Raw genomic sequence first — 72,089 nt, 5'->3', positions numbered from 1 at the left:
TGGGCTTCCCAAGAAGCACTTCTCTGCTGTAGATGCAAATTAAAGTGACTCTACCTGTGACTGTATTTGAAAAACCATATGGACAAAGTTTCTTTTCCTGACCCCTGGTTGTAGGTGTACCACCTTGGTACAGTGCTATGGTGGTGCAGACCGAGATCAAACATGTTCTGGGGCAAAGACAGCATTCATTTTCCTGACCTTTCTCAACTCTTTTCTCTCCCATCTTTTACTGCCTATCATTTTGCATCTTCTCTTCCCTCCCTTTGTTTCTCCCTCATCCCCAGCCACTTTCTCCTAGTCTCGTTTTCCTCTTCTCTGGGGGCTCTCCCTACTCTTTCTCTGAATCCTTTTAGAAATTCATTCATCCAACACTGATCTCTTATGCCATGCCAGGTAAGAAGATGTTGGTCTTATAAAGAGTTTGGCATAGGGATTTAGAGGGAGGGTGGGTCAGGAGACTGATGAGAAGAGAGAACTGTTTTTTTAAAACTATGTCCAATAAGTAGAATAATGCTCACATTAGGTGCTCAGTAGATGTAGAATGAATGGGATTGGAGAGAATTTTATTCTTACTCAGTACCTCTTTCCTTTTTTTGTTCTGAAAAACAAGAAAGTTGGTGAAAAAATATTTTCAGCAGAAAAGGGACTGGATCTACTCAGAGGAGAAATGCTATGGGGTTGAATAAATAGAGGGTGTAAGTGGTTTCCCCAGCCTATTTCCTCTGAATTCAAATCTATCAGGAAATAGTTTAGCAGGCAGGGGTACAGAAGAGCTCTTTGAAAATGGCAATAAGGATTCACTATGCAACTTGATTTTGAGATTTCCTTTCCCTAGGGTTTTTTCGGCTTTAGCGTTCTAGACAGTAACACACTCAAGAGTCAGGGATATCCATAAATGGGAGACTGGAGGAGGGAAAAGTTTGTCTTACTCTGCCTGGCTTTTCTTTTCCTATTCTTTCATCATTTAGTCCCTAATTTCCCTTATCCTTCCTGTTCTTACAGGCAAGCAACCACTTAAATGTTTTGCCTCCAGTCTCTGCTCAGATTCCCCTATTTCAATATTTCCCTTTACACCTTTGACTCACCTCTCCTGGCAGTGACCTCTCAGGAGCAGTGTTGTTGGGCAGGAAGTGTGTCTACAGCTGTGGGCTGCCCTGACATTTCAGAGGTGGGTTGAGGAGTGGCATGAAGCAAGGCCCTGGACAAGGCAGATTTCTACCCTTCCTGATGGAGGATCTCTTTCAGGAGAAATAGATAAAAGATGATTTAAGACAAGGGAGAAAAAAAAAAAGAAGTGAGGTGTGAGAGAGGAAAGAAGAGTGGCTATTAGAGAAAATCAGCCATCCAGTAGGTAAATGAAAAACACTGAAGATTGGGAATGGGATGGGAAAGATTCCAAGTTTGACATCTTGACCATAAGACAAAGAATCCATTGTGTGGGGTGAACTATTAGGAGACTGGAATTGGCAAGAAACGGAAGCCAATATGTTTCCATGCACAGATGAGACTACATCTTCTCCTAGGTTCCCACAGCTCCCCTCCTTATGCGTGCCCACACTTCACCGAGTACCTCTATCGCCCTCTTTCGTTCTCCACTTAACACAAATCTCAGTGGTTAGGCTTTTATCTGACTATAGAGACTGTTTCAGGAAGTTCAATTCAGTTTCCTATTTCAGGAAAGCAATTTACAAAGCCTTCTGCGGGCTCCTAGTGGCTTAAGCAGGAAAACATAGCTTGGTAGGTGTAATGGGTTGATAAGGTGTGGGAACTTCACTCATCAGAAATAGAAAATTAATTCCTTTGTGGCTCAGCTGGTAAGGAATTCGCCTGCAATGTGGGAGACCTGGGTTCAGTCCCTGGGTTGGGAAGATCCCCTGGAAAAGGGAAAGGCTACCCACTCCAGTATTCTGGCCTGGAGAATTCCATGGACTGTATACTCCACAGGGTCACAAAGAGTCGGACACAACTGAGTGACTTTCACACACATAGCTCAAATGATGCCGGATTCACAGAACTTTCACAAAGTCTTCTGGTTTCAATGTATCTCCCACTTTGCACTTCCAGGGTATATGCTTAGCCCATATAACAGATTCTCAAACCTTTTCCCAATGTTCCTAAATTCCCAAAGCTCTGAAAACTGAAAGGTTTTCTTTCAAAGTGGTTCCCAAACTCAGTGAGATGTAAGTCTGACTGAACTCTGTTCGTATAATTATTATCTTTATTTATTCTCTGTAATTATTGGGACTTCCCTGCTGGCTCAGTGGTAAAGAATCCACCTGCCAACACAGGAGAGGCAGGTTCAATCTCTGGACCAGGAAAATCCCCTGGTGAAGGAAATGGCAGTCCACTCCAGTTTTCTTGCCTGGGAAATCCCATGGACCGAAGAGCCTGGTGGGCTGCAGTCCACGGGGTCGCTAAGAGTCGGATACGACTTACCAACTAATCAACAACAATGACTATTACACATTTCACTGAGGAAATACCAAAATGTCTGATTATGAATATTGCCTCAGATAAACTCTTCTAGGGATGCATAAGTAATGTATCTTATATAGCCAACACAATGTTGCTTTTTAAAATCATAAAAATTCTGTTTCAAAATGCATTGGCCCTAAAAGTTTCAGGTAAGGGATTGGGACCTATATATACACTATTTAGTTAGCCCTTAATTAATTTGAGTATTTAGTGAGACCATGAGCATTTTTGTGAAGACAACTCTGTATATATACTATTTAGTTAGCCCTTAATTAATTTGAGTATTTAGTGAGACCATGAGCATTTTTGTGAAGACAACTCTGTATATATACTATTTAGTTAGCCCTTAATTAATTTGAGTATTTAGTGAGACCATGAACATTTTTGTGAAGACAACTCTATTATAAATTTCTTTTAATTTTCAATACATTTATTGATCAATGGTAACCTGCTTACTGATTATCCAGTACCTCCTCAGAAGTTATAGAAATTGTATTAAACATAGAATCATGTAAGACAAGCACGTTTTCTGACTTCTATCAAATATTGCACATGCAAATAAAAAGAGCTGAGCGGCTTAATTCATGTTCCTGAGGACTCTACGTGAATTCTTTTAAGACAAGCAGGAAAGAAACTACCGCTGTATGCTGGGCACTGTATACTATGTGCTGTCTATGCTTGGTTTTATGTAGGTCTTGAAAGGAGGTGATATTTTATTAGTTCCATTTTGCAGGTAATAAGCAACAGTCTCAGAGAGTCCAAGTTTGCCTGGACGAAGGTCACCCAACTCATAAATGGCTGGTCTGTAATTTGAATGGAGGATTCTTGCTTATAGAGATGCCGAAATGGTTTGGGAGGAGCTGGGTTAAACAGAATTAAGTAGGTTTCTTTTATGCAGTTGGCATAACATTTAATATTAACATGCCTTATAATCTCTAATAGACAGAGATCATATTCAGCATTTCTAAATTTTTTTCATCATGAAATTCCTCCCTTCTGAAATGTCAACCCGATCCAGTATTCTTGCCTGGAAAATTCCATGGGCAGAGGAGCCTGGCAGGCTATAGTCCACGGGATCGCAAATAGTCAGACCCGACTGAGTACACAGTTTTCAGCAGCTTCTAGAACTAGTGTTTCTAGTTGAGAAACGTTGTTACAGGCATTTCTAAGCCCTTCACCTGACTGTTCATCTAATACACTTACCATGGGGATTACCCTAAAGATTCATATCTAGGTAAGATTATAAAGTAATCTACTCAGATTATTAACTAATTCATATAGCAAGGGAGGAAAGAGTCAGCTCAGCTCCCGCTTCTCGAAACTTCAGATTCCTTATTTGTAAAGTGAGATCATGATAGTAGCTACTTCAGGGTTGCTATGCAAATGCTATACGATTACATGGCCTTCAGTAGAGCTCCATGAATGGCAGCTGCTTTTGGTGGTGATGTTGCTGGGCTCACTGCTCATGGAAACATAAGCATTTTGACAATATTCTTCTGGAAGCAGCGCTGTGATGCAATATGCAACACCATTAGCTCCAGTTTCAGTTTTGATCACATTGGCTAGTATGGGAATATGTGGCATCTTGTAGAACTCCTCAAATTCCATCCCTTGATGGCCATTTAATTTACATACTTGGGGCCAGTGCAGTCCTCACACCTGAGTGAACAGGACCCTGATCTGGAGCCTAGCCCCTCAGGGGTCCCCTGTACTTTGAAGTGCCTTTTACTTAGGAAGTTCTCCTCTGGTGTCTGCGACTGACTGGGGCCAGCAGTGCCATCTGAATCAGGTACTGTGAGCTTGGACTGGGACTTCTGTGGGCCCGAGTCCCATTTCTCCCCTTCAGGACACTGCTCCCTTACCCCATGTGTGGAGCCAACCAGCTGCCCTGTAAAAGTTCACCTATGGACCCTGAAGCTAGGCCCTGTTTCCAGGAGGGTGCCTGGTAAGTGGACAGTTCCCTCTGGCTGGTGTGGTATTTCTTTTGTGGGATCACACAGCAGTGGGTCACCAGAATGGTGCTGACAAATTGATTTTTCATGACTCAAATATATCCTGGACACAGAATGAATTTAGGACTCTGGGTTACCGATGGTCACTATTCACCCTTGAAATTGAGTGCATATATATGAGGCTTCCCCAGGACCCATGTTCATACTGCTCTGCTTCTTCTAGCCTACAGCAGTTGAGGATGAAGGGCAACATAGCACTCTTCGCTACACTGTGAGCTCCCCACTGCTGGCACCCAGGGTGGACCCCACCCCTTTGCAGGCTCCACACCATAGGAGGCATGGTTGGCTGCTCCTATCTCCTATAAAGACTTTTGAGATAATGGCTCCACAGTGCCAGTGGAGTACTTCAGATCAATGCCCTCTCTTGCCTCTGATTGACAGGTGATGACATATTCTCTTAACCTGTGCAAGATGAAGTATGGTCATTCCTTGTGTGAATGGGGTTGCTCTTTTGCTCTGCTCATGGACCCCTTGCCTGTCCTCCTAGATGGTGGCAAGTGTGTGGAAGGCAGGAGTATGGTGCGGTCAGTTATGAAAGAGGTGGCATTCTAAGAATGTGGTCATCATGGCCTAAAGAGTTCATGAAAATTGTACATCTGAAACTAATATGCTATTGTAAGTCAACTGTGCTCCGATTAAAAAAAAAGAAAAGAAAACTTTATAAATTCTTAAGTCAGTTCTCAAAAAAAAAAAGCAGTTCAGGAGAAGATATGGTTAGATGTGTTGTTTTATGTTTACAATATAAAACTCCAGATGGCAAATTTCACATGGCCAGAAATTTATTCTCATTTTCCTGTTTACTCTTGGTGCTATGGTCTGAATATGTATCCCCTCCAGAATCACGTGTTAGAATCCTGATGCCCCATGTGATGGTGTGAGCAGGTGGGACCTTTGGGAGGGGAATTAGGACACGGAGCCTTATAAATGGGGTTAATGCTTCTACAAAAGAGATTCCCCAGAGCTCCCTTGCCACTTCTGCGCTGACCATGCTGGCACCCTGATCTTGGACTTCCAGAATCCAGAACTGTGAGAAACAAATTTCTATCATTCATCAGATACCCAGTCTATGGTATTTTGTCATAACAATATAAACTGGACTAAGTAAAACACTGCCTACGTTAGTGGTCATTATCAACGCAGTAGAGTAACAAAGTAACCTTTGATAGAGTCACTGAAGCTGGTATTCACAGGCAGCACAGTGAATGATTCGGTGCCATGAGTCATGATACAGCTGGTGTGAAATAAGTGGCATTATGGAAACTGCAGAAAGAGGAAGATCTCTATGATTCCAGACAGCTTTTGAAGAGTTGTGGCATTGTGCTACCTTTTTCATGTGGTGGGAGATAATGAAATTATCCAGGAATAATGCCTCTGACAATAAATAAGATGAACAAATATCTCTTTGATCGAACAGGAAGAGACGGTGCCCAGATAGTAACAAAAGTCTGTATGTGCACTGATTGGACAATAAGCAAATAAGCAAGTAGCTAGTAGTAGTTTCTTAGTAGGACTAAGCAGTCGTCCTCTGCCCATAATTCTAAATCATCAGTGATAAGTTGCTGTACTTCACTTGGGCCTATGACTTTTATAATATATTTAAAAGTCAAATTGTTTATATAGACAGGGGCCACATTAGTCATCACCCTTCAAAAGAAAAAAAAATTGGCCAGGGCCACACACCCTAGAGACAACTCTGCTTACGGTCAAATAAGGTAACATCTCTGTATCATGTCCTTGCCTGGCTCTTGACTCTAACTCTGCCCCACTCTGGAAGTATAAGTTGAACTTATACTTCTATTACCAGAGTACAGAATGGACCCACCTCTCTATATCCTTTGCATAATTTGATACTATTTTATTTTAATCCCTGATAGTTTATAGGCAAAGTAAAGCATCTCATTATCATTGAACTTTGCATACCTTTTATTAAACAGGCCACACCTAAACCAATTCTTAGTGACTCAGCATCTCCTCATCCCAGAGATTCTCTCCACTTCCTGATACAAACTCTCATAAACTTTCTTTTTGCATATAGATTCTGTTACTCTGTAAACATAAACATAAAACCCTTTAAATTTAAATGGATTATTCATAATGGCTGCATAGTATCATCAATCACGCCTTCAGGGTGCCGAATCTGGCTTCATTTAGGAAGATACACAGAGGAAACATGTTTCAGAAATTTCTCCTAGAGGAAAATTACACCATCAAGCTCAGATTGTGCAAGTGCCATGGAGAGCCCACCATTCACCTGCCTTCAGTCTTGCCACCTGCCCTTCAGTGGACAAGGCCATCATCAGTGTTTACCACCCTTGAGCTCATCTGTACCAGCCTCAACAAACTATCCCCATAGTCAGGCGTCTTCTCATTCACTGGCTCCTCTCATGTAATCTGTTTTGCCTAGCTTAGTCATCTCAACTACTTTTGAAGCAACTCTTTTAGTGTTAATCCTAAAATGGAAAAATATTTAGTTAGTCTCAAGACAAGAATTTTTTAAAAATGTCAATTGTAAGATGGGAACTTTCTCCTTTGGCAGGCCCTGTTTAATGAAAATAAAATTTGGACAGGCAGTATCACATCCAGAGATAATAAAGTATCCTCCTAATGACTTGTGTAATGCCCTGGTTCCACAATTCTTTCATCTTTGCTGTTGTGGTCGCTTAAATCCATCTTCTGAAATTCTAGGACCAAATCAACTGCCTAAGCGGAGGTATTACAGGAGGTGGGCTCAGCAAAAGATGAATGTTATCTCAGAACACACTTATCATTGTAGTAAAATAGATGTAAACATAAGACTTGCCACTTTAATCATTTTTTAAGTATACAATCAGTGGTGTTAATTACATTCACAATGTTGTACAATCACCACTACCATCCATTTTTAAACCTTTTTTTTAATCATGCCAAATAGAAACTCTGTCACTCAGGTCACAATTTGTATTTATCAAAATAGTACATGCCCACAATTAAAAGCTACAGTCTCTCTCCCCATGATTTTTCAACTCTCCAGTCCAAGTCCAAGTGGGGCCAAGAGGCACCATTTCCAGATCTTGCCTCACTATCTCTAGAAAAGTCTTTCTCTACTTATTAATCCATCAGGTGGCTAAGCAGATTAAGGTTTAGCTCAAATACACTTCACGCCCTTCTCCTCTTCCTCCTAATATAGCTATCTTTTAGTTTCTCTGTTGCTTACCTTTCTAACCTAATAATACACTAACTCTCTTAGTATCTGGTTCAGCTATGTGATGTATATTTTACGTTCCAATTTTGCAAGATGAGGATTTTAACATCTTATCTTTCCCTTCATTCTCTTTTTCGGCTGTCTCCCAAATTCAGTGATTTCTCCTTTAGTCTTACACTGTCATGATTATTCATTATTAAGATTTCATTCTGTAATCAAAATTAAAGCTTAGGTTCATGTACTCTAACACTAAAAATCAATGCAAAGTATTTACATTATTTTGACTACACAAATAGTCTGAACTGAACTGAACTGACTATGCAAACAATGTTTCTGAAGATTCAGAAACAGCATAATTTTAAAAAACATTTTGTACCTCTTGAAGTTTATTTTTGTCTTTTTTATTTGTTGCACAGTTTCTGCAAGCTGTAGACCTCAGGTTGATCCATCCTCTCAATCAAATTGAGTTTTCTATGAAGTACTTCCTCTCTTTAGAGACTTCTCTCCTAGAACCACTGACCCAGTAGGTCTGTACTCCACCTGATATCCTGCAACCCCCTTGTCTGGATGCCATGTCATTGTTCCTTGGTCTGATCATTGTTCAGTTGCTCAATCATGTCTGACTGTTAGCAACTCCATGGACTGCAGTGCGCCAGGCTTCCTTGTCTTTCACAATCTCTTGGAGCTTGCTCAAACTCATGTCTATTGAGTTGGTGATGCCATCCAACCATCTCATTCTCTGTTGCCCCCTTCTCCTCCTATCTTCAATCTTTCCCAGCATCAGGGTCTTTTCTAATGAGTCAGCTCTTGGTATCAGGTGGCCAGAGTATTGGAGCTTCAGCTGCAGCAGCCATCCTTCCAATGAATATTCAAGGTTGATTTCCTTTAGGATTGACTGGTTTGATCTCCTTGCTGTCCGAGGGACTCTCAAGAGTCTTTTCCAACACCACAGTTCTTCAGGACTCAGCCTTTTCTATGGTCCAACTCTCACATCCATTCATGGCTACTAGAAAAAGTATAGCTTTCAATATATGGACCTTTGTTGGCAAAGTGATGTCTCTCTTTTTTAATATGCTGTCTAGGTTTGTCATAGCTTTTCTCCCAAGGAGTAAGAGTCTTAATTTCATGGCTGTACTCACCATCTTCAGTGATTTTGGAGCCTAAGAAAATAAAGTCTGTCACTGTTTCCATATCTATTCACCATGAAGTGATGGGATTGGATGCCATGATCTTTTTTTTGAATGTAAGCCAGATTTTTCACTCTCCTCTTTCACCTTCATCAAGAGGCTCTTAGGTTCCTTTTTGCTTTCTGTCATAAGGGTAGTGTCATCTGCATATCTGAGGTTATTGATATTTCTCCCGGCAATCTTGATTCCAACTTGTGCTTCATCCAGCCTGGCATTTCACATGACTTACTCTGCACAGAAGTTAAATAAACAGGATGACAATATACAGTTCCCAATTTGGAACCAGTCCATTTTTCCATGTCTGGTTCTAACTGTTGCTTCTTGACTTGCATACAGGTTACTCAGGAGACAGACAAATTGGTCTGGTATTCCCATCTCTTTAAGAATTTTCCAGTTTGTTGTGATCCACACAGATAAAGGATTTAGTGTAATCAGTGAAGCAGAAGTAGAAGTGAAGTAGAAGTAGAAGCAGATGCTTTTCTGGGATTCTCCTGCTTTTACTGTGATACAGTGAATGTTTGATCTCTGGTTCCTCTGCCTTTTCTAAATCCAGTTTGTACATCTGGAAGTTCGTGGTTCACATATCGTTGAAGTCTAGCTTGAAGGATTTTGAGAATTACCTTGCTAGCATGTGAAATGAGTGCAATTGTGGGGTAGTTTGAACATTCTTTGGCATTGTCTTTCTTTGGGATTGGGATGAAAACTGACCTTTTCCAGTCCTGTGGCCACTGCTGAGTTTTCCAAATTTGCTGACATATTGAGTGCAGCACTTTCACAGCATCATCTTTTATGATTTGAAATAGCTCAGTTGGAATTTCATCACCTCCACTAACTTTGTTTGTATTTATGCTTCCTAAGACCGGTTTGGCTTCACACTCCAGAATGTCTAGGAGTGACATTTCACCTAATGGCTCTAGGTGGGTGATCACACCATCATGGTTATCCAGGTAATTAAGAACTTGTAGTTCTTCTATGTATTCTTGTTGGATTCTATTGCCAAGTAAATTCATAAGAAATTGTGCTTTGGAGGTGCATTTTGTGAGTTCTTGCATACTGGGAAATGTATTTATTCTATTCTCAGATGTGATGGATAATTCGCCTGGGTATGGCATTACAGACTGGTAAGAATTCCCTTGTAGTTCAGTTGGTAAACAATCTGCCTGCAGTGCAGGAGATAGGGTTTGATTTCTGGGTTGGGAAGATCCCCTGGAGAAGGAAATGGCAACCCACTCCAGTATTCTTGCCTGGAGAATCCCTACGGACACAGGAATCTGGCAGGCCACAGTCTATGAGGTCACAATAGTTGGACATGACTTAGTGACTAAACCACCACCAAGAATCTCTCAGAATTGTGAAAACGCTTGGCTTCATAGTCTTTTATCATCTAATGCTATTGTTGAAAAGCCTAATGCCATTTTGAGTCTTTATGTTTTTTTTTTTTTTTCTTTAGCATACTTATACAATCTTGCCTGGAAAATCCCATGGGCAGAGGAGGCTGGTGGGCTACTGTCTATGGGGTCACACAGAGTCAGACAGAACTGAGCGACTAACACTTTCACTTTTAGGATCTTTTAATGACCGTGTCCTCAATTTTCACATTGATATGCTTAAGTATAGTATTGATATGCTAAAGTCATTGTGTCTTGTTCTGGAGCGTGATGGTGTGATCACTCACCTAGAGCCAGACATCCTGGAATGTGAAGTCAAGTGGGCCTTAGGAAGCATCACTATAAACAAAGCTAGTGGAGGTGATGGAATTCCAGTTGAGCTATTTCAAACCCTAAAAGATGATGCTGTGAAAGTGCTGCACTCAATATGTCAGCAAATTTGGAAAACTCAGCAGTGGCCACAGGACTGGAAAAGGTCAGTTTTCATTCCAATCCCAAAGAAAGGCAATGCCAAAGAATGTTCAAACTACTGTTCAATTGCACTCATCTCACATGCAAGTAAAGTAATGCCCCAAATTTTCCAAGCCAGACTTCAACAATACATGAACCGTGAACTTCCAGGTGTTCAAGCTGGTTTTAGAACAGGTAGAGGAATCAGAGATCAAATTGCCAACATCCAATGGATCATTGGAAGGGCAAGAGAGTTCCAGAAAAACATCTATTTCTGCTTTATTGACTATGCCAAAGCCTTTAACTGTGGATCACAACAAACTGTGGAAAATTCTGAAAGAGATGGGAATACCAGACCACCTGACCTGCCTTGTGAGAAACCTGTATGCAGGTCAGGAAGTAACAGTTAGAACTGGACATGGAACAACAGACTGGTTCCAAATAGGAAAAGGAGTACATCAGGGCTGTATATTGTCACCCTGCTTATTTAACTTATATGCAGAGTACATCATGAGAAATGCTGGGCTGGAGGAAGCACAAGCTGGAATCAAGATTGCCGGGAGAAATATCAATAACCTCAGACATGTAGATGACACCACCCTTATGGCAGAAAGTGAAGAAGAATCAAAGAGCCTCTTGATGAAAGTGAAAGAGGAGAATGAAAAAGTTGGCTTAAAGCTCAACATTCAGAAAACTAAGATCATGGCATCTGGCCCCATCACTTCATGGCAAATAGATGGGGAAACAGTGGCTGATTTTATTTTTCTGGGCTCCAAAATCACTGCAGATGGTGACTATAGCCATGAAATTAAAAGACTCTTACTCCTTGGAAGAAAAGTTATGACCAACCTAGATAGCATATTAAAAAGCAGAGACATTACTTTACCAACAAATGTCTGTCTAGGTCAAAGCTATGGTTTTTCCAGTAGTCATGTATGGATGTGAGAGTTGAACTGTAAAGAAAGCTGAGTGCCAAAGAATTGATGCATTTGAACTGTGGTGTTAGAGAAGACTCTTCTCTGGTGTTGAGAGTCCCTTGGACTGCAAGAAGATCCAACCAGTCCATCCTAAAGGAGATCAGTCCTGGGTGTTCATTGGAAGGACTGATGTTGAACCCAAAACTCCAGTACTTTGGCCACCTTATGCGAAGAGTTGACTCACTGGAAGAGACCCTGATGCTGGGAAAGATTGGAGGCAGGAGGAAAAGGGGATGACAGAGGATAAGATTGTTGGATGGTATCACCAACTCAATGGACATGAGTTTGGGTAGACTCTGGAAGTTGGTGATGGACAGGGAGGCCTGGTGTGCTGTGGTTCATGGGGTCACAAAGAGTCGGACATGACTGAGCGACTGAACTGAACTGAACTGGTCATGTTGGTGGTTTAGTCGCTAAGTCATATCTGACTCTCCAGGCAAGAATACTGGAGTGGGTTGCCATTTCCTTCTCCAGGGGATCTTCCAGACCTAGGAATCAAACCTAGGTCTTCTTTCATTGCAGGCCAATTCTTTACCAACTGAGCTACAAGGAAATTCTTGATCTGGTGGTAGGGTTTAATTTGGAAAATCAAATCTTCAGATCTGGGAAACTTATTTCATTAAAATGTCAATTTTCTTTCTCCTCTTTTCTTTTGGAACTCTACGAGAGTTGGATCATGAAGAAGGCTAAGCACTGAAGAACTGATGTTTTCAAACTGGTATTGGAGAAGACTCTTGAGAGTCCCTTGGACTGCAAGTAGATCAAACGAGTCAATCCTAAAGGAAATCAATACTGAATACTGAGTGGAAGAGCTGATGCTGTAGCTGGAGCGCCAATACTTTGGCCACCTGATGCAAAGGGCCGACTCATTGGAAAAGACGCTGATGCTGGGAAAGATCGAAGGCAGGAGGAGAAGAGGCCAACAGAGGATGAGATGGTTGGATGGCATCACTGACCCAATGGACATGAGTTGAGCAAACTATGGGAGATAGTGAAGGACAGGGAAGCCTGATGTGCTGCAGTCCATGGGGTCACAAAGCATAGGACACAACTTAGTGACTGAACAATAACTAAGTGTCAGATATTGGATCTTTTGGACTTTCTTATCTATTCTTTTTTCTCTTATTTTGGAATGAATTTCTTGGAAATTCCTTTGACTTATCTTTTGACCCTATTACTGATTCCTTTGTTCCTCCTGACATCAGCATGTTTATTTTCCAAGTGTTTTTTCTTTTTCTGTTGTTACTTTTTCAAAGCATTCTGGTTTTGTTTTATTAAAAAAAAAAAGAAAAACAGTTCTCAACTCAAAATACACTAATTCCAGATCTTAGCCTCTAATTATTAATTATTAAGACTTTACCCCTCTTGCTTTTGCTTTAATTTTTGTCTTTTACTTCATGTTTTGTAGGTGCAGTCTTCAAAGAGATATGGATTCAATATGTGAAAAAAAAAAAAAAACTTTGCAAACAAATAGAACTAATCGTGTAGCCTTGCTGCTGCTGCTGCTGAGTCGCTTCAGTTGTGTCCGACTCTGCGCTACCCCATAGACGGCAGCCCACCAGGCTCCCCCGTCCTTGGGATTCTGCAGGCAAGAACACTGGAGTGGGTTGTCATTTCCTTCTCCAATGCATGAAAGTGAAAAGAGAAAGTGAAGTCGCTCAGTTGTGCCTGACTCTTAGCGACCCCATGGACTGCAGCCTACCAGGCTCCTCTGTCCATGGGATTTTCCAGGCAAGAGTACTGGAGTGGGGTGCCACTGCCTTCTCCGTCGTGTAGCCTTAGGCAAGTACATTTCTCCTTAAAATAAAGATAATTCAATGTTGCTAAAAAGATATGTGTATGTATATATATTAACAAGGAAGTGGTAGAGCCTAATTTTTCCTCCTATGTGTATTTATTTCTCAAAAATAACAAAACCCCCAGCATCTACAACATGTGTGAGATTGACCACCAGATGGCGCCAATGCACTAATTTCATGATCAGGATCTGTGAGGTAGGTGCTTGGCTTTTACCCGTCTCAGTCTTTTGTAATAAATTTGAGTGCTCCAACACTTATTTATGAAATAAAATCTGGAAAGATATGAACCAATAAATGAATCATAACTTTCTGTGGATGAATGTGATTAATTTTTGAGTAGTACTCTTTTCTTGCTGCTGCTGCTAAGTCGCTTCAGTTGTGTCCAACTCTTAGCAACCCCATGGACTGCAGCCCACCAGGCTCCTCCACCCCTGGGATTTTCCAGGCAAGAGTACTGAAGTCGGGTGCCATTGCCTTCTCCACTGTCTTTACCAATTAATCTGAATTATTTGAGTGATAAAAATCAAAATGATGTGTCTCTGTATAGTGGTTAAATTTCAACATTAGATGTTACAATATATAACTATTAATATTTGGTACAGAAAGAATTTAACATATAGGTACAAATTGTTAGTGACTCACTAGTTTTTTCCTGTTTTTATTATAAATTATTATTCCTAAACTAATCACATGACCAGACTCATTAGAATGTTTCTTATTTTCTAATATCATTTAAAAAATTAAACACTCCTCTCTCTTCCATTTCCCATCTCCACATTTAAGAAGTCTATAATCTCTTTGATTTCTTTTTAACAATAATGTCAAACACATAGAAAAGAATAAAAAATAATTGCACATTTCCATCAACATTTTAAAAATGTTAATGCTAAGCTTTATTTGGTTCAGTTATTAAAACTGAAGTGGAGCAGGTCCTTGCCACCCCGCCACGTCCTCTGCCTGCCTTTTGTCTGTGCAGAACTTTAATCAAAAAATAAGTTTAACCAGAGAAGTGAGAAATGCAGAAACAAAGGAAAACAGTCAATGGAGACCAAGTAATAACGTAATCATTAGCATAGTCAAAGACCTTTAGTTCTCTCTCAAGGGCTGCAGACAGTATTCTGAGCCATATCCTGTGAGCTGTCTTGTAGATACTAAAATCCCAGGTGGAGAAGTTAACTACAAGAAGACCAGATTGCACCCAGGACATGAGCTGCCACAGTTCTGAGAACTGGCTGCAGGAACAAATGGATGCTGGAACTGAAGGTTAACTGTACCTAAAAAAACCAAGATGATACCGGTCAGACCACTGAGGACAGATTTGAACATGACTGTGCTATTTCTGCATGTAGGCCGCCCCCCCACCCCCAACTCTGTCTACCAAAGCTCTCAGCCCTGTTTATAGGAAGAGAGTAGGGCTTTGGACAGATATCTGCCACCCCTCTCCCCCACCCTGCCACTGGCCACCAGTTGCTGGCATCTGAAATAAAGTAAATGTTCCTTTCCACCAATCTGGCCTTTTTATTGGCTTTTGAGTGGCAAGCTCTGGAACCCCCACCTCTTTTGGAAACAAAATTATTTTTTAAAAAAGAATTAAAGGGATGCAAATACATCTACGGGGGAGCCTGGTGGGCTGCCATCTGTGGGGTCACACAGAGTCGGATACAACTGAAGTGACTTAGCAATACATCTAACACTACTCCTCCATTCTTTTTTCCCCATTTTCCTCAAGTAACTAGGAAAGGGATGTTGGTGGCTGTTCTTCCCATAGACATTTTTATGCTTTTATTAGCTATGCATGTACAGTAAACAATATATATGCATGTAGTATAATATTTTGTGTTTTCAAAATATATGTAAATAATCTTGTTATGCATATTGTTTTGCTATTTGCAATTAACAATCAACATTGTTACTGAGATTATCAACACTAAGATATGTAAATCTTGTTCATTAATTTTTACTGCTATATTCTACAGGTATACTGGGATGTTTATTTTTCCTTTATAAATGGGCATTTAATTGTCCAAATATTTATCATATAAATAATGCCTTAATGAACGTTCCTGTGCATCTTCCTTTGCCTCCATGGCGTTTCTCTATACTAAGAATTCCAAATTGTGATACAGATGCAATTATATCTCATTGCCTTAATAGTTCACATTTCCCATATTACCAGTGAGATTCAAGTGTTGATGACAGTTCACACTACCCTTTCTGTCACTTCTGAGAACTGCTAGTTCTTATCAGACAGAGGAAACATGTAAAATTAGCAAAAGCAAAAGCAAAAGTTCTTCCTTTCCCCAGTTGTTAGGATTTTGCTGTTGGTTTAGCCGTTAAGTTGTGTCCATCTCTTGGGACCCCATGGTCTGTAGCCTGCCAGACTCCTCTACCCATGGGATTCTCCAGGCAAGAATACTGAAGTGAGTAGCCATTCCCTTCTCCAAGGGATCGTCCAGACCCAGGAATCAAACCAGAGTCCCCCGCATTGCAGGCAGATTCTTCACTGACTGAACTACGAGGGAAGCCCTTGTTAACATTTTATTTATGTTAACATTTTACCACTCTTTGTTTTTACAGTTTTTTCTATCATTTTGGGGGAAATGATTTGAAAGAAGGTTTCAGACATAATGTCTCTATTACTAAATACTTCTGTGCATTTCCTAGGACAAAGACTTTCACTTAAACATCTGTAATTATCAAAATCAGGAAATTAATATGTTATAATAATATTGTCTAAGCTAAAGACTTTATTCACAATTTACTAACTGTCTCAGTAATGTTATTTTTTATTTTTTTTTAAAGTCCTTTCTGGCAATTACCAGTGCAATTGATTCTTTTAATTGAAGTAAAGTTCACATAATACTACACTATTAACATTTAGAAACGTACAATTCAGTGATATTTAGTACATTAACATTATTATGTAACCACTATCCCTTTATGGATCCCAAATATTTCACATCACAAGAGAAAACTTGAACCTCTAAGTAGTCACTCCTGATTCTTTACTCTCCTCATCTCCTGTTAAACACCAATCTGTTTTCTGTCTCTGGATTTATCTATTCTGGATATTTCACACAAATGAAATCATAAAGTATTGACAGTTCATGTCTGACTTCTTTCAATTAGCATAATGTTTTCCAAGTTTTTCCACATTGCAGTGAGTACCAGTAATTCTTTCCTTTTTATAAATGTTAACATTCCATTGCGTGTACATCCCACAATTTGTTTATCCATCACCAAAAAAACTATGCAAATGGCAAGTGTTATTGACACTTGCAACTTGTTGCAACTTGCAACTGGCAACTTGTTGAGGATGTGAAGGAATTTGAACCCTCCTACACTGTAGGGTCCACTGTGTCTATCTGGTTTTAAACCTATGAACTGAGGGTTTTTTCCCCGCACCATCAACAGTTTTCAGTTCTAGTATTCCATTTATTTTTGACGTTGATTTTTGTTGCCTGCCAAAATTCTCAACCTCCTTGTATTCATTTTTTATTGCTGTATAATGAATTACCACAAATGTGATGGCTTAAAACAACGCCTACTTATGAGTTCGTAGTTCTGCAGGCCTGAATTTGGCTTAATTGAGTTCTCTGACCAGTGTCTCATTTCAGAAGTCGGCTGGCTGCATTCTTATTTGGAGACTTGGGGGAAGAATTAAGTTGCAAAGTCATCCAGGTGGTCAGCTGAATTTATTTCCTTTTGGTTGTAGGACTGAGGTCCCTGTCTTTTAGCTGGTTGTTGGCCAGGAGTCATTCTTAGAGACCAGAGGCCACTTGCTCTTCCCTATCATGTTCCCCTTCCATTGTAAAGCCAGCAATGGAAAATTCCCTTCCATCAAATCTCTCCCAAGCTTCAAATCTCTTTTAGAAGATCCTGGTACACCTAATCAAATCAGGCCCACCAAGCAAAGTCAACTGCTTCGTAAGTCAACCACAGTATCATCCCATCATGTTCACAAGTCCTGCCACATTCAGGGAGAGCAGATTGTTCAGGACACGCACAACAGGAGTGTGCCTATCACACTGCATTTGTGAATGGGCCTATTTTTATGTGTTTGGATTTATTTATAATTTAAAATTTCTTGTCTAATGACTCTGCTTACTGGATTATATAGAAATCGTCTATTTTCTGTCTTTTGTTGGTTTTCATGATGACTTTTTTTTCTTGGATACAGTTATTTTTTGTGGTGTATTGAATAGGGCATATGAAAAGCTGTGACGATAAATTTGAGATCTGGAAGATGTTACTTTCCTCTATGAGGTTTTCTTTTCACTTCTTGCAAGGAGTGGGGCTTGGACCATTAGCAATCCTAGGTAAACTTATTCATCAGGGTTCTAAGTGTTTCATGCTAAAAATCTTAGCTATTGACAGGTGTCTCCTTATCCTGAGGTCTCAAATTTTAACTTTTTTCCCTCATGCCTGCGATTCTGAGTGAAGCTCTTCTTGCCTTCTCATATGCCACTCTTGAAGTTGGCGTTGCCTTGAGGCAGTAAAGTGACCCCAAGTCCCAGGCTCAGCATAGGCACTTTGCTAAAATTTGGCTCAACAATTCATCACTAACTTTACACTCTGTGATGCCCTCAAAGAGATCTAAAATCCTTTTTTTTTTTTTTTTTCCCCGCAGCTCTTCCAGTTATTTTAGTAAAAGGCTGGTGTGAAGCTGAAACCTCAGAAATGAGTCTCAGGGAGCTCTGAGGTTCTCCAGTTCTTTATGTCTCAACTCAGAAAGAATTCGGTGAGAAGCAAAATAATAGATAAGAGGTGAGTTATTAGGATAGGATGCTTGTGAGGCTTACAAGTAGGTGGGCAAGAGGGTGCTGTGCCCTGAGAACTTATAGCCTACAGTTTTAAAATCAAAGGTTAAGTGGGGAGGGGGAGTAGGCCACCTTCTTCCTCATTTTTCAAGTCTTCCATCATTATCTCATCCTGCATGTTGAGTGGTAGAGTTTGGGACCCTATATGGTCATGGCACTATGGAAAAATTATTTGAAGTCTCAGTGTAACGAAGGTCTTTCACTTTCAAATGTCACCTTTCCATAAACCACTATTTTTGTGTACACAGAGTTTGTCCTAAGGGTCATTAACTTGTTGACATCACCGGGCAGAATGTAGGTCTTACTCCACCATTGTTTTATTGTCTGGGGGCCTGTCTCATGCTTCTGTTGCATGGCTTTGTTGCTAAGCAAATCTGCTTGGTTTTATGGTTAAGCAAACCTGCTTTTTTGAGTAATCATTAACTTACAGGGATCTCCTATCCTTTTTTCTCTACTTATAATCTCCTAGTGGGATTAACTATCTAATCATTTATTCACCCCTTTACTCTGTCCCTATCAAAATCACTTTTTCTACTTTGCTAGAAGCTGAAATAGAGGAGTTTCAAACCAGTGAAGACACATTGGACTAGCTTTTGAAAGTTAGTAGAGCTGGATTTCTACCTTACATTATACACTAAAAATAATATTGGATGAATTAAATATTTTAAATGTAAGCTGTTTAAAAATCACAATTCAAAAGCAAAGCAGAAAATGCAAGAAAATGTATTTATAATGTCAAATGAGATACAAACTATCAGTCATAATTCAATGTATAAATTTTAAGACCTCTGGAAGAGAAAATATATCATACCCAAATATCCAGATTATCCAGGGAAATTTTATTTGCAGCATATACTAGAAGGATGAGAAATAAAATATTGCCATCACATAAGTAAACAAAAGATGTCGTCGTCAGTGATTGCAGTCACAGCCAATGGTGAGCTTTCTTTTTTTTTTGTATATACATATATATTTATTTATTTTTGGCTGTGCTGGGTCTTCGTTGCTGCGTGGACTATCTCTAGTTGCGGTGAGGGGGGCTACTCTCTAGTTGTGGTGTGCAGGCTTCTCATTGTGGTGGCTTCTCTTGTTGTGGAGCACAGACTCTAGGATGCACAGGCTTCAGTATTTGCATCACGTGGGCTCAGTAGCTGCAGCTCCTGGGCTTTAGAGTGCAGGCTCCACAGTTGTGGCCCAGGGGCACCACAGCTTGTGGGATCTTCCTGGATCAGGGATTGAACCCTGGTCTCAGATTCTTTACCACTGAGGCACCATGGAAGCTTCACATTAAGTTTTAAATGCAATTTCACTTTGATCCAGAAAAAAAAAATGAACATATTAAAGTTGAAGTATAACACATAGAGGAGAAGGCAGTGGCACTCCCACTCCAGTACTCCTGCCTGGAAAATCCCATGGACGGAGGAGCCTGGTAGGCTGCAGTCCATGGGGTCGCTGAGAGTTGGACACGACTGAGTGACTTCACTTTCACTTTTCACTTCCATGCATTGGAGAAGGAAACGGCAACTCACTCCAGTGTTCTTGCCTGGAGAATCCCAGGGATGGCGGAGCCTGGTGGGCTGCCGTCTATGGGGTCGCACAGAGACGGACATGACTGAACGACTTAGCAGCAGCAGCAGCAGCATAACACAAAGAAAAGTGCACAAAACATAGACGTACACTTTCGTGACAACAACAAATCAAATACTCACGTAACCCAGGAAGTTTACTTATAGGACTCTGCCCTCTGAAAATATCCCCAAAAGCAAAAAGAGAGTTTACACAAGGATATTAATACCTGAATATTTTATTATTGTTTATGTTTTTAACCATTTCTATTTTCTTAAAATTTAATTTTATTTCTATCTAGTCATAGTTCTGCTCTGGACAGCTAAGGGAAAGACAGACCTGTAGGTAGAGAGGAAGCAGTGCTCTTTCCCCTGAAGCTGGGACAATGTTGGAAGCAGCGTCACAGGTGTGAAGACAGGCCTGTGACATCCCCAGACACAACAGTCAGCACACGTGACCCCTCCAGAGAGCGCAGAGAGAAGGAGCTGAAAGAACTCTGAGAATATATGAAGTCAGCACCATCAGGGGCTTCAGAAGTCACCCACTAAACAAACATTGCGTGTTTGGGCTCAGTGCTTTAGTTGCGTCCGACTCTGAGACACTATGGACTGTGGCCCACCACGCTCCTCTGCCCATGGGGTTCTCCAGGCAAGAATACTGGAGTGGGTTGCCATGCCCTCCTCCAGGAGATCTTCCTGACCCAGGAATCGAACCTGGGTCTCCTGCATTGCAGGCATATCCTTTACTAACTGAGCTATGAAGGAAGCCCCATAGCTTCCCCCATAGCTTCCCCCATAGCTTCCCCCATAGCTTCCAAAGGAATACTAAATCTCTGTTTTTCCAGTAGTCACGTATGGATGTGAGAGCTGGACTATAAAGAAGGCTCAGAACTGAAGAACTGATGCTTTTGAACTATAGTGTTGGAGAAGACTCTTGAGAGTCCTCTGGACTGCAAGGAGATTAAATATTCAATCCTAAAGGAAATCAGCCCTGAATATTCACTGGAAGGACTGATGATGCAGGTGAAGCTCCAGTACTTTGGCCACCTGATGCGAAGAACTGACTCACTGGAAAAGACCCTCATGCTGGGAAAGATTTAAGGCAGGAGAAGAAAGGGACGACAGAGGAAGAGATGGTTGGATGGCATCACCAACTCAATGAACGGACATAAGTTTGAGGAAGCTCTGGGAGATGGTGAAGGACAGGGAAGCCTGGCGTGCTGCAGTCCATGGGGTCACAGAGTCGGACACGACTGAGGGATGAACAACAGCAACAATATTCCTATTTGGGGGACATGAGCATCTGGAATCTTTAAAATTTGTTTTAGTGTATAAGTGTAAGTGTAACCTTATTTTGTACTTACAGGCTGGAAGTACACTGAAGTAAGTGTACTGAAGCTTAGACAGGCGGCTTCATGATTTTTATCAGTACCCATTCCTGCTTGAGGAGAACAGCTTGATCTCGGAGAAGCAGCAGTGGGCAGTGGTGTGAAGCGAGATCTTATTCCCTGCTCAGGAGTTGAACCTGAGTAGCCTGGATTAAAAACCAGTAATCCTTGCCAGCAGACCAGCAAGGGTTAGAGGCAGAAGCTATTTTTCACTGGATTTTTGCCCCCAGTGAAAAATACATTTCTTTTGGAAGCAAAAGCTGTAAATGCAGGTACAGAGTTTCTTATTAAAGATAGCACAACAACAAGTGGGAGAGCATACAGAGACACAGTTTGTTTAGTTAAGATAGAAGCAAGGTAGAGATGAACATCCGAAGAGAAAGGGTGTGGACGCACCACCCCGCCCCGCAAGTGAGGAGGAGTGCAGTAAAGAAACCGGTTAAGTCATTTCTTTAGGATAGTTCTTTGGGGTCTTTGCTTACATTTGGCCAATTATCTAGTTTCTTTTTCCACACCTGATCTACCCTAGGGCCCTCCTGACACACACACAGAACTTTTGTTCAAGATGGATTCCAGCCCAGAGGCCTATGGGGTCAGGTACTAGCGTATTAGGTGGTGGTGTCCCCTCTTGACCCCCAAGGAGTCCTTCTGCATGTGCGAAATGTCTCCCTTGCTCGGAGGGTGAGAAATAGATGAACTTCTGATCCTTTACTCAAACAAGGTTTAGTCCTTCCCTGTTCCTGCCACAACTGTTATCTTAAGGTGTCCATACCTGCAGAGACAGAGCCTGGCTTTTTACCCTGTTTCAGTTGTTACCTCCAATTCAGAGAGCAAACAGGAGACTGGTTGTACATATCTAACCGGAGCCCGTCTATCTCTGTTTCAGGAAATGCGAACAGGAGGCTAGTTGTGTTTGGTCTGAAGCCAGTCTTTTTCTTGCCCCACAAAATGTAAACAGGAGGTCAGTTGTAACCGCCTAGCCTGGGGCCCATCTATCTCCTACCTCAAGTTGACCTCTAAGTGTTTTGAATAATGACTGAAAATAAGGTGTGCATGGAATACACACAGAATGTTGTGTATTATTTTTTTTTAACCTGTCAACTCTGTCCTTTGATCATGTGCCAGCTGTGCCCCAGGGGTTTCTCAAGATCTCCCAGTAAGAACTGGAGTCATTATTCTCCTTTCCTGGTCCTCAGTAAAAACAGAAAGCCCAGGGCAGCACCCTAGGGTATGCTGATGGTATCAGGTTATTGAGAAACAGAAGCTGGAAGCATTGATGTGTTTTGCTGCCCTCAAAGCAGTTTTTCCAGAGCACCTATTAAGTTTATTTTGGTTTTAACAGTGAGAGTTTAATTGGTTCAGTCAGTCAGTTCACTTGCTCAGTCATGTTCAGCTCTTTGAGATCCACGGACTACAGCATGCCAGGCTTCCCTGTCCATCACCAACTCCCGAAGCTTGCTCAAACTCATGTCTATTGAGTTGGTGATGCCAGCCAACCATCTCATCCTTTCTCGTCCCCTTCTCTTCCTGTGTTCAATCTTTCCCAGCATTAGGGTCATTTCCAATGAGTCAATTCTTCACATCAGGTGGCCAAAGTACTGGAGTTTCAGCTTCAGCATCAGTCCTTCCAATGAATATTCAGGACTGATTTCCTTTAGGATGAACTGGTTGGATCTTCTTGCCAAGGGACTCTCAAGAGTCCTCCAACACCACAGTTCAAAAACATCAATTCTTCAGCGCTCAGCTTTCTTTATAGTTCAACTCTCACATCCATACATGACTACTGGAAAAACCATAGCTTTGACCTAGATGGACCTTTGTTGGTAAAGCAATGTCTCTGCTTTTCAATATGCTGTTTAGGTTGGTCATAGCTTTTCTTCCAAGGAGTAAGCGTCTTTTAATTTCTTGGCTGCAGTCACCATCTGCAGTGATTTTGGAGCTCAGAAAAATAAAGTCTGTCACTATTTCCACTGTTTCTCCATCTATTTGCCATGAAGTGATGGGACCAGATGCCATGATCTTAGTTTTCTGAATGTTGAGTTTTAAGCCAACTTTTTCACTCTCCTCTTTCACTTTCATCAAGAGGATGTTTAGTTCCTCTTCACTTTCTACCACAAGAGAGGTGTCATCTGCCTATCTGAGCTTATTGATATTTCTCCCAGCAATCTTGATTCCAGCTTGTGCTTCATCCAGGCTGGCATTTCTGATGAGGTACTCTACCTATAAATTAAATAAGCAGGGTGACAATATACAGCTTTGATATACTCCTTATCCTATTTGGAACCAGTCTGTTGTTCCATGTCCAGTTCTAACTGTTGCTTCTTGACCTGCATACAGATTTCTCAGGGGGCAAGTCAGGTGGTCTGGTATTCCCATCTCATTTAGAAGTTTCCACGTAGATAATCCCTGGGAAGAGTCAGAGAAAGACTTATACAAAAGGTTCAAAAGAACCATCAGAATGGAGGCACTGCAGGACTGATTTGGAGCTCAAGAGAAAGGGGATGTTCCCAACCTATAGGGATAGAACCTGTGTCCCCTGCATTGCAGGTGTATATCTCAAGTGTGTGGATATCTATCTGCTTTATTCTAGGAACAGAAATCATAACACACATAGAAATAGATGATTACACTTGTCAGAAGCAGATAAAGCATCCCTTCAAGATGGCGGAGTAGAAAGATGTGCGGTCATCTTCTCCTGTGAAAACTCCAAAATTACAACTTGCTGCTGAACAACCATCGACAGGAGAATGTTGGATCCCACCAAGAAAAGATACCCCACATCCAAGGGCAAAGGAGAAACCCCAGCAAGGTGGTAGGAGGGGCAAAATCACGTTTAGAATCAAAACCCATACCCACCAGAGATGCCCGGGGGGCTCAAACAAAATCTTGTGTGCACCAGGAGACTCCACAGAGTCTGAGCCAGACCTGCCTTTGAGTGTTTGAGTGTCTCCTGCAGAGGTACAGGTCAGCAGGGGCCTGCCGCAGGGGCAAGGGCCGTCCTGAGCGTGACATAAGCCCTCTTGGAGGAGGTCACCATTAACCCCACCATAGAGCCGTCGAGCAGACAACCCACAAAACTGCAGAACAATTATACCAAATAAATTCTCAAACTGTTAACATAGTTCCAGGACCTACAGCAGATTTCCCAACCTGTGGATCTGGCAAAGGGACTGAGAACCCCAGGGAATTTGACTTTGGAAGGCAGTGGGATTTGATTACAGAATTTACACAGGACTGGGGAAACAGACTTTTGGAGGGCACAAACAAAACCTTGGGTGCACCAGAACCCAGGAGAAAGGGGCAATGACCCCACAAGAGACTGACCCAAACTTGCCTGTGAGTGTCCAGGAGTCTCTGGTGGAAGCGTGGGTCGGCAGTGGCCTGCTACAGAGTCAGAGACACTGAGTGTGGTACTGCATGGGACCTTTTGAAGGAGGTTGCCGTTATCTTCATTAAATTGGTTAATATATTAAAAAATGAAAACACATAGTTATTCCATAGGCTTTTAAATTTAACTTGAAATTTTTTTTTGTTCATTTCATGTGCTTGAATGCTCAGTTGCTCACTCATGCCCTACTCCTTGTGACCCTATGGACTGTAGAAATTTAGTCAATACTTAACTGCATTTTGAGTATCCCACAAAGTTTCCTTGTAACCTGTGGTTATAAATTATGAGATGGATATAAAGGATGAAGTGTACTGGGAATCTCAGTCTGGGTCATGGCTGGGGCTTAAGAGAGCTGAAAGTTTTCCAAAGAGCCTAACTTCTGCCTGTAATAGTCTTAAAATTAAGAAGAGTCATGTGAGGCTAATGAAATGCAAATAATTTCTGTGGTCCTCCAAGCTCATAAACAGGTCAGTAATGCACCCAAAACTGTAATTCCCAACGTAAGAACTGTATCTACTGATCCTTCCATTTGAATTTTCTTTTGTTGCTTTTCCATGCCAGAGCCTTTGAAATGAAGATCAGGGAGTGAAAAGCAGTTAGAAGATGAGATTCTCTATTTCTCTACCATAGTGTCTATTCTGTACCTCTGTTATATATTTACATGTAATTCTTAAAACTCACATGAGGCCTCGGCTTGGTCTGCCTCTATCTCCTTAGGCCTCATCAGTTTGAGGTTATGGATGCAATCATTTAATAGTAACCACCTATGTCTCATATGATTTTTATCCCCACTCTGTGCAATGAAAAGAGGAAAAAAATGAGTTTTCCTTTCCCTTTCCTGAGAACAAAGAAGATAGCACAGTGAGCAGGTCCTAGCTTTTACTTTAGTAATCTCCAATTTGCCATAGATTGGGTGATGTTCATAGCCATCATCATCTGTGTGCACTCAGTCGTGTCTGACTCCTTGTACCCTGTACATTCTGTACCCCATGGACAGTACAGCCTGTCAGGCTCCTCTGTCCATGGGATTTTCCAGGCAAGAATACAGAGTAGATTGCCATTTCCTTCTCCAGGGGATCTTCCCAACCCAGGGATTGAACCTGGGTCTCCCACATTGTAGACAGACACTTCACCGTCTGAGCCACCAAGGAAGTCTATGACCAACTTAGACAGCATATTAAAAAACAGAGACACTACTTTGCCAGCAAAGGTCCGTCTAGTCAAGGCTATGGTTTTTCCAGTGGTCATGTATGGATGTGAGAATTGGACTATAAAGAAAGCTGAGCGCCGAAGAATTGATGCTTTTGAACTGTGGTAATGGAGAAGACTCTTGAGAGTCCCTTGGACTGCAAGGAGATCCAACCAGTCCATTCTAAAGGAGATCAGCCCTGGGTGTTCTTTGGAAGGAATGATGCTAAAGCTGAAACTCCAGTACTTTGGCCACCTCGTGTGAAGAGTTGACTCATTGGAAAAGACTCTGATGCTGGGAGGGATTGGGGGCAGGAGGAGAAGGGGACCACAGAGGATGAGATGGCTGGATGGCATCACTGACTCGATGGACGTGAGTCTGAGTGAACTCCAGGAGCTGGTGATGGACAGGGAGGCCTGGCGTGCTGCAATTCATGGGGTGGCAAAGAGTCGGACACAACTGAGTGACTGAACTGAACTGAACTGATATGGAGCGTGGGATGGGGAGGTGGATGAAGGTGAAAGACCATTCTTGCTTCTCTACTCCAATTTTCATTTTCTTTTCTATCGTGAATCCTTTCTCTCCAGCAATTCTCCTGTTGTAGCTAGAACCTCTCAAACACTGCCTTAGCAGTTAACCATGTATGCCTGAATCTGTTTGAATTCTAGTTTTAGAAATAATTTAAAACCTATAACCACACACTCATATTTCACTTTGTGTGCCCAATAGCTGTTAAAGTAACCAGCATACATAGACACTAAATAAATACTTATTGAGTAAATGAATGAACATATGATTAAGTAGGATCAGCAGATCCTACTTGCAATGCCTTGGATAGTGCCCTCATAATCTCAGTCAGAGCACTACTGCCATCTCCAAATAGACGTACAGTCTAAGGTAAAGAACAAAACAGAATAATATGCTTCTTATTGAAGAATTTTAAAAAATTGTGCTTCCCTGGTGGCTCAGTTGTTACAAATACATCTATCAATGCAGGGGACATGAATTCAATCCCTGGTCCAGGAAAATGCCACATATCAAGGGGCAACTAAGCCCATGCACCTCAACTATCAAAGCCTGCACGATCTAAAGCCTTTGAGAGAGACCACTGCAATGAGAAGCCCAAGCACCACAACCAGAGAAAGCCCACATGCAGCAACAAAAACCCAGTGCAGCCAGAAAAAATAGTTTTTTAAAAAAGTAAAATAAACTTTGATGTATGCTGACTATAAATTCATTGAGAATTCTTTCATACTATGCAAATTCAACTTTAATTCAAATCCTCTAGTTCTTCTTTCCAACCAGATTGCAATCTCTGAGCCAGGTCTATGAAGTTTTGGAGCCACCAGGAATGAGGTGCTAACTTTCCTCTGAAATTCAGAGAAAAATCTAAAAATTTTTCATGATCTAAATTCAGAAAAATTCCTCTGAAATTCAGAGAGTTAGAATGATGTAACATTTCATGGGGGAGAAAATAAAGATCATTTTGAAACTACAGTGTGCCTAAGTGTACTGCGATTAGCAGCTATCAGGAGGACCCCATTTTCCAATCTATCTTGGGAAGATTAGGAACTCATAACACCATAGGAGAAAATAGAAACAACTGTGAAATTATCATGGAAAGTAGTTTGTAGAGGCTGGAAGATGTGGATATTCAGAACTGGGTCAAACCCTTCTACGTCTTATTGTTAAATTTCTGAAATATGTGTCCTCTTCCCCCTTCCTCACAGAATTGAAAGAGAAAGACCTAACTTTAAGGGATCAAGGCCTTACAATCACTTTGAAGTGAAGCCATTTAGGGTTGGCTGAAAGAGCTGTAGTCATCGGGTCAAAAATCCTATGTGTGTAGATAAAATCAATGAAGGAGGCACAATGTGTCACTTGTCAAATTAACAGGGATTTAAACAAAGAACAAAACCAGTTTTGAAGGCATTCTTGAAAAAAGAGGCTTATATACTATTGATGACAATATAAATCGATGTAATTATTTCTGTAGAAAAATCAGCAATATGTGTCTGATGTTTTGACATTAACTCTGAGGTGTTCACTGCTATTCTAGCTTCAGGAAGTATACAGGGGGTGGATGCATTAACTGGGACCAATGGTAGTCACTTAAAAGTTCTTGCCTAGTACAGTGTAGGCAGTGCATGGGAAGAGAGGATCCTAACTCTTCTTTCTATTGATCACCGAGGGTGGGAAGATGCTACCAGGAAAGCTGCCAAAGGCTCAGAGATACAGGATTATGAGGGCTGATCTGAATGTAGTCCTGTCACTGGAAAAATGGGGATTTCCTCAGTTTTTGCCCTTCTCAAAGGAAAAGAATTCAGTCTAGAGGTATACAGCAGTTTTAAGAAGCAGGAATTTCATTAAGCAGAGGGAAAGCACACTCTGAAGAAAGGATGAGAGCAGGCTGTTTGGAAACCAGAAGCAGGCTTGCAATAGGGTAGGGTTGAGTGTTTTAGAGTGGTGGTTCCTCCTTGTGTCCTTCATTGACAAATTTTTTGACAGCTTTAGGTTATATAATTTTCTCCTCATGTGCAGGTCCTTACCCATAAGCACTCAAGCAAAACTCAAGGGGGTGGGGCGGGGGGCAAAAACCACAAAGCTAATTTACTACAGATATGACATAATGAATCTCAGATTACCTTGAATCATCTTTTAAGTCTTGGTCCACTTGCACCAATTTGCGCTGGTGGTTTTATCTTGCTTAGTCCTGATGTCGCTAGAAATCTTGTCATGGTCCTTGACCACAAGAGGGAGGATCTCTAGGCATGTTCCAAGCACCAGTGTCCAGGTGGGAGAGAGAAACACAAACTGTCCAGGATGGGGTGGGACCTACTCACCTGACTGGCTACCTAACAGTCCTAGAGTACCAAGAGAGGCTAGACTCATTCCAGGAGTTTTGCTTTTACCCATTACATCATAGTGAGACAGAGGATATATCTTCCTTTAAAAATAAAAAAGATCCCTTCCTTTTCCTTTTTTAATATACATGTATTTTAAAATTTTTATTTATTTTTGGCTGCACTGGGTCTTCGTTGCTACCTGCGGGCTTTCTCTAGTTGTAGCAAGCGAACTATTCTAGTTGCTGTGCACAGATGTCTCATTGTGTTAGCTTCTCTCGATGCATAATAGTACAGACTCTAGGGCACTGGGCGGCTCATGGGCTCTAGAGCGCCAGCTTGGTAGTTGTGGCATGTGGGCGTAGTTGCTCCGGTGTAGCATGTAGGATATTAGTTCCCAATGGAAAAAGTGAAAGTGTCATCTCTGACTCTTTGTGACCCTATGAATTGTAGCCCGTCAGGCTCCTCTGCCCATGGAATTCTCCAGGCAAGAATACTGGAGTGGGTTGCCATTTCCTTCTCCAGGGGATCTTCCCCACTTAGGGATCAAACCTTGTTCTCTCTGTTTCAGGCAGATTCTTTACCATCTGACTCACCAGGGAAGCCTAGTTCAGTTCAGTTCATTTCAGTTCAGTTACTCAGTCGTGTCCGACTCTGCAACCCCATGGACTATAGCATGCCAGGCTTCCCTGTCCATCAACAACTCCCAGAGCTTGCTCAAACTCATGTCCATTGAGTCGGTGATGCCATCCAACCATCTCATCTGTTGTCCCCTTCTTCTCTTGCCTTCAATCTTGCCCAGCATCAGGATCTTTCTCAATGAGTCAGTTCTTTGCATCAGGTAGTCAAAGTATTGGAGTTTCAGCTTCAGCATCAGTCTATCCAATGAACATTCAGGACTGATTTCCTTCAGGATTTACTGTTTGATCTCCTTGCAGTCTAAGGGACTCTCAAGAGTCTTCTCCAACACCGTAGTTCAAAAGCATCAGTTCTTCAGCACTCAGCTTTCTTTACAGTTCATCTCTCACATCCATACATGACTACTGGAGAAACCATAGCTTTGACTAGACGGTCCTTTGTTGCCAAAGTAGTGTCTCTGCTTTTTAATATGCTGTCTAGGTTGGTCATAGACTTCCCTGGTGGCTCAGATGGTAAAGTGTCTGTCTACAATGTGGGAGACCCTGGTTCAGTCCCTGGGTTGGGAAGATCCCCTGGAAAAGGAAATGGCAATCCACTCCAGTACTGTTGCTTGGAAAATCCCACGGATGGAGGAGCCTCGTAGGCTACAGTCCACGGGGTCGCAAAGAGTCGGACATGACTGAGCAACTTCACTTTCATTTTCAGGTTGGTCGTAGCTTTTCTTCCAAGGAGCAGGCATCTTTTAATTTCGTGGCTGCAGTCACCATCTGCAGTGATTTTGGAGCCCAAGAAAATAAAATCTGTCACTGTTTCCATTGTTTCCCCATCTATTTGCTGTTAAGTGATGGGACTGGGTGCTGTGATCTTTGTTTTTTGAATCCAACCAGAGATCAAATCTTTGTGCCCTGCATTGGCAGGCAGATTTATAATGACTGGACCACCAGGGAAGTCCCTGCCTTGTCTTTTATATTAAATTTTTCCCATTATTTTTATTGTGGTAAAATGTACATAATAAAACTTAACATTTTAAGAGTCTGTAACTATACAGTTCAGTGGCATTGAGGACATTCACATTACTGTATAACTGTCACCACTATCCATCTCTCAAATCTTTATGATCATCCCATACTGAAGCTCTGTACTGAGTAAACAATAACTTCACATCCTCCCTTTTCCCCAAGTGCCTGGTAACTATTGTTCCTCTTTCCGTCTTTGTTCTTTTTGCTTTTCAATTTTAAATGCTTCTATTGAGATGTGCTCAAGCTCAGAGATTCTTTCTTCAGCCACGTCCAGCCAGAATTTCAGTTTCCCAACCAGGGATTGCGTTTGGTACATAGCAGTGAAAACACGGAATCCTAACCACTTGACTACCAGAAAACTTCCAGGAATGTCTTTATTACACAGAAGAGGAGCACAGACATAAAGTAAATGATGGAAAGACTTACTTACACACAGAGACTGAATTGCATACTCATATACATGACTACAAAGAAAATCTTACCTAAAACAAATCACATAATAATAATTCCTAATGGCAAAAGACACCACAAATTTTTAAAAAACTAGCAACTTCTTATAAAAATAAATTTAAAAATATGTGAAAATGTATTTCAAACTCAGGTGCAAGAAAAGTGTGATTTTTTTTTTTCTAAATTCAAGTGTCTGCATCAAAATTCCAGCTCTCAAGCGTGCAGCAAAACTTCCCTCAGTTCTTATTTTAGGTGTCTTCCAGCTCTTTTACATAATTAGAAAACTCAAATGATCAGAATTTGTCCTAGTAAAACAGAAAGTTCAGTTTCTTTCTTTGTGTGTGTGTGTGTGTTGGGCGCCCTGATTGGCATCATCACAGTTTCTAACCCCGTTATAATTTATCTGAATATTGAAAATAGTGTTGTTTGGTTCTCACATTTCAAACAGCTAACAAATTAAAATTTATTTGTATAAATTTCGTGCATAGATACTTGCACATCCATGTTCAAAGCAGCACTATTCACAAATGGTGGATGTGTTCACTAGTGAATGGAAGAATAAACATGTGGTATGTACCTTGAATGGCATATTATTCAGCCTTCAAAAGCAAGGAAATTCTAACATATGCTACGGTATGGGTGAAACTTGAAGACATTACTCTAAGGGAAATAGTCTAGCACAAAAGGATAAATAATTGTTACCATACTTAAATAAGATGAATGTGCATGATCTCAAGGGACACCTGCATAAAGAATAAATTGCGATGGGAATTTAGGAATCGATAATGCTCACCTTATTAGTCTGGTTTTATTAAAGAGAGAGTACTAATGGGCAGAGGACAATAATCTTTTACAACCTTAATATGCATAAAGCTAGAAATTACTGTTTTGACTTATTTTAGGGAAGTCACTGGGTAGTGGCCGGATCTGGATTTCTTATGCAATAATAGGTAAGAGGAACAATTTGTGTAAATAATCATTGTTCTAGTTCCGTGGCTCTATTTATGGAATACATATGGATATTATCATTTATCTGGAGAAAAAGAGATATGAATACATTATGGTGATTTCAGGCCTTACTTACTATACTATACTCTCATAAATATATTTATTGTATGTTGTAGAACTCCAATATACTCAAGATGAGCAGGGCCCAGATGAGATGGTCCAGAGCACATGCCCAAGCTAGCCTATGTGGAGGACTTCTTCAGCTGATGTTTAGATGGTTGGCTTTTAGAGGAAGTCATGGTGATTCTCAAAAGTTTGATGGAATCCTCATTCACTCAGATATTACAGTTTTGACTGCCAGGAGTTTCCATGTGAAGAAAGGTTTCTAAAGGCTTGATTTTCTTAGTCACTGAATGGGTTCTGGCAGCCCTGGCCCCAGGGCCATATTGATAAGTGAGCACCTAGCTCTGAGTCTGAAGACAAGGAAGGGGATGGAAGACACGCATGGACTGGATTGAAATGAAGTGTGCAAGAGTGACAGGCACTCCCGCTCCCATTCCCCTCTCCCGTTCTCCTTATCCCATTTTCAGTAAGTTATGGGGAATAATCATCAAACAACAAGGAATTTTACAAAGAGAGATAGAAATTGTTACCAAAACCGGACAGATAGAATTCTTTTCTCACACTGGATCTCCAGACTTTTGGAAGTGGAATGTTCTCAGATGAAGCTACAGCTACAGGAAGGTGAGGAAAAGAAATGGTGAATGAAAGTGACTATGCAAGAAAGTTTGGAATTGTTTTGTGAACAGTGATAACTAAGCTAAAAAAATGTGGGAGGGATAATTTGGAAAATTGGGATTGATATATATGCATTACCATAAAAAATAGATAACTAATAAGGCCCTACTGTATAACACAGGGAACGCTATTTAATACTCTGTAATGACCTTTATGGGAAAAGAATCTTAAAAGGAGTGGATAATATGTATAAGCATAACAGATTCATTTTTCTGTACACCTGAATCTAACATAACGTTGTAAATCAACTATAATCTAATAACTAGTTTTAAAAAAAAACACAAAGAAAAGAGAAAAAGCCAAAAATGTGGGAATCCACAGAAGTAGCATTGGACAATTGAAAAGTACGTTGAGGAGTTTGCTATTCTGAATGTTTAGATGTTGATGCTAAGATAGGCAAGTGAAAGTCACTCAGTCGTGTCCAACTCTTTGTGACCACATGAACTATACAGTCCGTGGAATTCTCCAGGCCAGAGTACTGGAGTGGGTAGCCATCCCCTTCTCCAGGGGATATTCCCAAACCAGGGATTGAACCCAGGTCTCCCACGTTGCAGGCAGATTCTTTACCAGCTTAACTACCAGGGGATGCTAAGATGGCTCCTGTTATGTCTATATCTTCAAGATCCCATGAGTATTGTGTTGCATGGAAAGAAGAAAACAAATGGAAATTCTATAAATACAGTACTAGAAAGATGAAGTTCATAATGTCTCAGGGAGGTCCCAATACTTCTTCTTTTTAAAAAAATAATAATTTACTTATTTATTTGGCTTCACTAGGTTTTAGTTGCAGCTCGCAGGATCTTCCATCTCTGTGGCATGCTGAATTTTTAGTTGGGGCATTTTTATGTTTATATTTGCAGCATGTAAACTCTTAGTTTTGGCATTTAGGAGCTCATTCCACAACCAGAAATGGAACCTTGGCCCCCTGCATTCGGAGCCTGGTGTCACAGGCACTGGACCACCATGGAAGTCCCTCCAATTCTTTTTGATTCAAATTGTGTCACAAGGAAGATCAGTTCAAACCCGGAAACCCCACATAAACATACCAGAGACACCTAGCTACAATGATGCACTTTATTATTTCTACTGAACCAGACATTCCATGAATACAACTTTGGAACACACCTCAGCACCCATTTCCTAATGGCTTGCTGCTGGTCATCCTTTCCCTTCAGGCATTCATCCTCACAACACATTCAAAACGTGCTGAACTGTATGACTTGTTTGAAATCACATCTCAGAGCTATATCTTAGCCCTGCCCACCTTTCCTTTGTCTGATGCAAGGAGAAAAAGGGCAGGTGGTAGATGACTAAAGCAAATGAGATCCAAATTTCCATCCTCAAGTTTGCTTGTAAGGATCAGTAAGGGTAAGCTTCTATCTTCTAGCTCTAACATCTTTCAGAATATACTTTAAGAATGTTGGGAGAAAGGTACTTTCCCGGTGGATGTCAACATACCAACCACAGATTCAGGGATAATTTCTCTGATATCATTTTGCCATCGACAAGTGATAAAGACCCATCCCTTCTCATAAGAGGAAGTGTATTCACAATCTGGCATCTTGATCCCACTTGTTAAAACACAATGCACTGCTTTTATTTTTTTATGACTCATGTAACAAGTCCCAACTTCTTCGCCACAAGACGTAAACGTGTTATGACAGATCTTTTCAATGTCCTCATACGATGCTTGAAGGAAGAAATGTTCCTTAACACAATAAAGCCTACGGTGAACATTTTTTATCTTCATTTCATTGCTACAGTATGTTGGATCACGTAATGGTCTTTTACGATCAATAATGACATGGGCTTTGAATAATTCCTTGGTAGGTGCTCTGGTAGGACTTGTACCATCTAAATGCTCTTCAAATTCTTTATCTGTTAAAGAACCATCAATTATCAGCTCGAATTTCAGTGGCTTCAGGAGCAGGAAGAGCAGAAACAGGGGCAGCATGTTGATCAGAGTCCCCATGTTTCCCTGCAGGGAATACAAGAGAGAAGGAGTTGTGTCCACTGTGAGGCTGTGCCTTCAGTTCCTGTGTATGGGCCATTCTACCACCTACTGCTGTTCTGAGCTCGAAGACTTTGGACAGTTTTAAAACTGACATCTCAGTTCTGTTTCGATACCAGGAAAATGTTTACTCCAAAGTGACCTTAGAGGACCTATAGTTAGTCTAGAAGAGTGTGGGTAAGAGGGAAAAGTGAAGGAAGAAGGAGAGAAAAGGAGAAAGGGATGGAGAGAGACACGGTAAAGAGAAACAGAGAGAGAAGGTAACAAGGAAGAACTGAGGAAGAGAGCAAGAGAGAGATGAAGGCCAGGAGAGAAGGGTAAATGCGGACAAGACGTCGAGAGGGCAGTGGGGCGAGAGGCAGAGAGGAGGCTCATGTGCTCTCTCTCCTTCTGGAGTAAAGAAGTTCTCTCAAGTTCTCTTCCTGGAGTTAAGAACTTGCCCTGAAAAGAGCTGCACATGATCCCCGCTTCCCCTTACCAACGTCCTGCTTTTCTGAGGACCATTCTTCATCTTCTGACTTTCTCCTCTTGCTCATTTCTAAACTCCAGTGCCCTTCACAAGGGATCAAGCAAGATCCATCATGTCACGTGAGCACCATATGTGTGTGGGTTGGTGTAAATACCATCACCTCATCGCCTGGAATTGTGGGTCCGTGTTACAGTCTCCTCTGCCTCCTCTCCCCACTGAGAAGAACTCTTCCACTCAGGTGCATTACTGACCTTGTGAGTCTTTTTCCAATCTTTTCTTTAAAGTAGACTTCATGTTTCCTTCTCAGGTTTTCCTGTCTCTAAATTCTTCCCATCCTGTGTGCCTATCTGCCATCATGGTACCCTCACATCAGAGACTGCACAGTCACAACTTTCCCTCCACATGTGTGTGTCTCCGTGTCTATTCACCCCACTGGAGGAGCACTAATATTTCCCTAATACTTGTCATATACATGAGGAAGTGTATTTGTCACACAAATACGGGAAACTGGGTAGATGCCTTATATTTTTCAAGAATTCTACTGCTTTGAAATGAAATGGAAATATTAGTTTGGCACCTACTTCTGAGACATGTCATTATAATGCTTCATACTAATTATGTTAAGGATTTTAAGAAAAGCATTCCTTAAGGGAGCTGGGGCAGTAGTGACCTGTGGCCCAGAAAACAGACCCAAGTTCTAGACATCAGGGTGCAGTTTACTATAGTGGAAAGTGTCATCATTCATAGAGGACTCCTGGGTCTATTGATCATTTTTTATTTCTATTTCAAATCTGATGGTTAAGCATTAATTCTCCTAAGAGGCTTTCTTCCCAGGGAAAGGCAAGCACTTTAGGTACACTAGGGAGCAAACTTCTTGACCTATCTTTGCCCATGGCCTCTTTGCCTCATTGAGTCCTTGTGTAACAGGAGGGAAAAGGGCAGGGCACAACTTTTGAATGAATGACATAGCCCAAAGACACAATATAAACCAGTTAGAATCAAATGGGACCAAGATGGCAGGCAAGACTAGACCTTGATCTTCAATCAGCAAGTGAAATGACACACCCAGAGGTGCCAGGACAGTTCCAAAGCACTGTCAAAAGACCAAGGAGTGGGCCGGTGGACAGAATCCCACTCCTTCCCCAAAATAGTTGGAATAATCCTCCTACTCATTAGCATGTGAAATTACCCAGCCTATAAAAATTAATCATGCCACATTTCACAGCCTCACTTGCCCTCTGTGATGGCCCACAGTCCGTCTGTGGAGTATGCTTCTCTCTGAATCTGCATAAATCCATCTCTTACCTATCACTTTGTCTCTCACGGAATTCTTTCTGGGATGAGACATCAAGAATCTGAACTTCTTTAGGCCCTGAAACCAGGTGCCGTGGGTTTTGGATGGGTTTGAGTCCCAGCACGTGAGTTCAAGTCCCAGTTTGAGGTAAACGGTTTCACTTGTATCATCAGTGCTTCAGAGGGTGGATGTGTTAAGGACTGGGCTGGAGAGACCCTGATATTGAGAATATTCACTTCCCCTGAGTGTCAGAGCTTGGAGTAGGAAAACAGAAAAGCAAGGCTGAACAGCTGAGATAAGTAAATTTTTGAGGTTGCCATTAAGTAAAAATAAAAATCATAAATAACAATGGCTAAGATTACAGGCAATTATGTGCCAAGCACTAAGTTAAGCACTCTGCATCCTCCCCCTCCTGGTCATCATCATCCAAGCAAGCGGATGATAAAGATATTCTTTTTAATATTGTTTTTGTTTTGATTGTGTTTAGGATCTCTTTGTGAAGGGATGTTGTCTGAAATCTTACTTTAGGTCTGGCAGAATCTTTTGGTTTTTTGTTTTGTTTTTTAATTTTTATTTTGTTAACACCAAAAACATTTTGTCCTGGGGTATAGCCAATTAACAATGTAGTGATAGTTTCAGGTAAAAAGCAAATAAACTTAGCTATATACATACATAGGGCTTCCCTCATAGCTCACTTGGTAAAGAATTTGCCTGCAAGGCAGGAGACTCAGGTTCGATTCCTGGGTTGGGAAGATCCCCTGGAGAAGGAAATGGAAACCCACTCCAGTATTCTTGGCTGGAGAATCCTGTAGGCAGAGGAGCCTGGCAGGCCCCAGTCCATGTGGTTGCAGGAGTGAGAAACGACTTAGCAGCTAAACCAACACCACCACCATTCTTCCCTAAACACCCCTCCCATCCAGGCTGGCACATAACATTGAACAGAGTTCCATGTGCTATACAATAGGTCTTTATTGGTTATCCATTTTAAATATAGCAGTGTGTACATGTAGGTCTGGCAGAATCTTAGTTCAAGCCCTTGTGACAAGTCAGCCTGATTTCCACATTTCTGTTCTTCAGTGCTATTCTATGGCTTCTTTCAGTCTAGTTTCCTTACCTGATGCTAGAGTGTACCTCCTTCCCTAGGCTGTCTTTGTAATCCTATGAGACTGCCAGAAACAGACAGACCACCAAAGTGACAAGTACTAAAATAATTTCTGAGCCACTAGAGAGCTGTCTATGGGGTCACACAGAGTCAGACAAGACTGAAGCAACTTAGCAGCAGAGAGCTGTTAGGAAAAAAAACCAGATCCACTTTCCACAAGGCCTAGCTGTGCTACTGCAGGACAGTTTTCTGTTTTGTTTTTTTTTTTAAACTCTACTGTTCTCTTGCTAGAAGCGAAGTCCTTCACTGGGACAACCTGAGTAATTTTCTAATATTGATAACCCAGAAACCCTGACCAAGGTGGAAATGGATATCAATATTTGACTCCAGGGTGGATCCAGTTTGTAGACATGTGAGTAGACAAGTGGTGCTACAATCAGGTCGATTTCGGGACACATATCACAAAGCATAGAGAAGAGGAAATCTGAAGATAGGAAATCAGAGAATGGGCCAAGAAAGAAACAACTGATCCTAAGTGTTGATGTGGGAGAGGGCACTCTCTGTGTGAGCATGTTCAGAAGCCATTCCTCACACCCCTGCTTTCACTCTCTCATCAGCCTCCTGAAGATGTCCCTTCAGCAGAGTGATCCCTTTGGCTCAAACCAGGGAGCTCTGCACACATTCCCAGAAAGGGGACCCTGGAGTCTCTGTGGTATCTTGGGCTGGAGAGAGCAGGACAGGGTGAGCATGGGCAGCAGAGCCGAGGCTCCTGTAGCACCAGGGCCAGGACAGCCCTTCATTTTGTATATCCTCTAAGCTCTTCATCCTTTGTTTATGAATTCATGCTGTGGTTTCAGGCTTCTTAAAATCTTTGCTCACCCCCATGGATATGCATTTTCTCTCACTCTATCTTACTTCTTTATGGATTTTTAAAAATTTAAACCTTTCATCCATCTGGAATTTATTTTGAAGTATAATGGGAGGTGGGTTTTTTTTTTTCACATGGTTTCTATGTAATCTCAGCACCAGTTCTTCAGGGAATAATATTTATTGTCTCATCTCTAATTTAAAAGTTACCTATGTGTTTAATAATTCTTTTTTTCTGACTATATTGTATTTTGATCCTATGTTTACTATTCATGTGCCAACTATAAGCTTTTACTTATTATCATTAATAAAGAATGTTAATATGTAATGAAGCAATCCACGTTCATTCCTCTTCTTATTCAAAAACTTAGTACAGGGACACAGCAGAAAGTAAATTAGTGGCAGATTAGGGCTGAAGGTAGGAATAGAGATTAACTATCAATGGTCAGAGAAAGACACAGACAGACAGACAAGGACAAAGACAAACACAGAGACAGAGAGCACAGAATAGACAGTGTGAAGTACACTCCGGCAATGTTTCTTAAGGTTTCTTCTGGTAACCTCACACTGCAAAATCGCCTTACTTCCTGTGTAATATATACTCGATGGTTTTTCATCCTACCTGATTAATCAGGATCTCTGTGAATGGACTCAGAAATTTGCACTTTAAACAAATTCACAAGGTGATACTCAACCCACTAGAGTTTGAGAATCGATTTCTTACTCTACATAAAAGTGTACTTATTATGAAGAAAACATCCTCCTAAAGTGGCAAAAGTGTTAGGCTTTTTCAGTAAACGTTTCTGGATAGAGACTGAGATGAATTCCTTTCACCTTTTGGCTGTTGTGAATTATGCTGCTTTGAACATGGGTGTACAAACAGCTGGTTAGACCTAACTTTTCATCTTTGTTTTTAAACTTGCTTGGGAGTGTTAAGGAAGCTTAGGTTTATAGACTGGGAAGGGCCTGAGAGAGGCTGTCTATCCAGAATGTCTCCTCCTAAAATGTGGGTACTGAGTCCCAGATCAGGACTCTTTATCCAAAATATTTTTAAAAATTGAGATGAGTCAAAGATTCCTTAGGTACATGAATATATATCTCCAAAGGATTATTCAGTGGTGTTTTCAATGTAAATCACTTTAAGAAGACAAACAGGATTTGTAAATAGAATTTAATATGAGGCATTAATAGACAGTCATCATATAATAATTATATAGCCCCAACCACAGAAGAGAAAAACTAAATTTGCATCTTTCAAACTGGTAATTATTATACTTTCAACCTCATTGCTGGTGAGAGAGTGATAAGGGGGGTAAATCCTATATTCTGGTGACATTGAAAACCTTGGCAAGTGTAATTAAAAATTTTTTAAATCTGATACTTTCCCCTCATTTTAATAGCTAGAATTCTAAGCATCATAATTTAGATAGAAATGTGGACAGCAAGTTTTATTGCATAGGAACAAAAAGTTCAACTTTGAAAACATAAATGTCAATGAATTTAGGGAAAGTTTAAATTACCTTGGATATGTTCATGGACATGACAAAAATGCCACTACAATCATAACTATAAGGGCTAATATTTGAGATAATCCGTGTTCAATATTCATTGAATCATATATTCTTAGAATGGGTTACTTATGAGAATAAGCAAATATTTTAATCAATAAAATTTTCCAGATGCAGAATATTCATAATATAGCAATGGGAATGTCTGGTTACAAGTGACAGGAGTGTGGCTGTTCAAGATGGCGGAGTAAGACATGCACTCATCTCCTCCTGTGAGAGCACCAAAATTGCAACCAGCTGTTGGACAATCATTGACAGGAGGATGCTGAAACACCAAAAAAAGATAGCCCAGGTCCAAAGACAAAGAAGAGGCTGCAGCTAGATGGTAGGAGGGGTGCAATATGATAAAGTCAAATCCCATACCAGCCAGGTGAGTGACCCACAAACTGGGAAACAATAATACCAAAGTTCTCCCACTGCTGTGAAGGTTCTGAGCCCCATGTCAGGCTTCCCAGTTTGAGGATCTGACAAAGAGACTGGGGATCTGGCGAAGAGACTGGGGATCCCCAGGGAATTTGGCTTTCAAGGTCAGCAGGATTTGATTATATGACTTCCACAGAACTGGGGGAAACAGAGGTGCCAGTCTTGGAGGGCACAAAATAAATCTTATGAGCACCAAGACCCAGAGGAAAGGAGCAGCAACTCCACAGGAGGGTAGTAGAACCAAAACTACCTGCTAGTGTCGGAGGGCCTCCTGGGGAGGTGTGGGTTGGCAGGGGCTCAACACAGGGACAGGGGCCCTGGCAGCAGCAAGCCAGGAAGGTTCCCTTTGGTATAACAGGGACACAGTTGGGAAAATAGTGGAGAAGATTCAAGAAATGTTTATCAAAGACTTACAAGAACTAAAGAACAAGCAAATAGAGATGCATAATACACTGCTGCTGCTGCTGCTAAGTCGCTTCAGTCGTGTCCGACTCTGTGCGACCCCATAGACGGCAGCCCATGAGGCTCCCCCGTCCCTGGGATTCTCCAGGCAAGAACACTAGAGTGGGCTGCCATTTCCTTCTCCAATGCATGAAAGTGAAAAGTGAAAGTGAAGTCGCTCAGTCGTGTCCGACTCTTAGCAACCCCATGGACTGTGGCCCACCAGGCACCTCTGTCCATGGGATTTTCCAGGCAAGAGTGCTGGAGAGGGGTGCCATTGCCTTCTCCAGAAGGAATCAATAGCAGAATAGCTTAGGCAGAACAGATAAATGACCTGGAGGGCAGAATGGTGGAAATCACTGTCACAGAACAGAATATAAAAAAAAAGAATGAAAAGAAACAAGATAACCTAAGAGACTTCTGGGACAACATTAAACACACCAAACGTTCACATTATAGGGGTCCCAGAAGGAGACAAGAGAAAAGACCTGAGAAAATATTCGAAGAGATAATAGCTAAAAACTTCCTTAACATGGGAAAGGAACTAGTCAACCAAGTCCAGGAAGCACAGAGAGTCCCAGGCAGGATAAACCCAAGGAGGAACACACTGAGATGCATAGTAATCAAACTGACAAAAATTGAAAACAAAGATAAAATGTTAAAAGCAACAAGGGGAAAACAAAAAACAGCATACAAGGAAACTCCTACTAGGTGATTTCTCAACAGAAACTCTCCCAGCCAGAAGCGAATGGCAGGATATATTTAAAATGATGAAAGGGAAGAAACTGCAACCAAGAATACTCTACTGAGTAAGACTCTTGCTCAGATTTGCTGGAGAAATCAAAAGCTTTCCAGACAAGCAAAAGTTAAAAGAATTCAGCACCACCAAACCAGCTTAACAACAAATGCTAACGGAACTTCTCTAGGTAGGATACACAGAGAAGGAAAAAACCTACACAAAATAAACCCAAAACAATTAAGAAAACTGTAATAGGATCATGCATATTAATAATTACCCTAAATGTAAATGGATTAAATGCACCAACCAAAAGACATAGACCAGATGGGAGGATGAAAACATGTGTGTGTACGCATTTCCACTTACCACATCATTCTGTTTGACCCCCCAAATTGTATGTAATTATTTTATACTGTTAGGTTAATCATGTTCCCATCATGGCTTGCAATTGTTATTACTTTTTATTTTTGTCTGGATATGATTGTGAAAACTGATAAACAACTTTTCCTATTGTGGTTATGTAACTACTCAATACCATTGTATCATAACTGATCAACAGAAAAACAGTAGAACTCTATATCACCAAAACTACGATTTAACAGAAAAACCTGTAATCACTTTTTAAAATCCAGATGCATATCAGAATTATCTTGAAGTTTTTTGAAAAATACAAATGCCCAGGTGTTACTTTTTTTCCTCCAGAGCTCCAGATTAAGTGTCTAATGAGCGGTCATGTTTAAAGACAACTGGACTATATGATGCTCTTTTGCTTTTATCTAGTTTATTTCACTTTTTCTATTTCATATTCAGTGCTTCCGTTTCATTTAGTTGATGTTTTCTAATTTCTCCAACTTTTAAAAAAATAATTTATTTATTTTAATTGGAGGCTAATTACTTTACAATATTGTAGTGATTTTTGCCATACATTGACATGAATCTGCCATGGGTGTACATGTGTTCCCCATCCTGAACCACCCCCCCCCCACCTCCCTCCCCATCCCATCCCTCTGGGTCATCGCAGTGCACTGGCCCTGAGCACCCTGTGTCATGCATTGAACCTGGACTGGCAATCTGTTTCACATATGGTAATATACATATTTCAATGCTATTCTCTCAAATCATCCCACCCTCGCCTTCTCCTACAGAGTCCAAAAGTCTTCTTTACACCTGTGTCTCTTTTGCTGTCTCATATATAGGATCATCATTACCATCTTTCTAAATTCCATATATATGTGTTAGTATACTGTATTGGTGTTTTTATTTCTGACTTACTTCATTCTGTATAATAGGCTCCAGTTTCATCCACCTCATTAGAACTGATTCAAATGTATTCTTTTTAATAGCTAAGTAATATTCCATTGTGTATATGTACCACAGCTTTCTTATCCATTCATCTGCCGATGGACATCTAGGTTGCTTCCATGTCCTGACTATTGTAAACAGTGCTGTGATGAACACTGGGGTACACATGTCTCTTTCTTTCTTTTTTAAAAAAAATTATTTATTTTAATTGGAGGCTAATTATTTTACAATATTGTAGTAATTTTTGCCATACATTGACATGAATCTGCCTTGGATATACATGTGTTCCTCATCCTGAACCCCCCCTCCCACCTCCCTCCCCATCCCATCCCTCTGGGTCATCCCAGTGCACCAGCCCTAAGCACCCTGTGCCATGCATAGAACCTGGACTGGCAATCTGTTTCACATATGATAATATACATGTTTCAATGCTATTCTCTCAAATCATAACTTTTTTTTAATGTTCTTTCTCAAGCCTTTATGAAGAGTAGTAGAAAACTTTTGTATACATATATATAAATAATATGTACAATATATACTTTAGAAAACTTATAAATTTTTGCCTAACTAAAAATTTTATGGCATTTTGATTCTACTTGTTTGACTTAGTTTGAACACAAGGCCATATTTCTAATTTAAAAAGATATGCAATGACAAACAAGGTTTACTGTATAGCACAGGGAACTATAGTTAATATCTTGTAATAACTTACAGTAGAAAATAATTTTTAAAATAATATATGTGTATATGTATAATCATCTTGCTGTGCACCTGAAACATTTTAAGTCAACTATGCTTCAATAAAATGTATATATTAAGAGAGGGAAAAAAGAAAACCCCAAAACTAGCGACAGGAGTGCCAAAGAAACTAGTGACAGGAGTGCCAGGAGGACCTGTACTGACTCACAGAAACAGATGTCTGAGACACACAGCAGGATGAAGAAATCCAATCCTTCACTCTTTGTTTTCTCTCTCATTCCACTCTGCTTTCTATGCTAGCTTCATGCACAGGCAGGGCCTCTCCACAGACTAGCAGAGACATTTATCCAACACAACAAATATCTTTCCTGATTGGCCTCATTTCTGTCACGTGCATAAATCCATGGACCTGAACGCCCCTGATTGGTCCACCTGAAGCTCAGGTCTGTCTCTGAGAAGAGAAGGCAAAACCACAAGTTAAAACCCGAGTAGAATTGCAATTGCTGACAGAAAAGCTGTTCCCCTACAAGGCAAACAAAGGAATGGACACCCAATACAAATGTAGCAAATGTCCATTTGAAAAAAGCAGGGGGAAAATCAAAACACAGAAGATATCTGCAACGTGGTCCCAAATAATGTTTGAAATAAAGACTACATGGTGAGGGAGGAGAAGCCCTAAACATAACCTTATTCAATTGCTCTTTCTAAAGGGTTAATTTCTTGTAGTGATTTTGAAAGCTGTCAGTTTCTCAAAACTAAAATAATTCTGAGGAAGCGTCATTGAAGAAATGTATCTTTAAGAGCTGGTTTGGGCATGTTATCCAATATTAAGTGCCAATTTCTCAGAATGCCACTTTCTCGTATCAGCGAACTCCTACCCTTTATCACCATCAGGTAATGTCAATTTCTCAGTCTGGATAGTTAAACTACAAGAGAGTGCCTAAACACTTAGTCCTTACAATTAGACTTACCTTTGTGAGTAAATTCCAGAGTATTTCTCTATTAAATTCTGGAAGAAAAATCTCACCTTAAGCAACTTTAAATTTATACTTTTTACTATCATATAGAGGCAATAATTGGAGAAGGCAATGACACCCCACTCTAGTACTCTTGCCTGGAAAATCCCATGGACAGAGGAGCCTGGTAGGCTGCAGTCCCTGGGGTTGGTAAGAGTCAGACATTACTGAGCGACTTCACTTTCACTTTTCACATTCATGCATTAGAGAAGGAAATGGCAACCCACTCTAGTGTTCTCGCCTGGAGAATCCCACAGATGGGGGAGGCTGGTGGGCTGCCGTCTATGGGGTCGCACAGAGTCGGACATGACTGAAGCGACTTAGCAGCAGCAGCAGAGGCAATAATTATGCTTCAGACCTTCAGACCTATAACTAAACTGAAAATGGGGTCAGTTTGAGAAAACCTGGAGAACAATGTGATCCTTATGGGCCATTAGAGGATCAATGGGTTCACTGAAATGCACACCTTTTGGTGAATTCAAGACATTTCTTCCCCTTAGGATCACTGTGATGGCTTAAGTATCTGGAGCTTCCAGAAATGCACAGAGTAGAGACACACTAAGTAAGAGTGTCTCAGTAATTGAAAATCAACCTTCAGAGCACAAATGTAGAGTAATTTTAACATCTTATGTTGCAACAATGGAGTCAAAGTATGTCTCAGATGACAGAATTCTCTCTCCACTGTAGCTTTCTGCAAATTTATACTTGCTCATGCCTTGTTTAGCCTTTTTGTATGATTTTGCAAAAATGTTTAAAGATTTGCTGCATTGATATCTAGTATATCTTCATGTAATGTCAATGTGAATTTATTTAAAGGTTTTTTAAAGATCAGATGACAAAGTAAGTATTTATTTATTTAGTTTTGGACACGCCAGGCACAGGTGGGATCCTAGATTCCTGATCAGGGATTGAACCAGTGCCCATTGGAGTGGAAGTGCTGAGTTTTAACCACTGAAAGTGAAAGTGAATTCACTGAGTTGTGTCCAACTCTTTGTGACTGTAGCCTACCCGGCTCCTCCATCCATGGGATTTTCCAGGCAAGAATTTTGGAGCGGGTTGCCATTTCCTTCTCCAGGGTATCTTCCAGACCCAGGGATCCAACCTGAGTCTCCCGCATTGCAGGCAGGCTCTTTGCTGTCTGAGCCACCAGCCTGGAGCACCTGAAATGTCCCTCAGTGTGAGTTTAGAAGGAAATGACTAAGATATCCAAGATACGGCCACTGGTTTGACTGATTTCATTATCTGGTCCTTCTGACAGATTAGGATTAGTAGAAAAATAGAAGTATGGAATATGGTGGGATAGATTATCCCATAGATTTTCTTGGGAAGAGAAACATAAATCTAGTGGGACAATTGGCTGCATATCAGTGAAAACAACAACATAGGTTCCAGTGTTCATTCCATGTAGCCCACACACACACACACACACACACACACACACACACATTCTCTCGCTCCCCAATGTATGTTGGACTTGAGATCAAAGTAATATTTAGAAAACATTAAGGATATTGATACAAGTATAGTAGCATTTTTTTTTCATACTTAGGATTGAATAAGGTATGTTTCTCGTTTCTTTTCTTCTGGCCGTGCTGCCCAGCAGGCAGGATCTCAGTATTCCAATTAGGGATTAAACCCAGGACATGGCAGTGAAAGGATGGAATCCTAGCCACTAGACTACCAGGAAACTACCAAGAATGTCTTTATTCTACAAAAGAGGCACACAGGCATAAAGAAAGACTTGCTTGAAAGACTTGAAAGACTTGCTTACACACAGAGACTGAATTACATACCCATATACACAAGCGCGCAGAAAACTTTGCCTGAAACAAATCACATAATATAATAATTCCTATGGCAAAAGACACCAAAAAAAATTTTTTACAAGCCTAGTTACATCTGGTTTAAAGTAAATTACATTTAATTTAAAAATATGTGCAGTGTGAAAGTGTTTCTCAAACTCAGATGCAAGAGAAGTGTGAATTTTTTTTCTTCTAAATTCAACATATCTGCATCAAAATTTCAACTCTTAAGGGTGGCAGCAAAATTTACCCTGGTTGTTATTTTAGGTTCCTTCAACCTATTTGGCTTTTCCGGTGGCTCAACTGGTAAAGAATCCACCCACAATGCAGGGGAGCTGGTTTCAATCCCTGGGTTGGGAAGATCTCCTGGAGAAGGGAAAGGCTACCCACTCCAGTATACTGGCCTGGAAAATTCCATGGACTGTATAGTCCATGGAGTCGCAGAGTCAGACACGACTGAGTGACTTTCACGTTCAAACTATTTTACATAATTAAAAAAGTCAAATTATCTGAATTTGTGTTACTAAATCAGAAAGTTCAGTTTCTTTCTGTGTGTGTGTATTTTGATTGGCATCATTACAGTTCCTCATTCAGTTATAAATTATCAGTATATTGAACATAGTGTTGTTTGACTCTCACATTTCAAACAGCTAAAAATCTAAAAATTTCACTTTCTGGTATATACTCACAAGAGTTGAAACTAAGAAGTGGAACAGATATTTGTACATCTCTGTTCAAAGCAGCACTATTTGCAATAGGCAAATGGTGGAAGTGTTCATCAGTAAATGGAAGAATAAACAACATGTGTTATGCACATTTAATCAAATATTATTTAGCCCTCAAAAGGAAGGAAATTCGAACATATGCCACAATGTGGATGAAAGCTGAAGTCATTATGCTAAGGAAAATAAACCATCACAAAAGGATAAATAATTTCACCACATTTAAGTAAAATTAATGTGCACCATCTCAAGGGACACTAACAAAAAGAATAAATTGTAATGGAATAATGTTCACCTTAGTAGTTTTCTTTTATTGAGAGGAGACTGTGCTAAGGGCACAGGACAATAATCTTTTGCAATCTTAATATGCATAAAGCTGGAAATTACCATTTTACCTTATCTTAATTGTATTATTAATAAAGAATGTTAATATGTAATAAAGCAATCCACATTCATTCCTCTTCTTATTCAAAGGTTTAGCACAAAGACACAGCAGAAAGTAAATGTATTCATCTGACAAACATTCATCAACTATCCTCACGAACTGCATTATCTTAGGGAATCTAGTGGGTAGGAGTCAAGATCTAGATTTGTATGTAATATTAGATAAGAGGAACAATCTGAGTAAATAATCATTGTTCTGTTTCCATGGCTTTAATTATAGAATGTGTAATGATCTGATAATTTACCTGGAGAAAAAGAAATACATTATGATGATTACATTAAAAATAAATATATTTATTGTATGTTGGAGAACCCCAAGATACTTGACGTGAACATGACGCAAATGCGATGGTCCCAGGCACATATCCAAGCTAGCCTATGTGGAGAATTTCTTCAGCTGATGTCTAGAAAGGTGGTTTTGGAAGGTATCATGGTGACCTCAAATGTTTGATGGAATCCTCATTCACTCAGAAATTACAATTAAAAGTTATGAGTGTCCATGTAAAAGTGCTGTCTAGAAGTTTGATCTTCTTAGTCACAGAAGTGGGGTCTGGCAGCCCTGAACCCTAGGCCCTTGTTGATAAATGAGGACCTAGCTCTGAGTCTAAAGACAAGGATAGGGAATGGGACATGGAGATGGGCATGTCCCATGGATGTCCCTGTAGAGATGGGGATGGAGGACATGTGCAGATTGGATTGCAATGAAATGTGTAAGAATGATAGGCACTCTCCCTCCCATCTTTCCCCACTCCTTTTTATTCCATTTTCAGTAAGTTATAGGGAATAATGATCAAAGGATATCAAGGAATTTTACAAAGGGAGGGAGAAGTTGTTACCAAAACTGGACAGACAGGTTTCTTTTCTCATACTGGATCTCCAGCCACTCTCGGAAGTGGAATTTTCTCAGATGAAGCCACAGCTACAGCAAGGTGAGAAAAAGAAATGGTGAATGAATGTGACTATGCCAGAAAGTTTGGATTTGTATAAACAGTGATGGCTAAGCTAAAACAAAGATGTGGGGGGGACAAATTAGAAGATTGGGGTTGGCATATACATGTTGCTATAAACAGTAGACAACTTATAAGGACCTAGTGTATAACACAAGAAACTCTACTCAATACTCTATAATGACCTATATGCAAAAAGAATCTTAAAAGGAGTGGATACTATGTATAAGCATAACAGATTTACTTTTCTGTACACCTGAAAGCAACTAACATTTATATAGTAAATCAACTATAATCTAATAAATAGTGAAAAGAAAAGAAACCAAGATGTGGGGATTCACAAAAGCAGCATTGGACAGCTGAAAAGTACTTTGGGGAGTTTGCTATTCTGAATATTAGGTATTTATGCTGAGATGGTTCTTGTTATATCTATATCTTCCTGCCCCCATGAGTATTGTATTGCATGGAAAGAAGAGAGCAAGTGAAAATTCTACAAATATACCAACTAGGAATGTGAATTTCACAGTGTCACAGGGGGTTCCCAACTCTTCTTTAAAACAAATTATTTATTTACTTAATGTGCCAGGTTTTTATTGTAGCATTCGAGGTCTTAATCTTCTTTGTGGCATCCAAATTTTTAGTTGGAGCTTGCAGCATGTTTACATTTGCGGCATGTAAACTCTTGGATTAGGCATGCGGGATCTAATTCCAACATCAGAACAGGAACCCAGGGTTCCTGTATTGGGAGCCTAGAATCTTAGCCACTGGACTACCAAGAAAGTCCCTTCAATTCTTTTTGTTTCAAGTTGTGTACAGAGGAAGGTCAGGCAAACCCAAAAACCCCACATAAGCATTCCAGAGACACCCAGCTACATCGATGCACTTTATTATTTCTACTGAACCAGAAATTCACATGGATACAACTTTGGAGCTTCCATTGTGGCTCAACTGGTAAAGAATCTGCCTGCAATGTGAGAGACCTGGGTTCAATCCCTGGGTTGGAAAGATCCCTTGGAGAAAGGAAAGGCTACCCACTCCAATATTCTGGAGAATTCCATGGACTGTATAGTCCATGGGGTCACGAAGAGTCGGACAAGACTGAGGGGCTTTCACTTTCACTTATCAGGAAACATTTCCTATTCCTCTTGGTGCTGGTCATCCTTTCCCTGCAGGCATTCATCCACATAAAAAATTCAAAGTGTGCTAAACTCTGTGACCTGTTTGAATCCACGTCTCAGAGCACTATCTCCTAATCCAGCCCACCTTTCCTTTGGCTGGTGTAAGGAGAAAAAGGGCAGGCAGTGAATGATGAAAGTAAATGGGATCAAAATTTCCATTCTCAAGTTTGACTTGTAAGGATCAGTAAGAATAGGATTCTATCTTCTTGCTTTAACATCTTAGAGAATATACTTCTAGAGGGGTGGAGGGAAAGAGATTTTCCTGGTGGATGGTTCTTTATATGCCCAAAATATCAGTTACAGACACAGGGATAATTTCTCCAGTATTATCTTCCCATTGACAAGTGATAAAGACCCATCCCTCCTTGTAAGACGATATGTATTCACAAAATGGCATCATGACCCCACTTGTTAAAACACAATGCACTCCTGATATTATTTTCCGGCTCCTGTGACATTTCCTAATCCCATCTTTACATCGCACAAACATGTTATAACAGATCTTTTGAATGTCGTCATATGATGCTTGGAGGAAGAAATGCTCTTTAGCACAGTAAAGCCTATTGTGAACACGTTTCATCTTCATTTCGTGATTGCAGTATTCTCGGTCAGTTAACGGCATTTCAGAATCAATAATGACACGGGTTTTGAATGTTTCCTTGGTAGGTGGTTTGGTAGGCCCTGTAGCATATAAGTCATCTAGATAGTCTTCTAATTCTTCTCGTCTTTCAGCTGATAAATATGGATCAGTTATCCTCACAAACTGCAGTGGCTTCAGCAGCAGGAAGAGCAGAAACAGGGGCTGCTTGTTGATCAGAGTCCCCATGTTTCCCTGCAGGGAATACAAGAGAGAAGGAGTTGTGTCCACTGTGAGGCTGTGCCTTCTGTTCCTGTGCAGGCCCATTTCTACCACCTACTGCTGTTCTGAGCTCTAAGACTTTGGACCGTTTAAAATTTGACAACTCAGGATCTGTCTCAATACCTGTGAAATATTTACTCCAAGGTGACCTTAAGGGAGCTATATTCAATCTAAAAGACTGTGGGTAAGAGAGGGAAAGGTGAAGGAAAATGGAGAGAAAAGGAGAAAGGCAGCGAGAGACAACAGTGGAGAGAGAGAGAGAAGGAAACAAGGAAGAACTAAGGAAGAGAGCAAGAGAGAGGTGAAGGGCAGGAAGGAAGGGAAAGAGGACAAGAAGTCAAGAGGGCACTGAGGCAGGAGGCAGAGAAGAGGCTCATGCACTCCCTCCTTCTGAAGCAAATGTATCTGTTCTCTTCCTGGAGTTAAGAACTTGCTCTAAAGAGCTGTACATGATCCCCCTTTCCCCCTCACCAACATCTTGCTTTTCTGAGGACCATTCTTCATCTTGGGCTTCCCTCATAGCTCAGTCAGTAAAGAATCTGCCTGCAATGCAGGATACTCGGGTTTGATTCCTGGATCAGGAAGATTCCCTGGAGAAGAAAATGGCAACCCACTCCAGTATTCTTGCCTAGAGAATCCCATGGACAGAGGAGCCTGATGGACTACAGTCCATGGGGTCGCAAGAGTTGGACACTACTGAGTGATTTCACTTCACTTCATTCTTCATCTTCTGGCTTTCTCCTCTTGCTCATTTCTGACCATCAATACCCTTGCACAAGGGATCAAGCAAGATCCATCATGTCAAATGAGCACCAAATGTGTGTGGATTGGTCTAAATACTATTACCATCACCTCATTGCCTGGAATCGTGGGTCCAAGTTACAGTCTCCTCGGCCACCTCTCCCCACTCAGAAGAACTCTTTCACTAAGGTACATTACTGACCTTGTGAGTCTTTTTTTAATCTTTTCTTTAAGGAAGACTTCATGATTCCTTCTCAGATTTTCCTGTCTCTAAATTCTTCCCATCCTGTGTGCCTATGTGCCATCATGGTACCCTCATCATCAGAGACTGCACAGTCACAGCTTTCCTTCCATATGTGTTCGTCACCATGTCTAGTCACCCCACTGGAGGCTGCACTAATATTTCCCCAATACCTGTCATATACATGAACAACTGTCTTTACCACACAAATATGGGAAACTGGGTGGTTCCTTATATTCTTTCAAGAATTCTACTATTTAAAAAGAAATGGAAATATTTAATATAGCACCTACTTCTGAGGCACATCTTTATAATGCTTCATGCTAATCATGTTAGGGGACTTCAAGAAAAACATTCCTTAAGGAAGCCATCTTACCTGTCTCCTGAGAAACCTGGATGGGGGTCAAGAAGCAACAGTTAGAACCCTGTATGGCACAACTGACTGGTTCAAGATCGAGAAAGGAGTAAGACAGGGCTGTCTTCTGTCACTCTGTTTGTCAAGAGAAATGCCGGGTTGAATGAGTTACAAGCTGAAATCAAGATAGGCGGGAGAAATAGCAACAACCTCAGATGTGCAGATGATACCACTCTAATGGCAGAAAGTGAAGAGGAACTAAAGAGCCTCTTGATAAGGGTAAAGGAGGAGAGTGAAAGAGCCAGCTTAAGATTCAATATTAAAACACGAGACTAAGATCATGGCACCTGGCCCCATTACTGCATGCCAAATAGAAGGGGAAATGTGGAAGTTGATACATTTCTTCTTCTTGGACTCCAAAATCACTGTGGACAGTGACTACAGCCATGAAATCAGAAGACAGTTGCTTCTTGGCAGGAAAGCAATGACAAACTTAGACAAAAGCAGAGACATTACTCTGCTGACAAAGGTCCATATAGTCAAGGCTATGGTCTTCCCAGTAGTCACGTATGGTTGTGAGAGTTGGACCATAAAGAAGGCAAAATGCCAAAGAGTTGATGCCTTCAAACTGTGGTGCTGGCGAAGACTCCTGCAAGTCCCTTGGACAGCAAGGAGATCAAAGCAGTCAAACTTAAGGGAGATGTAACCTGAATATTCACTGGAAGGACTGATGCTGAAGCTGAAGCTCCAGTATTTTGGTTGTCTGATGCGAACAGATGACTCATTGGGAAAGTCCCTGATGCTAGGAAAGAGTGAGAGCAGAAGAGGGTGTCAGAGGATGAGATGGGTGGACGGCATCACCAACACAATGAACATGAACTTGGGCAAACTCCAGGAGATGGTAAGGGACAGGGAGACCTGGCTTACTGCAGTCCACGGGGTCACAGAGTCGAAAATGACTGGGTGGCTAAACAACAACAACATCAACAACAAGGGAGCCTGAGCAGTAGTGACCTGTGGTCCAGAAAATAGGCCCAAGTGCTAGACATCAGGGCACAGTCTACTATTTAGTGGAAAATGTCATCATTCATAGAGGATTCTTGGGTCTATTGATCACTTTTTAATCCCTGTCCAGATCTGACTGTTGAGCAAGAATTCTCCAAGGAATATTTCTTCCCAGGGGAAGGCAAGTACCTTAGGTACACTAGAGAGCAGGCTTCTTGGCCTATCTTTGCCCATGGTCTTTTGCCTAATTTATTCTTTGTATGGTCAAAGCTTCAGAGAGTGGATATGTTAAGGATGGGGCTGGAGATATCCTCATACTGGGAATATTGACCGCCCGCAAGAGTGGCAGTGCTTGAAATAGGAAAAGAGAAGAGCAAAGTTGAACAGCTGAATTAAGTACTTTCTTGTGGTTTCCTTAAAGTAAAAATAAAAAATAATAAATAACAATGCCTAAAATCACTGCAGACGGTGACTGCAGCCATGAAATTAAAAGATGCTTACTCCTTGGAAGAAAAGTTATAATCAACCTAGATAGCATATTCAAAAGCAGAGACATTACTTTGCCGACTAAGGTCCATCTAGTCAAGGCTATGGTTTTTCCTGTGGTCATGTATGGATGTGAGAGTTGGACTGTGAAGAAGGCTGAGTGCCGAAGAACTGATGCTTTTGAACTGTGATGTTGGAGAAGACTCTTGAGAGTCCCTTGGACTGCAAGGAGATCCAACCAGTCCATTCTGAAGGAGATCAGCCCTGGGATTTCTTTGGAAGGAATGATGCTAAAGCTGAAGCTCCAGTACTTTGGCCACCTCATGCGAAGAGTTGACTCATTGGAAAAGACTGATGGTGGGAGGGATTGGGGGCAGGAGGAGAGGGGATGACAGAGGATGAGATGGCTGGATGGCATCACTGACTCGATGGACGTGAGTCTGGGTGAACTCCGGGATTTGGTGATGGACAGGGAGCCTGGCGTGCTGCGATTCATGGGGTCGCAAAGAGTCGGACACGACTGAGCGACTGAACTGAACTAAAGATCATAGGCAAGTATACACCAAGCCCTGAGTTCAGCACTAAACATACATCATCATCCAAACAAGCTTATGATAAAGATATTCTTATAGCTTTGTTGTTGTTTGATAGTAAACAGTATCTCTTTGTGATGGGACATTGCTTCAAATTTTACCTTAGGTCTGGCAGAATCTTGGTTCAAGCCTTTTTCACAAGTCAGTCTGATTTTCACATCTCTGTTCCTCAGTGCTATTGTATGACTTCCTTCAGTCTCGCTTCCCCACCTGAGGCTAGAATATACCTCCTTCCCTAGGTTGGCTTTGCAACTCTAGAAGAAGAGACTACCAGAAACACACAGACCACCAAAGTGGCCAGTACTAAACTCATCTCTGAGCCACCGGAGAGCTGTAAAAAAACATCCATTTTCCACAGAGCCTAGCTGTGCTGCTGCAGAACAGTCTTCTGTTTTTTTTTGTTTGTTTACTCCACTGTGCTCTTGGTAGAAGAGAAGTCTTCCAATGGGGAAAACACAAGTTATTTTCTAATATTGAAAATAACCCAGAGACCCTGACCAAGGTAGAGATGGATATCAATATTTGTGGTCTCTGTGGTATCTTGGGCTGGAGGAACCAGGACAGGGTGAGCCTGGGCAGCAGAGTTGAGGCTCCTGTAGCACCAGGGCCAGGACAGCCCTTCATTTGTGTATCCTCTAAGCTCTTCATCCTTTGTTTATGAATTCATGCTGTGGTTTCAGGCTTCTCAAAATCTTCACTCACCCCCAAGTATATGTGTTTTCACTTACATGCTATCTTATGTCTATGGATTTTCAGAAAGTTTGAGCCTTTCATCCATCTGGAATTTATATTGAAGTAAAAGAGGTGGTGATTTTTTTTCACATGGTTTATATGTAATTTCAGTACTGATCATTTGGAGAATAAAGTTCATTCACTCATCTCTAAGTTAAAAATTGACCTTATGCTCTGTAACAACCTAGACAGGTGGGATGGGGAGGGAGATGAGAGGGAGGTTCAAGCGGAAGGGGAAAAAAGTATACCTATGGCTGATTCATGTTGATATTTGGCAGAAAGTGACAAGATTCTATAAAGCAATTATCTTTCAATTAAAAAATAAATTAATTTTAAAAAGTTACCTTATGTATTTAACGGGGCTTCCCTTGTGGCTCAGATGATAAAGAATCTACCTGCAAAACAGGAGACCCAGTTTGATCCCTGGATTGGGAAAGTCCCTGGAGAAGGGAATAGCTACCCACTTCAGAATCTTTACCTGGAGAATTCCACGGAAACAGAGCCTGGCAGTCTACAGTCCATAGGGTCACAAAGAGTCAGACAAGGCTGAGCAACTAACACTTTCACTTATGTATTTGATAATTCTTTTACTGAATGATTCACAGGACTGGAAAAGGTTAGTTTTCATTCCAAACAAATGAAGGGAAATGTCAAACAATGTTCAAACTACCTTTTTTTTTTTTTTTTTCATTTTTAAACAGTAAACTTAATTTTTAAATTTTCAATTTTAACATTGAAAAATGTTCAAATTGTGCTCATTTCTCATGCTAGCAAGGTAATGCTCAAAATCCTTCAAGCTAGGCTTCAGAGTTCATGAACCGAGAATTAATCATACATAGAAGCTGGGTTTAGACGAAGCAGAGGAACCAGAGATCAAATTGCCAACATTCATTGGATCATAGAGAAAGCAAGGGAATTCCAGAATAACATCTACTTTTGCTTCTTTGACTACGCTAAGGCCTTTGACTGCGAAATCACAACAAAGTGGAAAATTCTTAAAGAGATGGGAATACAAGACTACCTTACCTGCCTCCTGAGAAACCTGTATGCAGGTCAGAAGCAGCAGTTAGAACCAGACGTAGAACAATGAATGGACTGGTTCAAAATTGGGAAAGGAGTATCTCCAGGGTGTATATCATCACCCTGTTTATTTAACTTCTATGCAGAGTACATCATGTGAAATGATCAGCTAGAGAAACCCAAGCTGGAATCAAGATTGCCGAGAGAAATATCAACAATCTCAGGTATGCAGATGATACCACTCTAATGGCAGAAAGCGCAGGGGAACTAAAGAGCTTCTTTGATGAGGGTGAATGAGGAGAGTGAAAAAGCATTTTGTTGTGTCTATGAATGGACCCAGAAATTTGCGCTTTAAACAAATTCACAAGGTTATTCCTCTTTACTTTTAAACTTGTTTGGGAGTGTTAAGGCAGCTTAGATTATAGGCTGGGAGGGGCCTGAGAGAGGCTGTCTGTCTAGAGCATTTTCTCCTAAAGTATGGGTCCTGACTGCCAGGTCAGAACACTCTATTTACAGTTTAAAAAAATTGAGGCTAGTCAAAGGCTCCTTAGGTACATGAATATATATCTCTGAGGGGTCATTAAGTGTTTTCAGTGTAAATCTCTTTAAAGAAAGGCAGGATTTGTAAATACAGCTTAATATGAGGCATCAATAGACAATAATCATGTAATAATTTTATAGCCCCAACCACAGAATAAAAGTGAAATTTGTATCTTTCAAACTGGTAATAACTATTAAAGTTTCCAAATTCATTGCTGATGAGAGTGTGATAAGGGGAATAATCCTATATTTCTGGTTATAGTGAAAACTTTGGCAAGTGTAATAAAAATTATTTTAAAAATCTGATACTTCCCCCCAATTTCAATATCTTGAATTCTATGTACCATATTTTAGATGGCAATATGGACAGCAAGTTTTACTGCATAGGAACAAAAATTTCAACTTCAAAAACAAATGTCCAAGAATTTAAGGAAAGTTTAAGTTGCCATGGATGTATTCATGGACACAACAAAAACACCACTACAATTGTAACTGTAAGAGCTAATATTTGAGATAATCAGTGTTCTATATTCATTGAATTGTAGATTCTTAGAATGGATTATTTTCCAGACTATACAAATATATTAATCAATGAAATTTTACAGATGCAGAATATTCATAATATTACAGCAAGGGGAATGTCTGGTTTTAACCAGACCAGGGGCAAGAGTGCAAAAAATTAACTTAAACCCAAGAGGACCTGTACTGACTCACAGAGGCAGACGTCCAGGGCACACAGCAGGATGAAGAAATCCAGTCCTTCACTAGACTCTTGTTTTCTCTCTCACTCCACTCTGCTTTCTTTGCTAAGTTCATGTGCAGGCAGGGCCTCTCCACAGAATGGCAGGGTAAATCATTAGCACCTTTATAACACTATGTAGGGTCACTGAAAGATATGCCATCCTCTCTCACATTCATCCAACAGAGAAAATAACCTTTCTGATTGGTCTTGTTTTTGTCATGTGAATAAATCCAGAAATGTGAGTTCCTCTTTTTGGTCCACCTGAAGTTCATGCTTTTTTCTGAGAAGAAAAGGCAAAATCACACAGTTAAAACCCCAGTAGAACTGCAGTTGCTGACAAAAGGCTGCTCCCCTGCAATACAAACAAAGGAATGGACACCAAATACAAAAGTAGCAAATGTCCATTTGAAAAGGCGGGGGAAAATCAAAACACAGAAGATATCTACAACGCGGTCCCAAATAATGTTTGAAATAAGGATTACATAGTGAGGGAGGGGGAGCCCCAAACATAACCTTATTCAACTGCTGTTTCTGAGCAGTTTATTTCTTATTGTGGTCTTGAAAGTTGTCCGTTTCTCAAAGTTAATATAAATAAATCTGAGAAAGTGTCATTGAAGAAATGTGTCTTTAAGAGCTGATTTGGGCATGTTATCCAATTTTAAGTGCCAGTTTCTCAGAATGCCACATTTTCATATCAGCGAACTCCTACCCTTTATCAGCATCAGGAAATGTCAGTTCCTTAGCTTGAATGGTTGCATAAAAAGAGAGTCTAAACACTCAGTCTTTAGAATTAGAGTTACCTTTGTGAGTAAATCCCAAAGTATCTCTCCATTAAATTCAGGGGGAAAAAAGTCTCACCTTAGGCATATTTAAATTTATACTTTTACAAACATATGGAGGCAATATTTATGTTTCAGGCCTTCATACCCATAACTGAGCTGAGAATGGGGTCAAAATGAGAAAACCTGGAGAACAATGCGATCCTTACGGGTCATTAGAGGGTCAATGTGTGTGTGTGTGTGCTCAGTCATGTCCGACTCTTTGCAGCTGCATGAACTGTAGCCTGCCAGGCTCCTCTATCAGTGGAATTTTCCAGGCACAAATGCTGAAATTGATTGCCATTTCTTACTCCAGGGCATTATGCCAACCCAGGGATTGAACCTGTGTCTCTTAGGTCTCCTGCATTGGCAGGTGGATTACCATCCGTGCCACTTGGAAGTCCCAGAGGGTCAATGGCTCTACTGAAACACAGTTGTTGCTCAGTTCAAATCATGTCTTCCCCTTAGGGTCACTGTGATGTCCTGAGTATCAGAGCTTACAGAGGTGCACCGAATGGACAGAGACAAAGTAGAAATGAATTGTCCAAGGAGACACATGTGCTGTCAAAGCAAGAGATTTTATTGGGAAGAGGGGCCTGGATGGAGAGTAGTAGGGTAAGGAAACCCAGGAGAAATGTTCTGCATGGGATTGCAGTGTTGGGCTTTATGGTAATTGGGTTTACCTTTGGATCCTTCCTGGTGGAACATGTGTCAGTCAAGATGGAGTCCAGCAAGGATTCTGGGAAGTTGCTGGGCCTTATGGACAGGAATCTCCTCTCTCCTTTTGATTTTTCCTGTATTCTTCTGGTTGCTGGTAGCTTGTTGGTTTTGTATTCCTTACTAGACCCTCTAGTTTAAGATAACTCCTGTAAGTGATTACTATGATGCTGGGCTAGGGTGGGCAGTTACAGTCAGTGGTTCTGCTAGTGGTTCTAAATTGAAAGAAATTTAATTTAAAAATTCACTTCTTGATATATACCCAGAAGAATTGAAAGCAAGACCATAAACAGATATTTGTACATGCATGTTCAAAGCAGCACTATTCACAATAAACAAATGATTGAAGTGTTCATCAGTGGAAGGATGCGTAAACATGTGACATACATTTAATCAAATATTCAGCTCAGTTCAGCTCAGTCGCTCAGTCATGTCTAACTCTTTGCGACCCCATGAACCGCAGCATGCCAGCCTCCCTGTCCATCACCAACTTCTGGAGTCTACCTAAACTGATGTCCATTGAGTTGGTGATATCATCCAAGCATCTCATCCTCTGTCATCCCCTTTTCCTCCTGCCCTCAATCTTTCCCAACATCACGGTCTTCTCAAATGAGTCAGCTCTTTGCATCAGGTGGCCAAAGTATTGGAGTTTCAGCTTCAACATCAGTCCCGTCAATGAACACCCAGGACTGATCTTCTTTAGAATGGACTGGTTGGATCTCCTTGCAGTCCAAGGGACTCTCAAGAGTCTTCTCCAACACCACAGTTCAAAAGCATCAATTCTTCAGTGCTCAGTTTTCTTTATAGTCCAACTCTCACATCCATACATGACTACTGGAAAAACCATAGGCTTGACTAGATGGCCCTTTGTTGGCAAAGTAATGTCTCTGCTTTTTAATATGCTCTCTAGGTTGGTCATAACTTTTCTTCCAAGGAGTAAACATCTTTTTATTTCATGGGTACAGTCACCATCTGCAGTGATTTTGGAGCTCCCAAAAATAAAGTCTGCCACTGTTTCCACTGTTTTTCCATCTATTTGCCATGAAGTGATGGGACCATATGCCATGATCTTCATTTTCTGAATGTTGAGCTTTAAGCCAACTTTTTCACTCTCCTCTTTCACTTTCATCAAGAGTCTCTTTCATGTACTCTTTGTGTGTAAAAGGGATTCCCTGGTTGCTCAGATGGTAAAGAATCTGCCTGTAATGTGGGAGACCTGGGTGCGATCCCTGGGTCAGGAAGATCCTCTGGAGAAATAAATGGCAACCCACTCCAGTATTCTTGCCTGGAAAATCCCATGGATGGAGGAGCCTGGCCGACTATAGTCCATGGGTCACAAAGAGTTGGACATGACTGAGTGACTTCACTTTCACTTTTCACTTATGTGCAAAAAGTTAGATTCATGAACAATGTAAAAACCCCAAAGACAGGACCCAGATGGTGAAGTAGGAAGACCATAAGCTTACCTTCCCACTAGAACACATCAGACCTACAACTATGTAGAGAGGCACTTTTGCTGCAAATGACTTGAAGACTAGCAGAAAGGTTCTTCTACAACCAAAGCTGTAAAGAAAGGCCTGCATGGAGTCTGGTAGGAGGAGGAAATGCAATCTGAAACCAAGTGGGACCCTGTAGAGGCCTCTTTGTCTCCCATTTCTCATAGGCAAGACTCCAGCCTCCATGGCCTTCCCTGAGTTCCAAAGGGCAGATTGCTAATCAAGAGGGAGGAGCAGCCAAGAAACCACCTGAAGACTTGAGAAACTCATCGGGATTAAAAGACCCAACCATCTGAGACCTGCACACAACCTAAGCTTGTCAGCAACCCCATCCTTGGGCACTGTTGTTATAAAACTCTTCATCAACTCCTCCTGGGTAGGGACACATAGTTTCTCAAGCCAGGAGCTGTGTTCCCCTTTGCCTGGTAAAGTAATAAAGCTATCCAAAAGGCAACCAAAACTCTCTCTGAGATTTGATTTGGCACTGGTGTAGACAGAAGCTGAGCTTTCAGCACCAAATCTCATTAAGACCTGTAAGTGACACAGAATAGGAAGGAGATATCACAAACTTGAAGATCCTCTCAGAGGAGTGACAGAATGAGTCATATACTAGACACCCCAGCACTGGAGCCTGACACTGAGAAGATTAACCCCTTTAGCTAGTTTGAAAGCCGGTGGGACTTGGTCCCCTGCTAAGAAACTGAGTTTCTACTATTGAAGAGTAAGAGCAAAGAGTCTTCCCTGGTGATCCAGTAGCTAAGACTCAGCTTGCAATGTTCAAAGATTCTGAGTGTTCAAAGATTCTGAATGCTGCTATGAAGATCGAAGGTCCTGAGTGCAGCAACTAAGATCCAGTGCAGCTAAATAATTGAGTAAAGAAATGTTTTTTTTAAAAAGAGTCAGAACAAAGACTTTCTTGTTTTCAGTCCCAGTGCAGAGACACCAAATTGATAACTGCCTAGTGTTCTGACAAGCCTGCCAGGACCTACCCAGTGTGCCCTCCAACACACATGGGGCTCCTGCTCTATCTCCTGCTCCAGTGCTTCTCCCCATTGCTCAGACTCATGTCCACCGAGTCAGTGATGCTATCTAACCAGCTCATCTTCTGCTGCCCCCTTCTTCTTTTGCCTTCCATCTCTCTCAGCATCAGGGTCTTTTCCAATGAGTCGGCTCTTCACATCAGGTGTCCAAAATATTGGAGCTTCAGCTTCAGCATCACTTCTCCCAGTAAATACTCAAGGTTGATTTCCTGTAGAATTTACTGGCTTGTTCTCCTTGCAGCCCAAGGGACTCTCAAGAGTCTTCCCTAGCACCCCAGTTCAAAAGCATCAATTCAGGATGGGATTAAAGTCGAGGTAACTTGGCAGGGCTGGCACCTTCCACAGCAACCATGGTATATACTGGCCTCACCGTGTCTCTTACCATGATGAGTGTGTTCTGGGGCATCACTGGCTTTCCAGATGCTCTGATTCATCTGTAAGGATCCCAAGCAGGGAGTTGTTATCACTATGTTGGTGACCTGTTCCATTTGCTGCTATCTCTTTTGGCTGATTGCAATTCAGGCCCACCTCAACCCTCTCTTTGGACCACAGCTGAAAATGAAACATTCTGGTGCCTCAAGTATCACTGGCCTTGGGGAATTGGCTTGCTCACCAGTACTGAGTCATTGAGATCATGCAGAGAGCTCCTCTAGATGAAAAAACACCTCCATACCCAGACCACATCCCTTGACTGTGGCCATCAGCTGCCTTAAATTTTCACCCACATTTGAATATCATATTCTACAATGTAGTACTTTTTTCCTGTCGCCCTTTTTATGCTTTGATGAATGATGTGCCTGTTTAAACTACGCTGCCTCTGTAAAATATTTATGTATACTCTTCTGAGATCTTGCTGTTCTCCTGAGAAATAACATTACTCTCTCCTTGGAATTCTGTGGATTTGAAGACGGCTCCTGCCTGCTCACAACATGAGAATCAGGAAAATGTTTAAAAACTGTTACATGATAAAAAGTCTCCAGTGGGGCAGTCAGTAGGAGAACATGTTCAAGGGAAAATCTGTCCCACAAACTTATATCATAGTTTATTATACCAAAGTATGAGTGAATTTCAGGATAAATTCCATATTTCTGCCATTTTTTGGAATAAATTATTTTTCTGCTTTCTATGGGGGGAAAAAAGCATCAGTTCTTTGGCACTCAGCGTTCTTTATTCCGACTCTCACATCTGTACATGACTTCTGGAAAAACCAGAGCTTTGACTATATGGACCTTTGTTGACGAAGTGATGTCTCTGCAAGACACTGTCTAGGCTTGTCATTGCTATTGTTTCTCTTGTCTGAAGAGACTGATCCAAAAGAATATTGCAAAAGTTAACAAATGGGGCCAAATCTTAAAGTTTTTGAACTGTGAAGGAAACTGTCAACAAAATGAAAAAACAATCTATTAAATGGGAGAAGATATTTGTAAATGATATTTCTGATAAGGGATTAATACCCAAAATATATAAGGAATTCATATAACTCAATAGAAAAAACAAACAACCCAATTAAAAAAGGGGCAGGGGACCTAAATAGACATTTTTCCAAAGAAGACGTACAGGTGGCAGGATTGAACATCAACATTTTAGGAATCAGTGAGTTACAATGGATGGGAATGGGCGAATTTAATTCAGATAACCATTATATCTACTACTGTGGGCAAGAATCCCTTAGAAGAAAAGGAGTAGCCAGTAGGAATGGAAAATGGCAATTGTTTTAGAGGACATTTCACATTTCCTACAAAACCAAACATACTCATTATACGATCCGGCAGCTGTACCCATTGGTATTTGCCCAAAGGAGATAAAAATGGATATCTACATAAAAACATGCCCACAGATATTTATAGCAGCTTCATTCACAATTGCCAAAACTTGGAAGCAATCAAGATGTTCTTCAATAGATGAATGGATAAATAAACTGTAGTTACATCCAGAAAATGGAATATTTTTCTGTACTAACAAGAAATGAGTTGACAAGACATGAAAAGATATTCAGGGACCTTAAATGTACCTTAAAGTCACACAACATTTTATGTCCATTATATCCAAACAAAGCTGGAAAAAATACGTGTGAATGTGTGCGTGTGTGCTGCCAGGGTGAGGGGAGGTGAAATATACTTATAAAAGGAGATCATGAGGGATATTCGCCATGACAGAAATGTTCTGTACCTTGACTGTGTTAATGTCAATATCCCAATTTTGATATAGTACTGCAGTTTTACATAATATTGTCATTGGAGAAGTGGGTAGACAGTACATAGATTACTCTTATTTATTATGTCTGCGTGTAAATCTATAATAATCCCAAAATAAAAGATTTAATTTAAAAACATAAACAGAAAGGCGATACATTATATGCATTCCTTTACCTTAAAATTAAAGAATCATAGATATGGAGAACAAGTCAGTAGCTACCAAGGGTGGAAGAGTTCCTTGGTGGTAAGGGAACAGTTCTGTATTTTGACTATCATAGTGATTACATGAATCTATACACAAGATAAAATTGCATGTAACTACACCCACACTCACACTTCTGTCATTCAGCTGCTCAGTCGTGCCTGACTCTTTGTGACCCCATGAACAACAGCACGCCAGGTTTCCCTGTCCTTCACCATCTCCCAGAGTTTGCCAAGTTCACGTCCCATTGAATCAGTGAAGCTATCCATCCGTCTCATCTTCTGCTGCCCTCTTTTCCTCTTGTCTTCAGTCTTTCTCAGCATCAGGGTCTTTTCCAATGAGTCAGCTCTTTGTATCAGGTGGCGAAAGTATTGGAGCTTCAACTTCAGCATCAGTCCTTTCAATGAGTATTTAGGGTTGATCTCCTTTAGGATTGACTGGTTTGATATCCTTGCAGTCCAAGGAACTCTCTAGAGTCTTCTTCAGCACCACAGTTTGAAAGCATCAGTTCTTTGGGACTGAGCCTTCTTTATGGTCCAACTTTCACATCTGTACATGACTACTGGAAAAATCCTAGCTTTGACTATATGGACGATTGTCAGGAAAGTGATGTTTTTGCTTTTTAATACACTGTCTAGGTTTGTCATAGCCTTTCTTCCAAGAAGCAAGCATCTTCTAATTTTGTGGTTGCAGTCACCATCTGCAGTGGTTTTGGAGCCCAGGAAGAGAAAATCTGTCACTGCTTCCACTTTTTCCCCTTCTGTTTGCCATGGAGTGATGGAACCAAATGCCATGATCTTAGTTTAGACCCTTACATAGGACCTTATATGGAACAACTGACTGGTTCGAAATTGGAAAAGGAGTATGACAAGGCTGTATATTATCACCCTTTTATTTAACTTATATGCAGAATACATCATGCGAAATGCCAGGCTGGGTGAGTTACAAGCTGGAGTCAAGACTGCAGAAATGTTAACAACCTCGGATATGCAAATGATACCACTCTAGTGGCAGAAAGTGAAGAAGAACTAAAGAGCCTCTTGATAAGAGTGAAGGAGGAGAGTGAAAAAGCTGGCTTAAAACTCACACTGATTGCATGTAAAAACTGATGACATCTGAATGAGGCCTATAGCTTAGTTAACAGTATTGTTATTTGATATTGCACTGTAGTTACATAGCATGCTACCACTGGGGGAAGCTGGGATGAAAGGGACCCGGGATTGTGTACAATTATTCAGCTTCCTATAATGTAAAATTATTTTTTAAATGATAAGTTTAACACAATGAATGAATAGATCTTTCCATTGATGTAGAAAGAGCACCAGGACATATTTTTTGTGGGAAAAACAAGTCTCAGAATTAAAAATGTATAATATGATCAAATTTATGCTTTTAAAAAATCTATCTGGGAGTGCACCAATCTATGTATATGTGGAAGAAAAGGCCTATGATTATACACAATAAACATATTGACCTGATTATCTCCAGAAGCAATTTTCAAAATGTTTAAAAGCTCAATGACATGAGCAGTAATCAGAAGGACTACTTTAAAATTAGACACCAGAGTGGATGTGAGAGTGAAACCGGACATTTACTTTCTCCTGCTTTGAAATTTTTACGATGAACATGCATTGTTTTATAATTTAAACTCAATAAAAATAAGCTTCAAATATAAATACATCATAAAAGGAATTAGTGTATGTCTCAGACAACTATATATTTGGGACGACTATGAAAGTTATATAAATTATGTGTAGATGTCAATTGGGTGTCAACATGGCACATAATTCAAAAGTCTCACAGATATATTAAAAAGTAAAGTAGGGAATGGAAATTCTTTACTCTCAAAGGGGTGATTACCTAATTCTTTTTCCTTGGGAAGAAAGAACAAGAGGCTTCGCCAGCTCCTGGCCCTTCAGTGAATATTACTGTTTGATTATGGAAACAAACTGAAAAAAAAAAGATTAAAACAGAGTGTATTACAGCCAGTGTATGCATTCACTACTTCATTTTCTCACTATTGAACACTGTTCTGAATAATGAGAAGAGATGTCAAAGTTCAAGGGATACAAGTGAAGATGTGGAGCAATTGGGACACTTCTAGTAGGAATGCAAAATAATGTACCACTGTGGAAGATGGTTTGACAGTTTCTTCCAAAGCTAAAGAGAGACCCACCATACAACCCAGCATTCATGCTTCTGGGTATTTACCCAGCTGACCTGAAAAGTTATGTTCACATAAAAACCTGCACATGAATGTCTGTAGCGTGAATCTGACCACATTTCAAACCTGACCGTATGACAAAACCTCATTGAACGGGATACAGAAAAAAAGAGATCTAAATAACTTAAATCTTTATGTAACCGCCCCCCATTCATATGTTGAAATCCTAATTCCTAATATGGTGGCATTAGGAGATGGAGCCTTTGGCAAGTGATTAGGACATGAAGATGGAGCCCTCATGAATGGCGTTAGTGCCCAACACTTCAGAGACAATTTCTATTCTCTATTTTTTAATAATTTTCATTTATTTATTTGCTGGTTGTACTAGGTCTTCGTTGCTGTGTGGGCGTCCAGTGGGGACTGCTCTCTAGCTGCAGTGCTCAGGCTTATTGCAGTGGCTTCTCTTGTTGCTGAGCACAGGCTCTAGGGCAGACAGGCTGCAGTAGTTACAGCGCGAGGGCTCAGCAGTTGTGGTTCTCAGGCTGTGCAGCACGGGCTTAATAGTTGTGGCCCACAGGCTTCGTTGTTCCCTGGCATGCGGGATCATCCTAGATCAGGGATCAAACCCTTGTCTCCTGCATTGGCAGGTGGATTCTTTACCACTGAGCCACCAGGGAAGCCCCATTCACCAGTTTTATTAGGACCTGGAAATCTTTGAGAGCCATTCAGCCTTCTGCAATCTTATGAGGAAAAAAAATCATTCAAGTTATTTATTCTAGCATTCATCTCTCGACAACTATATTTCCACCTACTCTTTTCATGTTTCTTCCCACTCCTGGTACTGTTTTCTCTTTATTCATTTTTTAGCTATTTTAATGGATTGTCCAACAAGTTCAAGGTTTTAAGTCTTCATTTACAAGTGCCTGCCTTGTTCACTTCAAGCAACAGAGACATGTTCCTCTCTTCAGGTACGATCTTATGAGCCTGTATCCAGTACAGGCTACACATTTCTTTCATTATGCTTTTTTCCCACAGTAGCTGGTATAATGCCTTACGTATGAATGTTTCTCAATTGCTTGCCTGTAAATACATTTTACTCATTAACCATTCTGTTATTACTGTGCTTTCATAACAGGCCATCTCACATAATATCATCACATTTTTCCCCACTGGGCCCAAAGGTCTACTCAGCCACTCTAGGCCTGCATGAACATACCTTCACTTTTATAATTAATTTACAGGTGACTGCCTGACATGAGGACTAAAACTAGAAAATAAAAATATATATATGATGAATGTAATTTTGAACTGTGATTAAATTTACGTCAATATAATTTGCCACACATTAAGTGATGTTCATATCCATTATCATGTGTGGGTGCTCTGTTGTGTATGACTCTGCAAACCCCATGGACTGTAGCCTGCCAGACTCTTCTGTCCATGGGATTTCCCAGGCAAGAATACTAGAGTGGGTTGCTCTTTCCTCCTCCAGGAGATCTTCCTCATCCAGGGATTGAAACTGCATCTCCTGTGTCTCCTGCATTGACAGGTAGATTCTTCACCACTGAGCCACCTGGGAAGCCCAGCTATTATCATCAGTTCAGTTCAGTTCAGTCACTCAGTCGTGTCCGACTCTTTGTGACCTCATGGACTGCAGCACGCCAGGCCTCCATGTCCATCACCAACTCCCAGAGTTTACCCAAACTTGTGTCCATTGAGTTGGTGATGCCATCCAATCATCTCATCCTCTGTTGTCCCCTTCTCCTCCTGCCCTCAATCTTTCCCAGCATCAGGGTCTTTTCAAACGAGTTAGCTATTATCATAGTGCCTGGTAAATAGGCCCCAAAAGAAGCAGCTCATAAAAATGTTAATAATGAATATGATTTTTATAAAGACAGTTGAGCAATTTCAGAATTTTCTAAAGGAAGACAAGACAGAATTTCCGAAGCAGACACGGGAGTGATTTGGAGGCACTCCTCTAAAAGGGCTGGATGTGTTCCCAGAGTGAGTTCAGCAATTCGTGCTGTTCTTGTCCTTTTCCACCTGGGCAACTCAGGGCTATGTGTTCCTTGAGCCTTGGATGAACAGGTTGCTCCACTGGGGTTGAAGCCAGGCCAGATTGAATATTGGCCTTTGAGTAAAAGCCATGTGGGTGGCTGGCCTGGTTCTAGAAATCTGTCCAACTCATCACTCTTTATCTGAATAGTGACTTTGAATACAAGATACACAGAGAAGAAAACATAGAGTTAAGTGGTGCAAAGTCTGGAAGCCAAATAAGCAGAAGACACAGAGTATAAAAAGGAGACGTAAAGTTGAGGACACAATCTGATCGACAGAAGAAAACATGAACGTCAGATGAGGAAGGGACAGAAGATGAAGGCAGAAGTAAGAGCCACTACTCTTTGTGGAGGTGTGTTCTGAGAGCCCATCTTCCCAACTTTGCTCCTCCAATACTTCCGCTAACAGACTCTGCCTCCCGGGCCCAGCAGAGCTCTCAGAAGGGGCCCTGACTGTGACAGGACAGAGCTCAGCCCACAGTCCTGTCACGAAGAACACGGGGTTCTTGGAACAGCCTGAGCTGGGGAGACAAGGAGAGCACACGCCAGCAGCACAGCCTGCAGCTCTCACAGGCCCAGGGCTCTGCCGGCTCACCTGGCCCTGCTCTCTGACCTTATGCAAGACGAGCCCCACGGCCTACTCAGACTCTCCCATGAGGTCCCACACTTAAAGCCATCAGAGCCAGCTCCAGTCTTATCTCTAATACACAGAACTCAATTGTTCTGGATTGAGGCCCAAGGATTTGTATTTAATATCAGTTCCTTAAGTTTTAAAATGTGTTCGGGTAAAGCTAAAAGGATGGAACAGAATCTCAAAGTACAGTGGATTTTAAAAGATATGTTTATTTCTCTCTCATATATCAGACCCAAGTTGAACAATCCAGGTTGGCAAAATAACTCTACCTCACACAATTGTTTGGGCACATGGGCTTTTGCTCCCCTTTCTCTGTGGCTATTCCTTGAACAAATCATCATCTTTATCAGCAGTCTCAACCTTTTTGGTTCCAGGGACTGGTTTTGTGAAAGATAATTTTTCCACAGACAAGGGCAGGGGGCAGGGGGTGGGAGTGGAGCAGGGGCCTCTGTGGTTTGGAAGCAGAAAAGGTGAAAGTTTTCATGATGAAAGCTTACTGTTGTAGAATCTGAAATCTTCTGGCTGTTGTCACCATTAGGGGTCTTCAGATGCTATTATGTTGAAGGGGTGACTGACTTTGAGCGTGAGGAGTGCTAGCACTCGGAAGGTCTAACGGTCTATGGCATCTTCACATTTGACATCTTTCAGACTTCATAGTTTGATGATTAGGTAGATTGTGGGAGATCAAAGCACCAAAGACTTGGAAGCAAGAGCTCCTGATTTCTTCTGAGAACTGGAAAGGTTTGGTCTTAATTAAGACCCTTTAGAAAATGCTCCTGACCTGGAAAGAGGTATCTGTTCTGCTGGGTCATTGTTCTTACTTCCCGATGAAGGAGTAAATCTGTACTAGATTCTGAACTAGGCTGAACTTACCTTCTCTTGTTGTTGTTTAGTCGCTAAGTCATGTCCGACTCTGCGACCTCATGAACTGTAGCCCACCAGGCTCCTCTGTCCATGGGATTTCCCAGGCAAGAATACTGAAGCGGTTTGCCATTTCCTTCTCCAGGGGACCGTCCCAACCCAGGGATCGATGTCTCCTGCATTGGCAGGCAGATGGTTTACCACCGAGCCACAAGAGACGCCTTACTTTTTCTTACATATTACCAAAAACCTCTCTTAGAGCTAGTATCGTTATTGTCTCTGGGACTAGTATGCCCATCACCCAGAGCTGAACTCTATAGCAGGAAAGAAGTTACTCAGATTTGAACCAAGTTTGAGCCAAGAGGAGAACTACTAGACTGCTCCACTACGGACAGAGCCCATCTCATGCTTGGTGAGTGGGTGGTAGCACCAGCCTGGCTACATGGAACTAGCCCTAGAATGGAAACCAGTGATATGGCTCTCTTCCAGGCCCTTGCAGTCTCCCCCCACAGAGAAGAGGATCTCAAACTCTAGGCACTTCTATAAGTTTCTTCTCCAGCTGCCAAGTGAAAAATAATTGCTGATAACATAACTATCAATATTTGGCCAAGATCATAGTGATTGTTTATTTAAGCAGCTATCATATTGACAAGGAAAATTTCAGCTAAAAGATATAAAAACATCTGCCCTAATGTTGCCTATTGGTTGATTGTCAGAGTTTTGCAGTTTCAGTATAATGAGAATTCTGCACCAGATATGAAAAACATTAGGAACATTTACAGACAGAGTGATGTACAACATTCTATTTACATGCATTTACTTAAAATTAGGACATCAAAAATGGTTTTTTGGGTATACCAGTCTGCCGTCTTCCCAGTCTGCCAGCTTTCTGAATAAAGTCACTATTCCTTGCCTTAAAATAAAATTAGGACATTAAAAAAGGGTCTCAGGATAGAGGGAGGATGTATGATGAGGAATTGAGAACACATACACACACATTTGTGAACAAGATAACTGTCCAGTTTTATGTAGAGTGCTGAACTGTAAAGATTTACAAATAGACTTGGCATAGACTTGCTATTTCCCTTCTTTCTACCTCCTTTATCCCTCCATGGCTTGCCATTCCTCTCCCAGGGCCCCTGGAAATCAAGACTATGCTTGAGTAAAAATTACAATAGGGGCTTTATTTTTTCTCTCTGTAGCAACTTGTGAAATAGACAGGGGAAAAAGATGGAGGAATGGAGATTGGATAGGGCTGGAGCTGTTGACTGAAGGCAACAGCTAAACCAAAGGATCTTTTCTTTTGGCATCTTCGAGAGAACAGGCAGATCCCATGGCTTCATAGGTGACACTCACACTTGTGTGCATGCATAAATGTGCATTTTCTTTGAAGAGAAACAATGATAATAATATCCCCCTGTCATTCACTGTTTCTCTGAATCATCTCAGCGGCAGTACAGTTAACTTTCAATACTCTGTACTGGTTTGGAGCCTTCTCTCCTTAATTTTGCCAAGTTGGGTAAACTCTGCTCTTGGCTTTATAGCTGAGCTAGGATGGAATTCAGTTTGGCTCAGAGAAAGTCTGTACCTGCATATGTGCGTGTGGGAGAGAGACAGAGGGAATGCGCTACACCCCAGCACCAGTTACACATTCCGACTGAATCACCTACAGTTGTGGGTTTGTTTCATCTCTCCAGTTGGTATGCGTAATTAAGAGTTTCCTATAGTGCTGAAAGGATAGATGTGGATAATAGAAAGCAATAACCAATAATGAAAAGTTCTGTGGGACTTACATGTTAGAGACACTAACTAACCAGCTCATCAGAGAATGACTTGTCAGCACCACCAAAATTTTCTTTAATGAAGTAACACCATGGTGTTGGCAGCTGGGGGATTGTTTGCCCACTGTGAATTGGCATGTAGTGGTCCTTAGTTCTGGAGTCTCAGAGCAGCTTATGCCTGAAGTCTGTCCACACTTGCAGCTGGGGGCTGTGGGGACCCCATCGACCACTTCCACGGAGCCATGGATGAAGTTATTGCTCAACTTGAATGACCCATTAGCTTCTGAAACTTTTCTCCAGACTGTAATGTCATTGCAGTAATATTTATTATTACCTAGATTGCGTTTGGGGGACAGGCTATAATGTAATCTTCTGAAGGTCAATAATGAGGAAGACATATCTTTGGACATGCTGAGGCTGGTATTTTTATATGACACAGTCAAATTTATTAATACCTCAATGGTGTGTTTTTCCTGGTCACTTTTTGCCATGTCATATTTCATCTCTTTCTCTAAAAATTCTTCTTTAATTATCTCCATTATACTTTCTGAAACTCCTGCAAAAATTACCCCCAGGCCAAGTAGCAGCAGAAAGATGATCTCCATCTCAGATCTAGGGCGAACTCTTCTGCAGTAAAAACTAAAAGATAAAAATGAAGAAAATATTAAACAAGTAGCTCTCTTTTCTTTATGACATTCCCAGGGTTGATTCCTACATGTAAGCTAAGACAGCTACATCTGTTAATGAAAGGATGAGATAGGAAAAAGACAATCAGCTGTGTAGTCTGAAGATCCAACTTCAAACCCCTGTTTATCCACGAATAAGCAATTTGTAACTAACTTCAGTTTCCTCTTGTGGAAAAAAAAGAAAGTATGAGAATTATATAAGATAATATGTTTAAAGTACCCAGAACCAAGTAGTCATTTCTTTCTTTTCATCTCATCTATAATCTCACTGGTGAAATCTGTAATCTCTGTAGCGGGTCCCAATAATCTCACCTAACACATTCCTCACTATTGCTGTGGATCCTCTAGCCTCATACAGTACCTGGCACGTGGCAGCCACGTGAAAAAACCACCATGATATTTTCCCATCTCTCATATCTTTTCCCACTGATTCTCAGTCATGGAATTTCTGTTTTTACCAGTTCATTTGGCAAGTTGATCATGTGGAGAAAGATTCCAGCTTGTTGCAAGGCAAGAAGTGAAATTGCCTTCATTTCCTGGGCGTTTCTCTTACTGGGTCTAACAACGGAAGGGGGTGCAAGAAG

At 41.0% G+C, this 72,089-nt stretch overlaps 3 protein-coding genes across 3 annotated transcripts in view; all 3 read right to left on the bottom strand.

Moving 5' to 3' along the window:
* Positions 1-33,927: 33,927 nt before the first annotated feature.
* Positions 33,928-34,554, bottom strand: LOC128054760 (inactive ribonuclease-like protein 9). Its single transcript, XM_052647332.1, has one exon. It carries the CDS (start codon positions 34,486-34,488, stop codon positions 33,928-33,930), a length of 561 nt encoding a protein of 186 aa, XP_052503292.1. The 5' UTR covers positions 34,489-34,554.
* A 15,263-nt stretch (positions 34,555-49,817) lies between these two features.
* On the bottom strand, positions 49,818-56,928 carry LOC128054645 (inactive ribonuclease-like protein 9). The gene is made up of 2 exons (XM_052647289.1): positions 56,827-56,928; positions 49,818-50,372 (listed from the first exon to the last, which is right to left on the bottom strand). The coding sequence occupies exons 1-2, from the start codon at positions 56,926-56,928 to the stop codon at positions 49,818-49,820; spliced, it is 657 nt and encodes a 218-aa protein (XP_052503249.1).
* A 13,899-nt stretch (positions 56,929-70,827) lies between these two features.
* Positions 70,828-72,089, bottom strand: part of RNASE11 (ribonuclease A family member 11 (inactive)) — a 4,519-nt gene continuing 3,257 nt past the window's right edge. Inside the window, exon 2 of the mRNA XM_052647294.1 lies at positions 70,828-71,458. Within this exon, the coding sequence (XP_052503254.1) occupies positions 70,828-71,458 (631 nt within the window). The remainder of the gene's footprint in view (positions 71,459-72,089) is intronic.

This window comes from Budorcas taxicolor, chromosome 10 (assembly GCF_023091745.1).
Source record: "Budorcas taxicolor isolate Tak-1 chromosome 10, Takin1.1, whole genome shotgun sequence".
NCBI lineage: Eukaryota > Metazoa > Chordata > Mammalia > Artiodactyla > Bovidae > Budorcas > Budorcas taxicolor.
The sequence above is the reverse complement of the archived record's forward strand: the minus strand, read 5'-3'. Positions and strand labels throughout refer to the sequence as shown.

Coding starts and splice junctions, on each gene's coding strand:
- LOC128054760 (XM_052647332.1), bottom strand. CDS start 34,488: ATGGGGACTCTGATCAACATGCTGCCCCTGTTTCTGCTCTTCCTGCTC.
- LOC128054645 (XM_052647289.1), bottom strand. CDS start 56,928: ATGAACTTAGCAAAGAAAGCAGAGTGGAGTGAGAGAGAAAACAAGAGT. Junction 50,373..56,826: donor TGCCCTGGACGTCTGCCTCT/GTGAGTCAGTAC, acceptor TATTCCCTGCAG/GGAAACATGGGGACTCTGAT.